The 70,801-nt window shown below is 48.9% G+C and overlaps 2 protein-coding genes across 7 annotated transcripts in view; one reads left to right on the forward strand and one right to left on the reverse strand.

The window, feature by feature from the left end:
- Positions 1–34,533: 34,533 nt before the first annotated feature.
- On the reverse strand, positions 34,534–46,507 carry ZNF444 (zinc finger protein 444). 4 transcript variants are annotated; one of them, XM_053605956.1, is made up of 4 exons: positions 46,374–46,507; positions 41,707–42,034; positions 37,065–37,173; positions 34,534–35,668 (listed from the first exon to the last, which is right to left on the reverse strand). In XM_053605956.1, exons 2-4 carry the CDS (start codon positions 42,010–42,012, stop codon positions 35,085–35,087), a joined length of 999 nt encoding a protein of 332 aa, XP_053461931.1. In that variant the 5' UTR covers positions 42,013–42,034; positions 46,374–46,507; the 3' UTR covers positions 34,534–35,084. The 4 variants fall into 4 exon arrangements, with proteins under 4 accessions (XP_053461931.1, XP_053461928.1, XP_053461929.1 ...); XM_053605953.1 differs by having other exon boundaries at positions 34,534–35,671; XM_053605954.1 differs by lacking the exon at positions 46,374–46,507 and adding an exon at positions 45,952–46,039 and having other exon boundaries at positions 34,534–35,671.
- Positions 46,508–63,820: 17,313 nt separating this feature from the next.
- Positions 63,821–70,801, forward strand: part of ZNF787 (zinc finger protein 787) — a 21,590-nt gene continuing 14,609 nt past the window's right edge. Inside the window, exon 1 of one of the 3 annotated variants that reach the window (XM_053605959.1) lies at positions 63,821–63,909. Coding sequence is in view for 1 of the 3 variants with exons in the window: in XM_053605957.1 (XP_053461932.1) it covers positions 64,416–64,630 (215 nt within the window). In the remaining 2 variants the exon portion in view is untranslated. Of the gene's footprint in view, positions 63,910–64,236; positions 64,631–67,315; positions 67,758–70,801 lie in introns of those variants that run through there. The other 2 variants (XM_053605957.1, XM_053605958.1) reach the window with 2 other exon arrangements.

Genomic DNA, 70,801 nt, shown 5'->3' on the forward strand with positions numbered 1-70,801 from the left:
GGGCGTTGCGGCAAGCGCCTGTAGTCCCAGCTGCTCGGGAGGCTGAGGCAAGAGAATCGCGTAAGCCCAAGAGTTAGAGGTTGCTGTGAGCCGTGTGACACCACGGCACTCTACCCGAGGGCGGTACAGTGAGACTCTGTCTCTACAAAAAAAAAAAAAAAAAAAAAGAATTCCAAAGTCACCTGAACAAAAAGGCATTTGAGTTCTTTTCTATTTTCCTGATAATATACTTGATGTAAGTGCTTACTTTTTCTTTATTTAAGCCAATTAATTAGAGCTCTCTTGTATATTTTGACAGTGAAATATCACAGGCACATGACATATACAGACACATAAAAAGACAGACATACAGACAGAAGCTGAATTTATGTTAGCCAGGTTTGAAACATAAATTTTTACTTAGACTATTAATTTTTTTTTAATAGAGCCTCAAGCTGTCACCCTGGGTAGAGTGCCGAGGCATCACAGCTCACAGAAACCTCCAACTCGTGGGCTCAAACAATTCTCCTGCCTCCACCTCCCAAGTAGCTGGAACTACAGGCACTCAGCACAACACCCAGCTACATTTTTCTTGGTTCAGCCATCATTGTTGTTTGGTGAGCCCTGGCTGGATTCAAACCCACCAGCTCAGGTGTATGTGGCTGGCGCCTTAGCTGCTTGAGCCACAGGCACCTAGCCTAGACTATTAATATTTTAATTACCTAATTTGTTTATTTTTTACATTTTACCTAGGTTTTAGATATGTTTCATTTAACCATTTTATACCCTTTAAATGAGATATATAAATATAATTTTAATTACTGCTTTCAAACTCATAAATCTTACCAACAGAAAGAACAAACATAAGCATTTTAACAAGACTTGTTATTTTAAACAATGTAACATCATTATAATAATTCAAGGTTGTGGGTGGAAACTGATGAGGTGCTAGCTTAAGGGATATCAGTAACGGAAATTGCTTTTTTGAAATGTTAATTAAATCGAAATTTAGGAAGTGATATTTTGATTACAGAGGGTGGATTGTGAGGCAAGAGATAAAAGGGCTAATGGAGAAGGTGAATTTATGGAAAGTATGTATGTAATGAGACCACAATCCGTATCCATATCAGGAACCCCCAAAAGTCTGTTGAAAATGACGGCTAAGGCCTTAAAGATACACACAAGAGATGTCTTACTGAGGCCTGACCTTTTCCCCACAGAGAGCTTGTGCAAAGGTCTCTGAGGGCTAAATGAGCCATTGCAACATCCATTAGCAATACTGTGATCAGCTGGCTCTCAGAAAAGAGGAAAAGCCTCTTGAGGTTAAAAAGTCCCTTTCTCCCCTGTACCCAATATGGGTACAGCATCAGCCTGTTTGCCCCACAGGGACCCACAGACTTCATTGCCTCCTCTGGAAACTGTGTGCATGGTCAAACCCGCCACTGCTTTCACATCCTCCATCAAAGCCGAGTTCCTTGTTCTTTAATCTGCATTCCATTTCTTTAGTTTATAATAGAATAGAATGGCATAATAGAAGATCATAAGAGGTACTTAAAGAGTAACTTAGTTGAAATTGTGACTGCTAGAAGAATGACAACATAGAGTGTAGGTTGTTTGTCTCCCCCATGATTATTCATGTATTAATTTAAATGATAAAGTATACAATAAATACTGAATTAACAGGGCCCTCACCATTCCTTACATTGGTGGCATTGGTCCCCTGGCCCACTCTTTTTAAATCTTATTCTGTCTCTATTGTCTTTATTTCTTTTATTCTTCCATCACCACCAAGCATGAGGGATACCCATGAGTTGTGTGGGGCTTAGTCCCCTTCAGAAGGATCCATTCAAAGGCCACTTTTCTCTAGAGTCAAGATGATAGATACATTGTCCTGGCTATGTTACAGTAAAATCTCATTGCTTCTCAGTTACAGGTAGGTACCATAGTGAAACCAATCAGACAGAATACTCCCCAAAGGGCTGTCACTTGAGATTGAGGTCTGAGCTCCCATAATAGATTTCTCGAGAACGAAACCAAAACCAACAAGAACTAAAGTTCTTAGGGAGCAACAAGAATTAAGCAGGTGAACCTTAGTGATTAACAGTGGCAGGTACATGAGAGAGGAGCCCCAAGACTCTCAAGAGATATCTCCCCGAATGGCTAGGTGCAGTGGCTCATGCCTGTAATCTCACTTTGGAGACTGAGGAGGGTGGTCTGAGCTCATAGGTTTGAAACAAGCTCTGAGCAAGACTAAGGCCCTGTCTCTAAAGAAAAAAAAAAAAAAATAGCTGGGCGTTGTGGTGGATACAAGTAGTCCCAAGTACTTGGGAGGCTAAGACAAGGGAATCGCTTAAGACCAAGAGTTTGAAGTTGCTGTGAGTTATGATGCCACAGCACTCTCCCAAGGGCTACAAAGTGAGACTCTGTCTCAACAAAAAGAAAAGAAAGAAAGACAGAAAGATGGGCGGCGCCTGTAGCTCAAGGAGTAGGGCGCCGGTCCCATATCCCGGACGTGGCAGGTTCAAACCCAGCCCCAGTCAAAAACCACACACACACACACACACAAAAGAAAGACAGAAAGAGAAAAGAAGGAAGGAAGAAAGAAAAGAGAAGAGAAAAAAAAAGAAAAGAGAAGAATTCTGACAGCAGTGCTAGGAGCACTGGAGCACTGCAACCCTAGGCCTGCCTGTGCAGGTGACTGCCAGACTTCCCTGGAAACACTTACATAGCACTTACTGGAGCAGTATAGGGGTTCCTTTGTGGTTGCCAGAAAAGTTGCTGGATGAAGAGGGTGTGGCTGCCTATCACTGTAAGCCAATATGCAGAGATGGGGATAGGTCCACTAAACTTGGTCAGAAGGCTGGGATTCTGAAGAACAGTGAGAGTAGCCTAAGACTGTTCTGTTGTTCCATCTCCAAAATTACAGTTTTATATATAAAAGTGCAAAGCATAGACTATATCAACTTGTATTTCAAATAATAATCAGCATATCTCAGTGACCTATTACAACATTTTAATTTAAATGTTAATCTCCTAAATTAATCTACCTAAACTGTTTAAGACAAGCATCTTTAAAGTGGGAGTTAAATTTATAAAACAGTAAGAATGGGACATAGGGGGTCAAGGTCAGGCAGGACCTCAACTGACCAGACCAGCTGTGTCACGTCTACCCTAACCAGCCTATCTCCATATTATTCTCACTACATGTGCTTTCACACTCACCCACACACCCTTCCACACCCTCTAACAGAGTGAGACAGAGGGGAAGAAAGAATGGACACAATTTCAGATGACAGAGACCCTGCTAATTAGAAGGCATCCTCTTGTCAGCTTTATTGTGAGTCGTACATCAATAAGCACATCCCCTTAATACTTAGCTTAATTTTTAAGTGGGGTACGAACAATGTAATCTGTGAAAAATCTACATGAAACATGGAAATGCCATCAAAAATAAAAAGAGAAAGAAAGAAGAGTGGTGTCCATTGTACTGTGAATGCACAAAATGCCACTGAATTGTACAGATAAAATGTCTAATTTTGTGTTTGGTGAATTTCACCTCAATAAAATATTTAATTGAGGTGCTAGATTTGTTGACCATTTGCAAAATAAGTAATAATAATAATAATAAATTTTTTAGTTCTTACAGGGAGAAATTGGCATGTGAGAGGAAGTAAATAGTCGGAGATAACTGGGAGGTGGCGGGTTCAAACCCAGCCCCAGCCAAAAACCACAAAAAAAAAAAAAGTTAAACACAGGGGTGAGTGGAGCCACCCTCCAAGAGATGGGTACAGGTGGTTTAGGGTGTGTGGAGTGTGAGATGTCATTAGACATCTGAGTGCAGAGATGGAGAAGAAGCCCATCCTCAAAACAGGGATGGTTCCACATTCTTAGAGAAAAATTCAAATGTTCTTTGTTGTTTTATTATTCATTTTTTCAAATTTCTTTAAAATTTTCCTTTTTCTTTGTTGAATAACATTGGGAAAGTTATTATTTATTTTTTAATTGTCAAATAAAAATCATATAGATGTTTGGTGTACAACATCTAGTTATATGCATGTATTGTGGAGTGCTCAATTCAAGCTAATTATCACATGTATCAACTCACATACATTTGTATGTGATCAGGCCAAGTAAAACCTCCTGTCTTAGAAGTTACGCTTACCAGGCTATAGCACAGATTTCTTGGACTCCTTCCTCCTGTTGAACTGACTTCTGTGCAATTCCTCCAATCTCCCATGTCCTCCCAGCCGTGGTCACCTTCTCTATCTCTGTGGGCTAAGCATTTCTGGGTTCTCCACATGAATGAGGTCCATGTGGTGTAAGTCTTTTGTGCTGAATCCTTTGACTTAGCATGACTTCTTCCAGGGTCTTCTCTATTCATGCAAAGAAAGTTGTGTTATTTTCTGTTAGTCTTCCTGTCAGATGATTTTGTACAACTCAGGGCTAAGCAGAAAACATCCTTTTGGGTGGCTGTGCCTTGGGAAAGGTCATCCCTTGGCATTGGCCAGAAAGGAGGCTATGGACTGAACTCAGTCTTCCTGGGTCAGAGATGATCATAGGGAGGTCTCGAGGCCTCAGGCTCCAGGGAAAGAGAGAGATGGTTGCCCTCCAGTTCACTATGAGAGCAAGCCTACAACCTGGAGGCTGGACCCACTGATCATGAATTTGCTCTGTCCCCGGTCAGCTCTGAGCCCTGGGCAGGAAACGAGGCCCCTTTCAGGCTTGCACCTACTGTGGCGGCATTGGGCACTTAGGATGGGGCTGGACATAGTCTCAGTGGAGCTGCTGGTGGTGGTGGTGAGGGTATGGGTGGGGCAGGGATGGTGGTGTGCCGGAGGTTATTGAAGGGTGGGGGCGGGCTTCCTTGGGAGCCTCTGGTGCCTCAACCGATGCTGCAGACTGACCAACACCAGTAACAGAGAAACATTGAAGGAAGGGATGGGCCAAAAAAACCATTTTCTGAAAAGTGTCTGCACCTCCATTCCAGGGCTGCTGCCCAGCAGGGCTAGTTTTGGATCCCTGGAGATCCTTGGCATGGTCTGGGGGGACATTAGCAAGGTGTTTTTCAGAGGGTTGTGGGGTGAGTGGAGGACTTGGCGCCGAAGGGGCTGGCACCTCTTTCCACCGAGGCTCAGGGATGGACCTGCAGCAGGGTCCTCCATTGACCCCATAATCACATTTGCATTTGCCCTCCAGAACAAGCTGACTGAGGAGGAGTGGTGAGCGGCTACTGGTTACTAATGTCTGGCATAGGACAGGGTCTGGAGTAATCCCCAGGGCCTCTGTATAAAGAGTGCCCTGTTGCAAACCCATTCCTGTTTTCCGGTCCATTGTGCCTTCTCTGTTGCTCTCTGCGGCTTTCCACATCTTTTCCGTGGCTGTTCTCCAATTGTACTCGAGGTCTCACTAGTCTCCACTCTTTGCTAACCAAAACAAAAGCTCAAGGGGGCTGGGTGAGCGGCCTTCACCCATTGTCGGTGATTCCATTGCAGCGCAGCATTTTCCAGGGAGGGCGACTAGGTGGGATACACGCTACCGGTGAGGTCAGAATCTCAGAGAACCAACACCGGGGGCACTCGAGGAAGTGGGTGTCAGGAGGGCTGACAGAGTCAGGCAGGACTGAACTCTTCTGAGGCTGGTGGTGACCGTAGGGGCCTTTTCCTGGGACCAACCAACGTGGCCCTCTGCTAGAGTCCTGGGCACATTTGGGGACTCTTGCCAGGGAGGCCAAAGAGTCTTCTCCGAAGGAAAAGCAGCCCCACGTGCAAGCAGGAGGAGGAGAGCTCCCCGAGGCAGGGGCGCGTGGGCTGCCCCTCGTCCTGCGTGAGTCAGGCAGCCCTGGGACTGGGCCTGGGGACCCACGTTCCCTGGTAGGCAGGAGACACGGACATGGTTTGCCCTGGACCTAAATGTCGAGCAGAGCCTTAAGGGGATCCACTCCCTGAGGACCGCTTCCCTGAATAGGCGACGGGAGGGTGGGGGATTCTGCTGACCGGGGACCCTGTCATCTGGGATCGTGTGCCTCTGCTCTCCTTGGCTCCCTCTATGGGGCTGAGTGGGCGGGAGGGTGGCTCCCATAAGCCCGACCCCGGTTTCCGTTGCTCCTGTGGTCCCTGCCACCTTCCAAGAAAGTCTGTCCAGACAGCCTCTTTCACAACACTAGAGCTGAAAACTGTGCAAGAGAGACTTCTTCGGAAACTCTCAATTTGGCAGAACACAGCCTCGGTTCCCAAAGAAAACGGAAGGAAAACCAGCGTTTTCAACTGTTCTATGCAGGGACCAAAGGAGGCTAGTTACAGTCGCAGGTACCTGGAAACGCGAGGCTATTATTGGAGAAGGGTCATTGGTACATGATAACCGCCCAGGGGCACGCAAAATGTCGTTTTTCCCGAAATTCATTTGCGCCTCTGGATGCCAAGTAGTGAAGGATGGTTTTGGTCTTGGTTCTAGTTAGGGATTGTTCACGGCCCTGGAGGAGGCCAGCATGCTAGAGACCCACCTTGTTCTGAGCCCCACCGCCAGGGCTCCGGTCCCGGTGGGAGGCCGCTTGGGGCAGGGCTCCACCCCAGGCCCCCACCCAATGCTCATGAATATTTCATGAGGGGCGGAGTCCTGGGAAGGTATTTCAGCGGAGCCTGGCGCCTGCTGGCTACTTCTGCACAGGTCCCGCTGGCCTGACGGACGTGGAAGGAGCGGGCCACAGCCCTCAGTCTCGGTGTCCTGCAGTGCAGTCTTCCCACCATGGATTCCTCCAGCTCGTTGGGAACGTCTCTCCCAGCTGAACCCCGCAGGAGGAGGGTGGTTTTCACCCCGAGTCAAAAGGACGCTCTGCAAGCATCCTTCGCCACGAATCCCTACCCGGGTATCAGCAACCGAGAGAAGCTGGTGGAGCAAACGGGCCTGGTGGAGCCTCGGATCCAGATTTGGTTCCAAAAACAGAGAAGGCGCCTCCTGAAGGAGAAGCGACTAGAAGATGAGCCTTGGCCCAGGAGGGCCTGCCCAGAGAAGAGCAGAGAAGACGCAAGGCCATCACAGACTGGCAGACCACTGTCCTGGTTGGAGCCTTCCAGAGCAACCGTTTTCCCGGAATCGCCACCAGGGAGGCACTGTCCAGACAGGCCTCCCAGAGCCCAGAATTCACATCTGGTTTCAGAACCGAAGGGCCCGACATCCAGAGCGCCAGCAACCCAGGTCCCTGGCGCTCCAGCCCGCCCAGGCCGGGCACACATCGGACCCCAGCGCTCATCCTTCCCTGGCGCTGGAGAGTCCCATGACAGCGGCGGCAGCGCATGCTCCGGCGGGGGCGCTCTCTCACGCACAGAGCCCTCTGTGGCCTCCATACCAAGGATACCGCCAGGGCCACGCTCGCTTGGCAGGTGCACACTGGCTGTGGCGGCCTGAGCTGCCAGGCCCGGGACCCGCTCAGCAAGTAGCGACCCACACTGGGCAATGGTGGGGCTGGGCCCAGGGGCCCCAGGCCGTTCAGGCCCCGTGTCTGCCTAGAGAAGCTCCGGCAGCCCCTCCGCAGGCTATACCCAGCCAGTCTGAGTATGCAGAGCAGGCTCCAGCCACCGGGGAGCCCGGTCCTGGCCTCGAGGAAACCCCCGAGGAACCCGCGCCAGGCTCCTGCCTGCTAGACGAGCTCCTGTCGGCGCTGGAGTTTCAGGCGGTGCAACGACCCTTTGTGGATCTGGATGCACAGGAGGAGGACCTGCCAGAACCAGAACCACCCCTGGACCAGGAAGAATTTCAGGCTCTGCTGGATGAGCTTCAGAGCTCACCAGGGCCTCAGCTGTAAGAAGAGACAGGCGTCCTAGACCTCGCCCTCAGCCCCTTGGCTGCCACCCCAGGGACCGGTTGTCCATGCCCTGGCGGCCACGGGCTGTGTCAGAGGTATTCCTGTGTCCAGAAAGCCAAGATCACCGCTTGCAGGTTCACCCACTCAGGACACCTTCTTCCTAGGCTCACAAATCACTGTCTTGGCACCAGGGGACACAAGCAGGCCACGACCTGCTCATCTACACTCCCCAACCCCTTCCAACACCTCAGACAGATGCCAGATGGTTCAGTAGACCAGGAAAACTGAGACTCATTCCCACAGCTGGCAGGGTTAAGCAGAAAACGTCCTTTTGGGTGGCTGTGCCTTGGGAAAGGTCATCCCTTGGGATTGGCCAGACGGAGGACATGGACTGAAGCCAGTCTTCCTGGGACGGAGACGACCTCAGGGAGGTCCTGAGGCCTCAGGCTCCAGGGAAAGAGAGATGGTTGCCCTCCAGGTCACTCTGAGTGCAGGCCTACGACCCAGAGGCTGGACCCACTGATCATGAATTTGCTCTGTCCCCGGTCAGCTATGAGCCCTGGGCAGGGAACGAGGCCCCTTCCAGGCTTGCACCTACTGTGGCAGCATTGGGCACTTAGGGTGGGGCTGGACATAGTCTTAGTGGAGCTGCTGGTGGTGGTGGTGAGGGTATGGGTAGGAGCGGGGGTGGTGGTGGTGGTGGTGTGCCCGTGGTTATTGAAGGGTGGGGACAGGATTTCCTGGGAGCCTCTGGTGCCTGAACTGATGCTGCAGACTGACCAACACCAGTAACAGAGAAACATTGAAGGAAGGGATGGACCAAACAACCCATTTTCTGAAAAGTGTCTGCACCTCCATTCCAGGGCTGCTGCCCAGCAGGGCTGGTTTTGGCCCCCAGGAGATCCTTGGCATGGTCTGGGAAGACATTAGCAAGGTGCTTTTCAGTGGGTTGCAGGGTGAGTGGAGGACTTGGCGCCGAAGGGGCTGGCACCTCTTTCCGTCGAGGCTCAAGGGTGGACCTGCGGCATGGTCCTCTGTCTGACCCCATAATCACATCCGCGTTTGCCCTCCAGAACAAGCTGACTGAGGAGGAGTGGTGAGCTGCTACAGGTTACGAATGTCTGGCACAGGACAGGGTCTGGAGTAATCCCCAGGGCCTCTGAATAAAGAGTGTCCTCTTGCAAACTCATTCCTGTTTCCCGGTCCATTGTGCCTATTCTGTTCCTCCCTGCGGCTTTCCACACCTTTTCTGTGGCTGTTCTCCCATTGCACTCGAGGTCTCACTAGTCTTCACTCTTTGCTAACCAAAACAAAAGCCCAAGGCGGCTGGGTGAGCGGCATTCACCCATTCTCCGTGATTGCATTGCAACACAGCATTGTCTAGGGAGGACAACCAGGTGTGATACACACGACCGGTGAGGTCAGTATCGCAGAGAACCAGTGCCTGGGGCACCCGGAGAAGTGGGTCTCAGGAGGGCTGACGAACTCAGGCGGGACTGGACTCTTCTGAGGCCAACGGTGACTGCCGGGGCCTTTTCCTGGGACCAACCACGGTGGCCCTCTGCTGGAGTCTTGGGCACATTGGGGGACGCTTGCCAGGAGGCCAAGGAGTCTTCTCCGAAGGAAAAGCAGCCCCACGTGCAGGCAGGAGGAGGAGAGCTCCCCGAGGCAGGGGCCCGTGGGCTGCCCCTCGTCCTGTGCGAGTCAGGCAGCCCTGGGACTGGGCCTGGGGACCCACGTTCCCTGGTAGTCAGGAGACACGGACATGGTTTGCCCTGGACCTAAATGTCGAGCAGAGCCTTAAGGGGATCCATTCCCTGAGGTCCACTTCCCAGGAAAGCTGACGGGAGGGTGGGGAATTCTGCTGTCCAGGGACTCCGTCATCTGAGATCGTGTGCCTCGGCTCTCAGTGGCTCCTTCTCTGGGGCTGAGTGGGCGGGTGGGTGGCTCCCATCCTCCTCCCATAAGCCTGACCCCGGTTTCTGTTGCTCCTGCCACCTTTCAAGAAAGTCTGTCCAGACAACCTCTTTCATAACACTAGAGCTGAAAACTGTGAGAGAGACTTCTCCGGAAACTCGATTTGGCACAACACAACTTCGGTTCCCATAGAAAACGGAAGGAAAACCAGCGTTTTCAACTGTTCTATGCAGGCGAGACTCCCACTGGCATGTGGGACCAAAGGAGCTAGTTACAGTCACAGGTACCTGGAAACGCGAGTCTATTATTGGGGAAGGGTCACTGGTACATGATAACCGCCCAGGGGCACGCAAGATGTCGTTTGTCCCGAAATTCATTTGCGCCTCTGGAATGCCAAATAGTGAAGAACTGTTGGTCTTGGTTCCAGTTAGGAATTGTTCACCGCCCTGGCGCAGGCCAGGATCCTAGAGACCTCCCTCGTTGTGAGCCTCACCGCCCAGGGGTCCGCTCCTGGTGGGAGGCCGCTTGGGGCAGTGCTCCACCCCAGGCCCCCACCCAATGCTCATGAATATTTCATGAGGGGCGGAGTCCTGGGAAGGTATTTCAGTGGAGCCTGGTGCCCGCTGGCTACTTCTGCACAAGTCCCAACCAATATTTGCACAACCAAAGCAAACAGAGGACCTACACAATGGGAAAGGATATTTACATATTTTGAATCAGACAAAAGCTTGAAGCCTGGGATTTACAGAGAACTCATATTAATCAACACGAAGAAAGCCAACAATGCCTATATCAATGGGCTAAAGCAGGGGTCCTCAAACTTTTAAAACAGGGGGCCATTTCACTATCCCTCAGACCGTTGGAGGGCCGGACTACAGTTTAAAAAAGAAAAAAAAAACTATGAACAAATTCCTATGCACACTGCACATATCTTATTTTGAAGTAAAAAAAAACAAAACGGGAACAAATACAATCACACCACCTCATGTGGCCCGCAGGCCATAGTTTGAGGACCCCTGAAAGTAGTTAGGGGAATTACTATCAAATATATGTAAAAATGCTCATCATCTCTAATTATCAGGGAAAGGCAAATGAAAACCACCCTGAAATGTCTTCTAACCCCAGTGAGAATGGCCCACATCAGAAAGTCCCCATGATTGCATTAATGTACACAGCCATGATTGAATAATGAATAAATTTAAAAAATAAAAAAGAAAGAAAATTTCCAAACTGCAGATGCTGGCAAGGAGAAGTGAACTCTTCTACACTTCTGGTGGGACTCCAAACTAATACAACCTTTTTGGAAGAAAGTATGGAGAACTCTCAAAGAACTCAAACTAGACCTCCTGGTTGGTCCTGGGTATGTATGAAGAAGAAAAAATATCCTTTTACCGTAAGGACACATGTGCTAGACTGTTTATCATAGCTCAGTTTGCAATCACCAAAATGTGAAACAGCCCAAATGCCCACCACCCCAGGAATGGATTAACAAGCTGTGGTATGTGTATATCATGGAATACTATTCACGCATTAAAAAGGATGGAGATTTTACATCTTTTGTATTAAAATGGATAGAAATGGAGCACATTGTCTTAGTAGAGCATCACAAGGATGGAGAAGCAAGAATCCTATGTATTCAATTCTGATATGAGGACAATTAATGACCTAGTACATGATGGGGGGTAAGGGTAGAGGAGAGCAGAGACAGGGAAGGAGTGAGGGGGTAAGGAGGTCTTTGCATGTGACATACTTTTGGGAGTGGGACACAATTATAAGAGGACTTTACTTAACAAATGCAATCAATGAAGCCTGGTTCTTTGTACCCTCATTGAATCCTCAACAATAAAAAATATATAAATAAATAAAAATAAAAATCCTGACACAGAACATGAAAAAAGAATTTAGAAATAATTTTGTATGCAATTAAGTTGGTTATAATAAATAGCATATCTCTATTTAAAACCACAAAGTTGTCTGTTCTCAGTTCATAAGACTTATGTTTGAAGCCTTTTAGATTTTTGTTCTTATATGCATATTTTTATTTATTTATTTATTTATTTTTGGTAGAGACTGAGTCTCACTTTATCGCCCTCAGTAGAGTGCCATGGCATCACACTGCTCACAGCAAACTCCAACTCCTGGGCTTAGGCGATTCTCTTGCCTCCGCCTCCCGAGTAGCTGGGACTACAGGCACCTGCCACAATGCTCAGCTACTTATACACATATTTAAAGTAATGAAAAATACGTCAAAATTCAGAACTCAAAAGTCAACCTACCATTATAGAGTTAATACAAAGTTTGTTAAACTGTTTTTCTATCTTTTTGCCTGCTAAGATCTGTGGTTGCTATGTTACAAGTTGCCTTGAGATAAGGTACCAGCATTCAGCAGAAGACCCAAGGTCAGTTACTCATTTAGAACTTAAAAAAGGGGGGGGGGGCTCTTTACGTTTTGAAACAACAGCCGCTTTCTTTCTTAATTGGTACTGCTCTAACTCTTACGGTAGCTAGGCATATTGTTAACAAATGACTTCTTTTAATTTATATTATATTCCAAAACTTGATTTCTTCCCTCTCATCTGTGTTTGAAGGGCAGTCAAAAAAGAATGTCAGATATTAACCAATTCTAATTTTCAACTACATAACAAATTTTATTTCTTCCCACTTAGAGACTATTCACTTACAGAGGCTGTTCACCACCGGGTATCAACATTTACAACAACCAGACATCCATCTGTATAAAAACGATTATGCTTACAAATGACTACACCCCATTTACTGTGGCCCTGTGGATAAACATCCACTCCTGCCCTGACAGAGAGCTGGTTGCAGAGCCCCCTACCCACAATGCCCCTTTCTTGCGATGAAGCAGTCAGAGCAGTCATACACTTCACTGTAAAGCAGTAGCCCCACCATTGTCCCTCGGTCCCCATGGATGTGAATGAAACAGCAGGTTGATGAAAACACCAGGTGAACTAGGAGACAAAGGTTTGAATGTCTGTTGGCTAAATTCATAGAAGGGAAATTTTTGCAACAAAATTTGGCACCTGGTCAGGTTTTGCAGATATTACTAAATGGTTTTTCTAAATGTTGTACCCATTTCAGCACCACCAGAAGTGTGGGGTATTGGCTCATCCACATCCTTGCAAATCGCGATATTTCTTGTCATTTTCATGTGAGCTATCTGTTCATTGTATGATGTACTTTTTTTGATAATTAAAAATATTGGATAATTTTTACATATTCATTATCCATTGAATAACTTCTTCCTTTATCTTTCAACTGGAACATTTTCCCTTTAAAAAATTCACTTGAATTGTAGGTAAGTATAAGTTCTCTTGATGGATACAAATCTTTTTGTCTCTCCATGTGTGTGTGTCTGTGTGTGTCTGTCATCTGTCTCTGTCTTTGGTTCTCTCTCTGTATATATATGTATGTGTGTCTTTTCATGAAACAATTCTTAATTTTAATATAATTTATTATTTCATCCATATGGTTAATGTGTTGTGTTTTTTTTTTTGTTGTTTTGTTTTTTTGTAGAGACAGAGTCTCACTTTACTGCCCTCAGTAGAGTGCCGTGGCATCACACGGCTCACAGCAACCTCCAGCTCTTGGGCTTATGTGATTCTCTTGCCTCAGCCTCCCAAGCAGCTGGGACTACAGGCGCCCGCCACAACACCCGGCTATTTTTTTTGTTGTTGCAGTTTGGCCGGGGCTGGGTTTGAACCCACCACCCTCGGCATATGGGGCCGGCGCCCTACTCAGTGAGCCACAGGCGCTGCCCAATGTGTTGTGTTTTGAAGGAAACATTTTCTTATTCTTAGTCTACAGAAATATTCTTTTACCCTAAGATGATTATTATGTATCTGAAACACTTAGATCAACAATCCATTCAGAATTGATTTGTTTTATGATGTGAGTGATGACTGATGTTTTTCTTTTTTCCAACATGACCAAGATAAATTTCAGGTTAGAAGGAATGTGTGTGTCTCTTGTGTTTTTCTTCCAATCTCTCACTGACCACTGCTTCCCCAGGTTATCATCACCTCTGTCTTAGAGCTGACGTCCCCATGAAATGTGTGGGTGATTCTTCCGATCTCCATCTGCCCCTGAAAAATTTCAGCAATCACATGAGTACTCACCACCAAAGTTATTCTTGGTGTCAAAACTCTACAATGAGCCTTTCTGATCAGAGAAATGGTTGTTGCTACAGTTTAATGAAAAATGTGCTGCAGGATGGAACAACCTCCAGAGATGTGGCAGTAGGAGTGATGTTCTTGTCATTTTCTACATTCAGACTCCTGGGAAATTCCTCCCTTCTTTCCCATTATCTCTTCCTTTCCCTTGCTGAATGCAGATTGAGACACACAGACTTGACCCTCAACCACCTGACTATAGCCAACTGCTTGGTCCTTCTTTCCAAAGGAGTTCCCCAGACCATAGCAGCAGGTGGGCTGACACACATCTTTAACGGTGTTAAATGTGAACTTTTTTTGTATATTCAGAGAGTGGGAAGGAGAGTGGCCCTTGGCACCACCTGTCTCTTGAGTGTCTTCCAGGCCATCACAATCAGCCCCATGAACTCTAGGTGGAAGAATCTTAAGTTAAAAGCTCCCAGGTAGGGCGGCGCCTGTGGCTCAGTCGGTAAGGCGCCGGCCCCATATACCGAGGGTGGCAGGTTCAAACCCGGCCCCAGCCAAACTGCAACCAAAAAATAGCCGGGCGTTGTGGCGGGCGCCTGTAGTCCCAGCTACTCGGGAGGCTGAGGCAAGAGAATTGCTTAAGCCCAGGAGTTGGAGGTTGCTGTGAGCTGTGTGAGGCCACGGCACTCTACCGAGGGCCATAAAGTGAGACTCTGTCTCTACAAAAAAAAAAAAAAAAAAAAAAGCTCCCAGGTACATTGGCAGCTCTATTTCCCTTTGTTGGACCTTACAGTTGGTGGTGCGTCTTTTTTTCCCTCTATGTGGGTTGTGTGTTTCAGGCAAATGGGTCAGCGAAAACGTCACAAGGAAAAGATACTGGGGCCACTGTTCTCTTGCAGACCATGGGGAGGTCAGTGGGTTCATCTACATGGTAGTGATAGTGTTCCCAGAAGTGTCCTGTTCTGTGCTCATCGTCTGGGTCAGCGGTTCCATGATTCTCACCCCACCCAGGCACAAGCAGTGGGGCCAGAACATCCACAGAACCAAGGTGTACCCCAGAGTCTCACCAAAGTCTAGAGCCACCATGAACATCCTTATCCTGGTGGGCTACTTTGTGTCTTTCTACACCCTCTCCTCTGTCTTTCATGTTTTTATTGCTCTTTTTCATGACCTTAATGGGTGGTTGATGAACATCACTCTCCTAATTTCTCTGTGTTTTCCTACTTTCAGCCCCTTTTGGGTAATAAGCTGTGATTTCTCCAGCATGGTGGTGTGTGTCTGTAGGCTGAGGTGAAGGATTGCTTGAGCCCAGGTGCTTTGTGTCAGCCTGGGCAACATAGCAAGACTCCATCTCCACAAAAAGAAAACAATAAAAATTGAGTCTGCTGTTCAATATTTTTTAACCCATTATTATTTTTAAGTGGGTTGTCTGAATAGGGTAGATAGCTTAAATACATGATGCCTGGTAAAATTTGAATTTCAAATGAACAAAACTTTTTCAATATCATGTTCTAAATTATTCCTTTTTTATCGAGTGGACAGCACAGAGAGTCCCCATACACCCCTGCCCCTCTCGAGCACTGCTAATATCCCTTGAGTGTGGGACATTTGTTTCAATTGCAGAACTAACACTGACACATCATTATCACCCACAGTCCGTGGGTTTACATCAGAGTTTACTGTCGGTGTTGTATATTCTGTGGGTTTTGACAAATGTCCAGTGATATGTATCCATCATTGCAGGATGATATCAAACAGTTCCACTGCCTTTGAAGGGGTTTACAACTGTGCTTTAACCTAAATGTCTACCTTAAAACCAGGAATAGTTCAGCATCAGGGAAGAGCGGGAAGAACAAACTTCCAGGCAGATGGAACAGAGTATGAAAAATGTCTGCAATGGGAAGGTTAGAGGGAGGTTCTGAAACAAAATAACACAAAGGGGAAAAGGTAGGCCTGGGCTAGGGGATTTCAGGCCTGGTAGGCTGCTAAGTGATGCAGGAACTCTCTGATTGCCTCAAGAAGCCTTTGGGAGGGTTTGGGCGGGAGGCTGACATATTTTATTTGCATGAAATTTGTTTGAACTGTCACTGTCTAAGGCATCAAAGCAGGGGTGTCTGGCTTTTAGCAACTAGCAACTAGCAATTGACAAATTGCTTCTAGTTTGGGGGTTTGTGGGACACTTTTGTTAACTGTAGGAGAACAGCTTGAATGTGAGCTGTACCAACTCTTATACCTTGAAAAGGGACCTTGATGAATGTACCATGGTGGGTGGTCTCTGGCTCCACCTGTGCTGTCCAGCAGAGGGCCACAGCCTCAGTGCTCCTTTCAGCATTGGGTGGTGCACTGTAGAGAAGGGAAAGCCCCGTGACTTCCCACACCCCTAGTACTCCAGCATCTGAGAGCTTGATGTTGAAGGAAGGACAGCAAGTGCCCACCCTCTCAGGCTGTCCAAGGGAAGATAGTGGAATGTTAAAGCACACACCTGGGAAGCCCTCCAAGATCAGAATCTGAAAAAAAGGGCCCAATGCCTATCATTGTGAGCTGGCTGGTTTGGGACAAAGCATTTCATCTTGCTGGGATCATTTTCATTTACGGAAGTCCACAAGGAATAAGGACCCCGCTCCCCCAGGAAGCCTATCCCAGAACTGGAGCACTATGATTTAGGCTGTGTGTGGTGGTGGTATACAAGGGCCCTTTGTGCCCAGGGGTGGCCAGCTGTCCTGCTTGCCTGGGACTATGGGGTTTCCTGGGATGAGGGAATCTCTGAGCAGAAACTTGGAATGTTCTGGGCAGATCTGGTTACTGTAGTTGTAATAAAAACAAAATCAAAGCTGGCTTCCATAGCTAAGTAGTTATGGCCCCACACCCCAGCCTGACAAGCAAAAGAAACCCGCAACAACAACAAAAATCAAAATCAAGGTTCTACCAAACTACCATAAAAAGTGTCTTTTGGGCCCAGCAAAGTGGCTCATGCTGGTAATCTCAGCACTCTGGGAGGCTGAGGCAGATGGATTGCTGGAGCTCAGGAGTTAGAGACCCCCTTCTCTACTAAAAATAGAAAACCAGCCAGGCATTGTGGCTGGCACCTGTAGTCCCAACTACTCGGGGGGAAGGGGGGCTGGGAGGGGCTGAGGCAGGAAGATAACTTGAGCCAGTTATTTGAGGTTGCTGTGAGCTATGATGACACAGCACTCCACCCAGGATGACAGAGTGAGACTCTGCCTCAAAATAAATAAATAAACATATATTTTTCTGTGTCCCTGTAGACACATTGAAAGGAGTTACAGGGTGGCACCTGTGACTCAGTGGGTAGGGTGCCAGCCCCATATATGGAGAGTAGTGGGTTCAAACCCAGCCCTGGCCAAACTGCAACAAAAAATAGCTGGGCGTTGTGGTCCCAGCTACTGGGAGGCTGAGGCAAGAGAATAGCCTAAGCCCAGGAGTTGAAGGTTGCTGTGAACTGTGTGACACCACGGCACTCTACTGAGGGCGATAAAGTGAGACTCTGTCTCTACAAAAAAAAAAAAAAGAAGAAGAAGAAGAAAGGAGTTACAGTCATGTACCATGGTGACCCCTAATCACCAGGGCCTTGGGCTGGTACCTGTCCATGGCCTGTTATAATCAGGGCCCCACAGCAGGTGGGAGGTGGTACAAACCCAAAAGATGATAGAAAATCAAAACACAGAATTGAATATATATCTCCAATTCTTCCATTATTCTGTCTCTTTAACTATGCATGCACTCCCCAGCCAAATATGACCTTTCCCAAGCCTCCTTTGTGGCTAAGAGTAGCCAGGTTTAAAGGTGTGTGAGCTAAAATGATGAGCGACCCTTCAAGATATTTCTTTAAAATAATTGGATGTTCCCCTTCCCTCCAGCTTCTTTTTACTTTGGAGGGAGATAAAACACCTCCTTGGACCCAGAGATGAAACTGCATAGCCAGAGAGGACAGAACCATCCTACCAGTCCTGGACAGCCTCTTCTGGACTGTTTTGAGTGGCTGGATAGACATTTCTCTTGTTTACACTGTTATGTTTGGGGCTCTTTGTCGTGTCAGCACAGCCATTGTGGGTGTTCCAGCTAATAAGGTAGAAGCCCTGAACTGCTCTAGGAGATGTTTAACTGCCCTGACACCATCCCTCTGGAGGGCTCAGGTGTAGACGATCTGATCAACTATTCCAGCTGAACTCCAGCTAGAGCTACTAAGACACCAGAAGTGTGAGTGAAGCCACCTTGGAGGTTTCAATTCAATCCACCCACCAGCTGAATACCACCAGTGGTCTCTCTCAAAGCCACATGGAAGAGAAGAACCATGTGACCAAGCTCTGGCCAAATCCCTGACCTACAAAATTAGGACACATTTTAAAACAGTTGTTGTTTTAAGTCACTAAGTTTTGGGTTCATGTGTTATGCACCAATAGATATCTGGAATAGGCATTATTCTTATCAGATAAAGGAAAATCTAAAGAAAAAAGGCATTAAGGAGGATAAAACAAGGCTGTTCCAGGAATTTATGACACATTAAACTTAAATGATATGCTAACAACATAGCTTCCGGTTACGTAAAAATGTCTAAAACTAATGAACAGGGACTAAGTCAGATATCCAGAAATTTCCAAAAATTAGATAATCCAAGTTCTATGACCTCCAATAGGTTGTGTTTTTCCAGTCCCACAACTGACTCTACTGTCCTTGATGTTGCCACTTCCAACAAATTCCCACAGTAATTAAAAATAATACATTGACTATTTGACAAGAAATATTTTATTCTCCCCAACCTGCTCTAGATCTCTGGAGGGAACTCAGGTGGGTTGGAAAGGAAGGGAAGAAGAAGTGAGGTATGTTGAAGCATCTTTTCAAGTCAAGACATCATAGAAGCTCAAACTTAAGAGGGTTATTTGTATTATTCATGTCATAATTGGGATGATTCCAAAAGAATATAATTACTTTAAACATATTACATGAATATTCCCTGATTATTCCAGAATCTTTCAAATGGTCCCTAAATTACTCTTAGGTTCACTAACAACACTATATTCTTATTCTCAGGATAAGTCAATAAGATTTATCCTGAGACTCTCCAGGGATTATTTTTCTTTTTTTAGAACAATTCTTCAAATGCTCAAAAATTTGAGAGATTTGGAGATTTGATTTCAGGATCTTAGTCTCAGGGAGGAGTTTCTAGAAAGAGCCTAAATGGGAACAGGAAGAGCTGCAGACAAATGAGGAGGGACATAGAGACATCTAAGGCTTCAGGACTGATTCCTCCTGGAGAACTTACTCGCCAAGCATGCCCAGACCTGCAGGAAAGAGAGAGGTGGATTTTGAATCGTTCTTCTCACCACCACTGGCAAGGTTCTTGAGGTTGGGGATGAAACTAGAGAGGAAGATGTTTTTAGTTCACCTCAGACTCAGTAGCCTTCCCTTTTCTGTTTCCCTCTTTCCTTTTTGTTCTTCCTTCTCTTTATTTTCATCACCCACATGTTTACCTTTTCCACTCCTGTTTTAAGATGGCACGTGCTGGTGGTGCCAGAGAATTGTCAAGTTTGGGTGAGAATTAGTGAATTTAGGGGGTGCTTCATAACCACATTGTCCAAGACATGCTTTTGAGATGAATCAGTACAGTTGGAATAAAGGCATGGCATTAGTTTCCAAGAATTGGGCTGGGATTAAAGAAGGAGATGGGATCAACATGCACGTCCAACTGCAGGGTGGCAGAGGAAGGTTGGGTTTGAGAACTGGTTGACCTCCTGGGTGGGTAGGGAGGTGGCATGTGAAGGCTGTATTTGGAGAGTTCACTCATCTAACAAATATTTACCAAGCACCTGCTATACATCATCCATTGTGCCAGACAGTGGACGACACAGAAAGGGATCCCACTTGCACGGAGCTTATGTAATAAGTGAACACACACATGGAAGAGAAAGAAGCATGCAAATAACGAATGTTACTATTAAAAAGAAATGGGATGACAAAACAGAGAAAAAGTAGAATTTTTCTAGATGTAACAGTCAGAGAAAGCCTCTAAAGAGGAGGCCGATTACTAAACTGATTTCCAAATGGCAGAAAGAATTCATCCATCCTGAGCTCTGGAGATAGAACATTCTAGACTGAGGTACTAGCTGTGTAGAAACTCTAGGGAGGTGGTGACCAGGGTTCCTAGAAAACCAGGGACCATGGTTGGCAGAGCAGGGCACATGTGGTCATGAGCACAGACATGTACATGGCTTGGAGTAGGACAATGTATGGGGAATGAAGGTCGTGTCTGGCAGGGAGGTCAAATGTGGAACTGGGCCAGGGGGCCGGAGTGAAGGGTGTAAAGTTAGGGCTGTAGTGAAGGCTAATTTGGGGTGCCATGAGTAGAGACCAAGATCAGGGTGTGGGATCACAACTGGAAAAGTGCTGATTGGGGGAAATAAGGACTGTGAAGCAGGGTCTGAAGTTGGGGAGCAGAGCTGACATGAGCATTCAGGGCCAGACAGGGGCCCAGAGTGATAGAGTGGACAGGATGGTTGAGCGGGGGTTCACAGTGAGCAGGTTCTCAGCTGGTCCTACTTTGCCCCTAGTCCTCCCTCAACCCTTGGGCTCTGCCCACCATGTCTTCTCCCCCTTCTATCTGTTTCTCATTCATGTTTCCCCTATCTTTACCTCTGATCTCTGGTTTGGCAAAAGTCTCCACCAGACTTCTCTTGGGGGCCCACTAGGGGCGGAAATAGGGGCGTCCATCTAGGAACAAAAGCTTGATGTGAACAAGAATACTTATGCTTTCATGAGACATTAAGTTCAGTGCTTCATAACACAAACGTGGCTTTGCTTCCCTTATTTCCTTGGAATCTTATATTTAGGATGGTCTTCAAATCTCTCAATGGATTTGGCCTTGCAGGAGACACTTGGCTTTGTCCAGAGCCAATTTTGATGGTCACAGCTAGGGACAGGGGATGTGCCTAATGGGTGGAAGCTAGGGATGCTGCTGAACATTCTACAATGCACAGCAACTGCTCCCACAGCAAAGAATCCCCCAGCCCCAGAGTGATAGTGCCAAGCTTGGGAAACCTCATCATCAGTGCACCAGATCCCCACAGTGGGAGGAGGCCAAAGTCACACTGTGCACACATGAGTGTCAAACACCTCCCCTCATGCCTCTGTGACCCTGTCCGTTGGGATGGAGGATGGAAAGGAGGGGAGAATGTCAAAGAGATTGCTCAGGTGAGAAGATAAGATAACAGGACGAGCCCTGAGCAAAGATGGAGATTTTGTATCTTTTGTTACAGTATGGATAGATTTGGAGAAATTCTCCTAGGTAAAGTACTACAAGAATGGAAAATACAGCATCTCACATACTCAGTACTAAATTGAAACTTGTATATTAACAACAACATGCACACATGGGAGAAAAACGGAATTAAATTGAAGGGGGGGTTGGTAAGTTCCAACCTAATGGGCACAACATGAGGGTACCTTGCACCTCTGCTGGATGAAGATCACAACTACAACATGGACTCTACCTTACAAATGCAAACAATGTAACTGAATCATATGTACCCTCATGTTAATTTGAAATTAAAAAAATAAAAGAGGAGATGGACGAGATGGATGGGGAGCTCGCAAGGAGATGATATCCACAACGACAACCACAACTCGTTCTGTTTCTGCCATGAGCTGCACACTTCTAGAAATGCACATGCCTTTCTCACTAAGTGAATCATGTAGCAGAGTCCTGAGGTGGGTCCACTCATACTCTGTCACCATGGAGGGATTTGGAGCCTGTAGGAAATGCATCACTTCCCAAGATCCCAGAAGCCCACATAGACCTGGTTCTAAAGCTAGCAGTAAGCAGTAGAGTACTGAAAATGGGGGATCTAACTCCCTGTTCACTCACTGAGGACTCTCCACAGGTCTAGGGTCTCCAGAGCTGCTTCCTTCATCCCATCTTGCTTGGTGGCCAGGGCAAGGTGAAGGGCTGGGGAGAACAAAAACCAGGACATCTGTTAGGAGTGACTACAGCACACACCACTCAGAGGTGGACACCTCCATCTGCTCTGCAGGACAGGGTACCTTCTGACCACCCCAAATTACCAGCAAAGAAACTGGGGTTCCGCTAAGTCTAGTCACTCACTCAGAATCACACTGCTGCTAGGTGGCAGCACTGGGAATTAAACCCACTCACATCAGGGTCCTGATCTCCTGCTTGTTCTGCTCGGCCATGCTGCCACTGGAGCCTGGGATTCCGGGACCACTGAATAAAACCCAAGCTGGACCTTGCCTTGAACATCACAGAGGATCTTGGAATGTTGAGGATTTACTAGTCACTAAGCAGCGCACAGCCACATGCACAACTGGCGTTCGAGGAAGACACACTTGGGGCAATGAGGAGGGAGAGACAAGTGGGGGTGAGAACGGAGGAGCAGCACTGCATTACGTGGCACCCACTGTTACGTGGCACCCTTGTGAGCCAGGAGCTGCTCTAATTCAGTGCCAATAACATCCTGAGAACCAGGGCCAACACTATCCCCACTGTCACTGGTGAAGAAACCGAGGCAGAGAGAGACCAAGGTGGCATACCAAGCAGGTAGCAGAGCTGGAATTTGGTCCCAAGTCTTCAGTTTCAGAGTGCACATGCCTTTCACTCTGTTTAGACAGATCTGGAAATTAGTTCTTGGCTCCAGTGAGTACTGGTTGAGCATCCTTGCAAGGTCTCAAACACATAGTCTGCAGGTAGAGGGCAGGCATGGACCAGGGTGCAGAGCAGAGGAAAGGCTCACTCACCAGGACCCAGGAGATAGCCAGCACTATTGAGTGTCCAGCCTCCTTGGCCCTGAATAATGACAGAGAAATCAAGATTTAGGCAGACAATAGGGGCAGCAGGCATCCATCCAACAGGCCAGAATGGCATGGGCCATCGGTTGCCAGGGACTGGAGGAGTGATCATGAGGAATTGTTCTTCTACAGGTCCGGCTTCAGTTGTGCAAGGTGAGTAGGTCCCGAAAATCCACCTGTAATTACCCACATGATAAGGAGCACTTTAAAACATGTTAAGAGAGTAGATCTCGTTCTAAGGATTCTTACAAACACACACAAACACACACACACGCATGCACGGCACACAAGGAAACTTTTGGAGGTGGTGCTTCTGGGTGTGTTTAGTATCTCGGGTGTGGTGATAGCATCAGGGATGTAGGCATCTCTCCAAACTCATCAAGCCATATACATTAAATGTGTGCAGTTCTTTTCTTGTTTTGTATATCCATTATTCCTTAATAAAGCTTTAAAAAAAAGCAATACTATAAATGCCTTGCCTATGTAGTTTGCTAGTTATTGTCATCCATCATGCAGAGCTCTGTTCAAACCCAGCCTACATCACCGGCAAGTCCCTAATTTCCTTTAATAATGACATCAGCTAACATTTATCCTGGCAGCATCTGTTATAAGCAGGACTGACTACAGAATAAAGTGAAAGAATGGGGTCCCTTGCTCAAAAAGTATTCAGAATTTTGAGATGGTGATAGAACAGTAAGCCAAGCTTGGTTCCTAAATGACTGCTATTGGTCTAAGCCCCTGATATATTTATTTAACTAAACCTCCCAACAACCCTAGTAGGTAAGAACGATCATTATCAGGGGTCCTCAAACTGCGGCCCGCGGGCCACATGAGGCGCTGTGACAGTATTTGTTCCCGTTTTGTTTTTTTACTTCAAAATAAGATATGTGCAGTGTGCATAGGAGTTTGTTCATAGTTTTTTTTGTTGTTGTTGTTTGTTTTTTTTTGTAGAGACAGCGTCTCACTTTACCGCCTTCAGTAGAGTGCCATGATGTCATAGGACTCACAGCAACCTCCAGCTCTTGGGCTTCAGCGATTCTCCTGCCTCAGCCTCCGGAGCAGCTGGGACTACAGGTGCCCGTCACGACGCTCAGCTATTTTTTGGTTGCAGTTCAGCCGGGGCTGGGTTTGAACCCGCCACCCTCGGTATATGGGGCCGGTGCCCCACTCACTGAGCCACAGGTGCCACCCCCTTAGTTTTTTTTTTTTTTTTTAACTATAGTCCGACCCTCCAAAGGTCTGAGGGACAATGAACTGGCACCCTGTTTAAAAAGTTTGAGGACCCCTGGGCCCAGTGAATAGAGGCTCACGAAGGTTAGGCAAATCACCTGAATTAACACAGTCAGTGGCTCAGCTGGGGTTCAAACTCAGGCTGATTCCAGATTCTTAACAGCTATGAGCATGGAATATTTAAGCCTCTGTTTTCCACTCTGTAAAATGGGAAGTAGTAAAGTAGAACCAACTGCAAAGGATGCTGGATAGAATTAGTTAACTGGAGTTGAAGTTAACTAATTTTAGTTAACTAAAGTTAGTTTAGTTAAGTTAGTTAGTTAACTTAAGTTAGTTAACTAAAATTAGTTAACTAAGTTTCACTCAAGGCATTAGTGCTGAGGAAGGTCTCCACAATCTTGTCAAAATGCCCCCATACATCCCTACAGGATTACCATTATCCCTTAGCTTATGCAGAGAGGGAGGCTCAAAGAAATGTAAACAGCCTGCTAAGGACCCAGCCAGCATGGAAAAGAGCTGTGGCCCAAATTCAGAGAAGTGAATGCTAAACCTGAGACCTCTATTTTTTTTGAAACAGAGTCTCACCCTGATAGAGGACCATAGCATTATAGCTCACCACAACCTCAAACTCTTATGCTTAAGTGATCCTCCTGCCTCAGCCTTCCCAGTAGCTGGAACTACAGGCACCCTCCACAATAACTGGCTAATTTTTCTATTTTTAGTAGAGACGGGGTCTCACTCTTGCTGGGGCTGGTCTTCAACTCCTGGGCTCAGGTGATCCACCCACCTTGGCCTCCTAGAGTGCTGGAATTACAGGTGTGAGCAACCGTGCCTAGCCTTTCTTAGCATTTTTAAACAGACAAAGAAAAATTGCACATAAAATATGAGCATAATGTACAACATGATCTTTGAAATATGTTCACATTGTGGAATGGCTAAATGAAGCTGATTAACATCTGCATTACCTCACATACTTACCATTCTTTTGTGAGAACACTCTCAAGTACACATACCTTGCAGTTAACTATCATCACTGTGTTGCACTGGATCTCTTGGGCTTATTCTTCCTAAGTAAAAATTTTAATCTTTGCACCAAACTATCTTAATTATTTAATCTTCTTGATTACATAAGGAGAACTGTCTGCTAAAATTCTAGGTGCTTAATCAGTAGTTCTTAAAGTATGGTCCTGGGGCTAGAATCAGTGTCAGTGTCACCTGGGGACTTAAGAGAAATGTCAATTATCTAAAGTATTTAGAGAATGCAGTGAGCTATGATTCTGCCACTGTGCTCCAGCCTGGGTGACAGAGCAAGACCTACCTACCTCATCCTTGGATAACAAGCAGAAAATCTGGATGGGGTGTCAAGAGTGTATTTTCCCTCATAATTTTCATGCTTTTTTTTTTTTTTTAGACAGAGTCTCTGTCTGAGTCATCCAGGCTGGGTGGCTGAAATCATTGCAGTTTTCTGCAACCTCAAACTCCTGGGTTCAAGTGATCCTCCTGCCTCACCCTCTTGAGTATCTGGAACTATAGGCACCCACCACCATGCTGGCTAGTTTTTCTTTTTCTTTTCTTCTTCTTTTTCTTTTTCTTTTTTTTTTTTTCTTTAAGAGACAGGGTCTCACTCTTCCTTAGACTGGTCTCAAGTTCCTGAGCTCAAGGGATCCTCCCACCTTGGCCTCCCAGAGTTCTGGGATTATAAGTGTGGGTCACTGTTCCTGGCCATTGTTAAAAGGTTGGAAAATGTAAGAATGACAAGCAAGTGCCTTTGAAGACACTTTTTGCATCTCTGGGCAATGCCAGTCATTAGGATTAGTAGGCTTGAGAAAGCTGGCCCCTGACCCTGCATTTTTTACCTCTGTTCTATTCATCCTCCAGGGCCAAGATCAGCTCCTGATCAGTCTCATATTTTCAAATGAATTTGTTTCGTGGCTCAAGCCATGACAATACTTAAAACTCTTCCTAGAGGGCAGAGTTTGGAGATGCTATGCTGAGGAATTTAGAAGGTGTTACCTGGTGGGCAGGAGCAGAAGCTGGAGTCTCCACCAAGCTCAGCAAGATGGAGAGGAGGACCAAGTGGATGAAGGGAGCCATCCGAGTGCCGAGGGACAGATGCTCACAGCTGCAGAATGCTGTGAAGAGAGCATGGAGAGTTACTTTCCAAAGGGGAGGCTGTGTACACTTCTGACAGGGACAAAGGGATTTATTTTTTGGCTTTACCAAAGTCAAATTGATAGATAAAAAATTGCATATGTTTAATGTATACATCTTGGCCGGGCGAGGTGGCTCACACCTGTAATCCTTGCACTCTGGGAGGCCAAAGCAGGTGGATTGCCTGAGCTCAGGAGTTCAAGACCAGTCTAAGCAAGAGGGAGACCTGTCTCTAAAAAGTCTGACATTGTGGTGGGCACCTATAGTCCCAACTACTCCAGATGCTGAGGCAGGAGAATCACTTAAGCCTAAGAGCTTGAGGTTGCTATGAGCTGCAATGCCATGGCACTGTACCGAGGCTAACAAAGTGAGACTCTGTCTCAAAAAAAAGTATGCATCTTGATGAATTTGGACATTTACCTATACTCATGATACCATCACCACAATCAAGGCACTAAAACACATCCCTCACCACCTCCAAAACTTGCCAGTGTTCTTTGGCAGTTTCTTTTGGTAAGAAACCCTGCATGTGACATCTATCCTCTCTACTTATTTTATCATTATTATCATTATTTTATAGAGACTGGAGCACAGTGGCAGAATCATAGCTCACTGCAGCCTCCAACTCCTGGCTTCAAGGAAACCTCCCACCTCAGCCTTCTGAGCAGCTGGGACTACAGGCATGTGGCACCACATCTGGTTAATATTTTAATTATTATTTTGCAGATAGGGAGTCTTGTTGGGTTACCTCAGCTGGCCTCAAACTCCTGGCCTCAAGAAATCCTCCCACCTTGGCCTCCTAAAGCACAGGAATTGCATCTTGAGCCATCCCAATCCTTCCCGTTTTTCAATGTGATAGGTATAACACCATCTTGTTAATTGAAGTGTCGAAGATACAACGCAGTGTTTTAAATTTTGAAACACATGCGTTTAGGTAAAACAAGAGAGTTGGTTGAGGGAGAAATGCTGAATTAAGTAACAGGGTATTGGGACCATAAAATATGGCCAAGAAATTAGGAAACAAAATCCCCAAGATACACGAACCACCCAGGCTTGAGAATAGTAGAGGAATTAATCCTCTCCTTGCATCACCTGCTCCAGGCACCAGGTCACCCGTCACACCCTCTTCCCATCCCTCCTATGCTCAGTCCCCAAATCTCTCTGTCTCCTGTCTGCTCCCAGCCTTTCCACTCCTCCAGTGCTCCCAGGTAGCCCTCACCATCCCCCTCTACCTCACCTGGGTGCTGTGGGCAGCTCAGGCAGTTCCATCCAGACGGCCGGCCGAGCTTTTATGTCTCCCGAGGAGAAGAGAGCAGGGGGGTGGGCGGGTGCCGGCGGGTGGAAGAGGGGGCTTAGGAAGCAGCGGGAAGCGCGGAGGAGGCGGACAGTCACCCACTCCAGGGACTTTGAAAAGCTGACAGGTACACAGCTATGATTTAATAAAATAAAATAACAATAATTAAAAAATAAAATTGTCAAAAAACAAAACAAAACAAAAAAAGAAAAGAAAAGGGCGTCTCCACCGCAGGGAGATGCGTCCCCACCTCAGTTTCTCCCGAGAGACCCCGGGGAGTATCTGCCCCGTTCCGGGGGGTGTGCGTGCGTGCGCGTGCGTGTGTGTGCATCTGTACTTTTGCGTGTGTGTGTATGTGTGCACGGGTGTATGCCCGTCAGCGTATCTCTCCCCACACAGAGCCTCCCGGTTTCTCTGCACCCCTACCTGCCCCGCTATAGTCCCCCTGCACCCCACAGCTCCCTGGCTGAGCCCCCTGCGCCCTGTTTGCTTGTGTCCGAGTTGTCGTCTGTTACCCCCCCATATATGGCCAGTGAGGAGATCCACATGTCTTACTTATCCCTCTGTTCCTAGCCCTGAAGTTTCAACCAGGAGTGTCCTCCCCCCCCACCCGCCGTATCTGGGTACATATGGAGACAACTTTGCTTGTAGCGACTGTGGAGTGGGGGCAGCACCTCTGGGTGCGACCAGGGGCGCCGCCTGTGTCCCCCAGGCAGGAGAGGAGGGCAGCCTGCAATTCAGTAAATAGACGCTGGACGAATCTCTCCCTCTCTGCCCCTGATTGTCTGTCTCTCTCCTTCAGCGCCTTGGATGCCTGGTGGCCAGTCCGTGCCCAGCCCAGCTGTCCTTTGCTTCGGAGGGGTGGGGGCGAGTCCCCCAGCTTTCGTGGGGAGAAAATGACAAGGAGGTGCAAATGACTGCTGGGAAGGAAGTGGAGGGGGTGCTCAAGCTGGTGGAGTTTAGCCAGGGAGAGTCGGGGAAGTGACTCTAAGACCTCAGTGTCCAGCTAACCGTTTGTGGAAAATAAGAAGAGTAATCCAAGCTCTCTCTTCTCTCTCGCTATCTCCATCTATCTCTCTATTGCTCTATCTATCCCCCCGCCACACAAGAATGTTAGAAGTGCCGCTGTCTTCATATTTCTGTACCCGAGGGGATGTCAGTCTTGAGCCGGCATCTCTCTCGGGGATTGGCAACCCTTCTTCCTGTGTCTCTGTCTCTGTTTCTCCATCTTTCTCTCTTCCCCCACTTCTGTCTTTCTCTGTGTTTGTCTCTCCCTGTCACCGTCTCACCCCCATCTCTGTGTCTCTCCCTCTCTCTCTCTGCCACTCTTTCTCCCCGTCCCTTTCCCTCCTTCTCTCTCTCTTCCACTTGCCTCGCCCGTCTCTCCCTGTCTCCCGCCACCTCCACTTTTCTCCCTAGACTTGAAAAGGGCATCAGGAACCCTGGCGCTGCTGTGTCGCGCTGTCACCGCGAGGGGGAGCCAGACAGCGGGGATTGCAGCTGCCGCGAGGCCGGCCGCTGTGGCGCTTCTCCTGTCTGGGCAAACCAGACTTTCTTTCCCAGCCCCGTTAACTGAGATATAATCAACGTACAGAGAACTGCAAGCATTTAGTGTGTTCCATTTGATGAATTGGGGCGTGAGCACCCCAACACCATCACACAGCCAACAAAGTTCCCTTGTGCACCTTTGTTTGGTTTTCTTACATTTTCTTTCTAAGAACTCTTAACAGTGTTGTAGACAGCATTTAACTTGAGATCTATCACAGACACACATACCACGCACTTGGAAGTGCAGTCTTGCTAATCCCGGTGCTAGGCCGCACACATTTCTAGAATTTGTTCATCTAGTGCAACCTAGAGTCTTTTAACCACAATGGTGGAAAACCAAGAATCAATACAGAAGTAAAGTCAGAGAATTTACAAATATGTGGAAATATTTTATCATATATATCTAATATTGAAAATAATGATTTCAGAAAGATTCATATGTTGATGAGGTAAAGGGGCAGGAATCTTCAGGCAGGAAGAGACATTTCAAAGGTGATTCTAAGAACATTTCTGTGAGAAGTCAAGGTGAGTCAGAACAGAGTGGAGCCACAGAAGTGATCAAAATGTGAGAGCCCTATGTGAAAACGTCACTGATGACCATCCTTCTTCCCCACAAGTGATCAAGTGAATGATGCGAGGCTGACTCAACAGGAGTTTGTCCAAGGACAGCAGCAATAATGGGGGTGGATGGGTGAAATGAGCAACAGTCTTAGCCTTCAAAAGGCAGCAGAGATCAACTGTGAAAAATACAACAGAGGGCAGGAAGGCAGAGAATAGTGTACACTAAAGACAGTTATGTGCGGTGACAAGGTCCTTCATTGCAAAGGGATATGTTGTATCTTTCCAGCTTTTGTTTTCCCTGTAAGTGTACAGATAATATTAGCTGACCTGGAAAGAAGGTAGAACATTGACCAGAATGGGAAATGAGAGCATTTCTCTGCTGGCTTTGCCTGGAATATTCTCCCCTAGCATTACATGGATGACTCCTTATCTTCTGCTTGGCGCTTTTGGAATGTCCATTATTTTATTCATTTATTTACTTATCGTCTTTTAAACTTTTTTTAAATTACAAATACAAATTCAATATATTTACGGTGTTCAGTGTGATGTTTTGATCCATATACAGTGTGTGAAATGATGGAATCAGGCTGATTAACATACCAGCCCCTCACACCTCTGTGGGGCAGGGAAGGGTGGAGCAAGGGTGGGGGGGATTTGTTAAGGACACAAATTACAGCTGGGAGAACACCCTCCAGGGTTCCAGAGCACAGTAGAATGATTGCAGTTAACAGTAATGTATTACATAGTTTCTAACAGCTGGAGGGAGGATGTCCAATGTCCCTGACACAAAGAATTGGTCATTTGAGATGATGGATATGCTAATTATCCCCGACCCTGTCACTGTACAGAATAGATATTGAAACATCCCCATGTACACTATGAATATGTGCAATTATTTCATGGATTTAGAAAATAAGAAATAAAATAACAGACGGAAAACAATTTATTAATACAAACTGAATATGTTTATGGCGTACATCTACACCAGGGAATGACTAAATCAGGCTAATTAACATAACCAGCACCTCACATACATTTGTGTGTGTGCTGAAAGCATTTAAAAATTTCCTCTCTTGGCAATTTTCATTACATTATTATTAGCTGTAGCCAAGAATGTCTTCCTTCTGTCTGCCTGTGACCTTATAGCCCTGAACCACTGCTCACCCCCCACCTACCCTCAGCTCCTAGAAATCACCAAGTTTTAAAAACTACAAATGCTCAGGCATGGTACATCATTGTATCCCCTCCTTTCCATCTGCTAGTGAAATTGATCGCATAATACTAGAAGCCTGTTCATCCATTTTTATTTTTTGATTCACTGTCTTCTATCAGTTACACAGATACTCTGACCCACCCCCTCATCGTGGTCATTGGGCAGGCAGCATCACGGACACCTCAGTGCTGCCACCGCCTGGTGCCGCTGCCACACCACTACCCTGCAGGTCCCCCTGAGATGCTGGAGTCAGTTTCTAGGGTGGTGTCTTCTTCCATCCTCCCAGGTGCAGAGATGAGCCCTTACAGAGCTTCGTGCTCTCTTACCCAAAGGTCACCAATAAAATCAACATACAGAGGGGGGAAACTGTAGCTAAAGGAACTTTTACTTAAAAAATATTCATTACAACATTTTATGAAGAGGTAGCCAATGCAGAGAATATTTTAAAAATATTTTATAAAATTTTCTTGTAATGAATATTTTGTAAATATTCTTACTTTATGAGAAAGGAGCCAGGTCTGTACCCGGCCAGGCCTGGGTCTGAATCACAATTCTCCCCTTTAACAGAGGGTGTTGGGGTGGTGGTGGCACGTCCACTTGGAGTTTCCATTTCTGGAGATTGTAGAGACTCAGTAGAAGTGAGGTGACCGGGTCAGTGTCTGGTGGTCCCCAGGCCCCAACCCAGTCTAAGACCCAGTGACTCTGACATGGATGACACCATGGCTAGTCTCCCTGCTTCCACATCTGACCATTTATCACCCATCATGCCAACTGTTGTCCACCACATGTAGAACAGAATTTGAGCTATGGTACAAGGCCTCGTGTTGCCTGAATCCTGCCGAGATCTCCCACAGTTCCTGCGACATCTGTCTGGGTCTCTTCTGTGGTCCTGGAACATGCCGAGCACATTCCTGCCCCAGGTCACCCCATGATGGGTCCCTCTCACATAGTGTCAGCTCCCAAGGCAGGCTCTTCCTGCCCTGAGCCATCAATTCCTATCGTATCATCACTCCCCAGAGTCACCAACCAGGTCACAGAGGGCACCTGGCATTTCCTAGGCATTTGAGATATATTTTTGGAATAAGCAGACAATGTATGAATAAGAGAATTGCACCATCTTACAACAGTTATGTGTTTCTCACCCATCAGACTCTAACCTTAGTGAGAGTTCAGGATCTTGTCCCCTGTTACCACCTAAGGGCTGGCATACAACTGGTGTTCCATCAGTATTTTTTTTATAATGAATGAGGAATAAATTTTCTGAGCAGAGATGTTCCCTGATCTTGAGATGTCCTAATGCTCTGCTTCCCCTTTCTTCTTGGCCCCCATCCTGTCAGCCCCCAACTCCTGCACCCTGGATAAGCCTCCCATTCCATGTCAATATGAGGCTTGTCCCATTAGCCCCTCCTCTTCCTGTCCCTGGTATGGTTCGGCATTCACCTTCCACATGGCAGGGCCACAATTTTTTGTCCTCATCGTTTTTGCTGCTGATCCCACACCAAGGAAGGCCTTTGCTACTCCCACCTATGAACACTGTTGGTGAAGCTCTGTGAAGCTAGTGTATGATGCCCCATGATCATATCAATGTACACAGCTATGATTTAATAAAAAAAAAAAAAGAAAGAAACTTAACAGGAAGATACAAGGGCTTGGATTCTCTCCAATGGCTGCAGTACGAGGAAAGAGAGGAGAGAACAAAATTTCCTATTGGGAATAGAGAAATTTCCCTTATCATAATACTGTAGTAGCAAAAACCATCCTTGTCTAAAGCAGGATCTGCAAATTTAGATCTCTACAGGGGACCAGGACAAGAGAAATAGCAGAGCAGTAGATTTGGTGGCTCATGTCTATATCCCAGATATGGGAAACAGAGCAAGATGCTGTCTCTTTAACATGTATACAGCAGTACAATATCACCCCAAAGAATCTGGAAATCATATGTTCCATCTATAAAGGGGCATCCTCTCCTCCACTCAAACCATTTCCACATGATAATGAAGATACAGAATTTCTAGATCGTCTCAAAATTCCAAGTGTTATGTGAATTATTATTTTTTCAAAGATGGAGTCTTGCTCTGTTGCCCAGCATGGAGTGCAATGGCATCATCACAGCTCACTGCAGCTGCCAACTCTTGGGCTCAAGGGATCCTCCTGCCTCAGCCTCCTGAGAACTGAGACTATAGGCACCTGCCACGATGCCTGGCTAATCAAAAAAACAAAATTAGAGATGGGGTCTTTCCATGTTGTCCAGACTCCTGGCCTCAAGCAATCCTCCTGCCTCAGCCTCTCAAGTCCTTAGGATTACAGGTGTGAGCTACATGCCCATTCTGATTTCTAAATGCATCAGTTGGATTTATATTTTTTAAAACACTGTACAGATCCAGACAGGCAGGATAAACAAATCATGTCTGCAAGACAGATCTTGCCTAGGGTCCACTCCTGGTCTACAGGATTCCATGCCTAGCTTTGCTGGGTCATACTGGGTCAATTGCTGAACTACTGCAGGCCTCAAATTCCTTGTGTGTAAATTGGTTGACTATTAGCTGCTTCCTAGAGAGGTTGTCAGATACTGATCAGAGGCCTCCTGGACGCTGGATCCAGCAGACTAGCCAGGGTTCAAAGTCCGCTGAAGCCCTGGGCAACTATGGGAACTTGTAAAGCTGCCTTAGTTCCTGTGCCATCTGCTCAGCTGAGAAGGTGGAACAGTGATGCTGCCGCATGACACCATGCAAGTCCCTGTCTTCAGACCCAGCCTGGCCCGGGATCCTCACTTCCTACATTCCTCCCAGTCCCCTCTTGAGAACCTCCAAGCTCCTTTTCTCTGCCACAGTGAGCCCAGTGACACAACCTCTCAGTGTGCACAAAAAATGCTGCAGAAAGGACCCTCTCTGAGCCAGTGATTTACTCAAAACCTGATGTCTCAGAAATAGGCCTTTTAGGAAGGTACGTCATTTGCCAGCCTGAGGAGACCACCAATGCCTTGTTGAGAGGGCCTACAACAGTCACCTGCCCTCCCTAACACTGCCCCAGTCTACCAGAGTGGAGCCAGGCTCCAGTTTTAAGTGCAGGACAGTCCCCAGCTGTTCTCCCAGTCTCCCTTGCAGCTAGGGCTTGGCTGTAACCAGATTTTGCCAGTCAGACATATCAGTGCTGGACTTCTGGCCAAAAGCCAAGGTTGCAAAGCACACAGCAGTGATGGGGGTAGGGGGGGCGGGTGCAGTCACAGCCCCTGCAGGGCTTAGGCACTGGAAGCTCAGGGGCCAAGGGCAAAGTGAAGCTCAACCCAGGACGGGTCACATGCCAGTGGAGCAGTCAGACTCAGAGCTCTCCTCTTCCTCTTTCCAAAGCCGCTGCCCTCTGTACACCCAGCAGGAACTAGAGCCTTCCTCCCTGGAGAGAAGGAACCAGGGTCTGGACCCAGGACTCTTGTGTTGAGCCAAGCACAAGGGACCAATGGCTCCCTAAAAAGACAGGGCAGGCTGAAGCCTCCACCCAATAGTGAGTCACACCCAACTGGACACCAGAGGACTCCCCTCTTGGCAAAACAGGCCACCTGAGAGACCCGCTGACAGATATTTGGGGTCCCTCACTGAAAGATGGGGAAACATGCTCACAGAAGGTATGAAATGCCTACAGTCACATAGACTGGAGACTGAAGGGCTTAGACATGACCCCACATTCACGTGGTACTTGGCCAGGCCTCCTTCATGAGTCCTACCTCCAGGGGACACGGACGGGGGCACTCCACACACACACACAACCCAAGCCTTCCTAAGTGGCTTCCCAGAGCCATCCTTACATCTGGAGGATTTGAGAGGGGGACAAGAAAGGGGGCCCCAAATGTACAGCCCTAGAGGGGTCATTGACAAGCCTCAGACTCTGGGTCTATACACTGGGTCAGTGACTTTATTACTCTGGATGCTGGTGAATTGTCCCCAGTGAGCTTCCCAAGAGCACGTACCTCTGTCTCAGAGAGGACAGGGAAGCTGAGAGCCCACAGCCAGACCTGGGTCCAGTGTCAGAACCTTGCCCCAGGGGATGATTCCCAGGGACCAGACCCCTTTCCTATCATCCTTGTTTCATCAAGGGGCCAGCACTGCCCTTGCCAATCTCCTCATGTCTGGGGCCCAGGGCCTCATTGCTGCTCTCCAGGGAGAGGGAACCAAGGAGAGAAGGAGATTGGGTGAGGACAGAGGAAGGAAGGGAGGGATAGAGAGAGGAGGGAAGAGAATAGGATAGTTTAGCCAAGGCACCCTCCATAGGGCACAGAGAAAAGAAACCAGGAAGGGAGAACAGGGAGGCCGCGACGGGAGAGGAGCAGGATGGGAGCCAGCACTGCAAAGCTCAGATAAGGGGGAAAGGGGTGGGAGTCAAGCAGTAAGGGGGGAAGACGCTGAGGGAAGGGTGGACCTGGTGTGGCTACAGCAAGGGCCAGGACTACCCCAAAGGCCAAGGTGGGAAGGGGCCCCCACCCTCGGGGCCTGGCGCCACTGCCCCCTGCGTGCTGGCTGCAGCCCGGCCGTGGATACGCTGGTGGCGCAGCACGTGCTCGCGGCGCCCAAAACCCTTGCCACACTCCCAGCAGGCAAAGGGCCGTGCACCCGAGTGTGTCTTGCGGTGGCGCACAAGATGCTCGCGCCAGTAGAAGGTCTTGCCGCACTCGCAGCACGCATGGGGCTTCTCACGCGCCGGCAGCGGGCGCAGGGCCGGCCCAGAGCCGCCAGGGTGCGTGCCCCGGTGGCGCCGCAGGTGCTCCTTGCGCCGGAAGGTCTTGCCGCACTCGGGGCAGGCATGCGGCTTCTCACCAGAATGGCTCTGCCGGTGGCGCAGCAAGTGGGCTGGCTTCAGGGATGTCTTCCCACACTCCGGGCAAGAGGTCGTGCTGGGGGCTGCCAGGAAGCTGGGCAGGCCAGGAGCCAGCGGGGGCAGCGGGGGACTGCCAGGCTCCTGCTTATAGGGGCGCGTGGCCTGGGAGTCCCCAGTCGCCGATGCTGGCACCTCAGCCCCGGGGGCAGTGTTTCCTGCTGGATAAAGGCACAGAGTCAGGGAGGGTCAGGTCTGGGCAAGGGAGGGGCAGGTGAGGGATAGGGGGCGGTGAGGTGGGAAGAGGGGCTGGGTCCTCTGTACTTAGCACTGTGCCTGGTATAGTCAATGCCCAATAAATACCAGATGGATGATGGACTGAGGGATGGACGATGGGATATCAGTGATGAATGATAAATGGACTGATGGATGCATGGATTCTGGCTGGATGGTAGATGGATGGATAATAATGGATGATGGATGAATGGAGGATGTGAATAATGGATTGATGGATGGACAATTAATTCTGGATGGGTGGATAGATAGATGGGTAGGTGGGTGAACTGGTAAGAGGGGACATGGGTGAAGGGGTGAAGACAGGTGGTATATGGATAACTAGCTGGTGAAAGGGAAGATGGCTGGATGGATGGGCAGGTCAGCACTGGAGGGACAGATAGGTGGGTGGATGACTTATGAGGCAGGAGAGGTGGGTAGGTGGGCAGGGTATCTAAGGAGTAAAGTTGGAGGTGGGTAGTGAAGATGGGTAAGCTAGGTGGAAAATATGTCTCTTCTGACTCTCACTCTGCTCTATAAAATTCTAGGGAGGTAAGTCACCTTTGTTTGCATCTGTCCCTATGTCCTGAGCTCACTCGGTGCCTCCCCCAGAAAGACTATAACTGGGCCCCCAGCATTGAGCTCCAGAAGAGGCCTGTCTGCTCTGGAGGACACATTTTGTTTTCTGCCTCCCACTGCCTGTTTTACCTCCTTTGAAGAAGTACCTCATGGTACTCCCCTCTCCCCTACTGAGTGTGTTGGGATGGAACCAGCTCCCAGTGTGGGTCTGGACGCCACTGTGGCCATTGGCACAGAGCACAGCATCCCTAGCCACACCAACTGAGCCACGAGGAGCAAGTGACTTCCCTGCAGCCTGTGAGAGAAATTCTGGAGCTTTCCTGTGAAAGCAGGAGGCTGGCCCTGCCTGAGTATTTGGGTGAAAAGGCCCAGACCACCTGGGTCAAAACTTGGCCTTGTCAGTACCTGGCAAGTCTTTTCATCTCTGTACCAGGGTTTCAGGATGTTATAATAATGCCATGTCTCTCTGTGGGTGGCTGGGGGATTTCAATGTGCTGGCAGCCACTGACTCAAAGCCACAGCCAGTGCTCAACACGGGGCTCTCATGACCCTCAACTGACCTGCCCTCCTAACTCTGACCCCACTTGCCATGAGCTCCTCCAAGGACAATGGATGTCTCTGTCAGCACTAGCTCTGATCCCAGGGTTGTTCACTGAACAAGAGAATGACAGCAGGTCTTCAGTCCCTGACTTAGATGAGAGACAAAGGGCACTTGGTGCTGGAGACAGTAAGAAGAATATGGGGCAAGGGGCAGCTGCTCACCAAGGGGAATCATCTCACTCTCTTCCTTTCCAACGCTGACCCCAGAGCCTTCTGCCATATCCCGAGGTGGCCTCATTGCTGAAGACTGATCTGGGGAAGTCGCTGGTCCCTGAAATGAATGATGCCACATTTGAAATTGAGAAACCTGATGCTGACCTGTATTTCCCTCCCTCTCTCTTCCTGCCACCTTCAAGCACTCACTGAATCCTGTCATTTGCCCTGGAGGAAACCAGCTGTGGTGCTGGAGGGCGCTCATGACCACCTATGCAGAGACCCACAGACAAGGAGCTGCAGCCTCCTGCCCACTGGGCCAGGGACCATCTGAGAAGCAGCCACCCTTCCGATGATAATGCCTGGCCAACACTGTAACTGTCACCTTGCCAGAGACTGAGCCAGGCCCACCTGCCTGAGATACTCCCAAACTCCTGACCCAGAAACTTCTGGGATGATAGATATCTATTGTTTTAAGTCACTAAACTTGGAATGGTTTGTCCTAAACTGATAACTAATACACCTGCTTTCCATCTTCCTTTACCTTCTTCCCACCCTTTGGATAAAATGCAGACTCCCTAACAAAGTACAGACTGTGTGAACTATTTTCAACTCTGATACAAAGTAAATTAAGTTTAGAAACAGAACCTTTCCCAGCTCAGACAGCAGCTGCTGAGCAGGTTGGCACCAGCCAAGAAGGCAAAGAGAAAGTTTCAGATGGACTCTGCTCTTGGGTTCTTTACACTGTTGGCAGCGCTCCTCAAGCCCCTGCCTCCAAAAAAAGATCAGAATTCTGCTGGTGCCAACAAATGAGTTGACCCGTGAGTTATACAAATCAAACCACTGTTCCCACATTTTACTTGTTTCAAGTCCTTTTGGAGTATCACCTGCACCATAATCTGAGAAATCATTGGTATGAAACTGACAATGCCTAAAATCCCATTAGCTGGTGAAAGGATTCCACAGCAAGCTTCCTTAAGGCCACAATGTGTGTGAATTCATAGGGCAGGATGAATAATTTACATGGTCGTTTCTCCACTTTGGTGGAATGTAAACTGATTCCTGCCCCTTAAGGCGCTCCTTCACTTGTATCTGCAGTGGCCATGAGGCCGGCCCTTGCCAAGCCCTCTGGCTCCAGCTATAGTCACTGGGGTCATGTCCCGAGCATGCCCAGCTCTCAGACTTCTCCTCTTTTGCACATGCTGATCCGCTGCCTGGAACACGCTCTCCCATCTCCTGCACAAACTTCCGGGTCTGTGTGATTTAGTACATCCCCATCTGGGTACCTACCTACTACATCTTGTTTGACTTTTTTTATTGAGGTATAATTCACACACACACACAATGCACCCATATAAAATGTATAATTCTATAGCATTTAGTATACCAGGTCTGGCAATTAAGTCCATGAACTCATCCTAGAAACAGTGCTACATACCTCACGGCTGAGTATCACTACGGTCACCTTTGAGGTACTCCCCTTGGGAATCTATGCACTGATGCCAGTGCCCAGTCCACCCTTCAAAGCACTTTGGAACACTTTTTCTGGAATGGCCATCAGAGCTGTGGTTGTGAGAACATCTTTCTTACAATTAAGTTTGCAAACTCACGACCATATACTTACATTAGCAGTACTGTACCAACAACTCCATGAGGGTTCACAACCTTGGTATACCAGTGTCTCACAGGTGCATCCATGTCAGTGTATGGTGCTGTCTTGCTGAGTGGCGTTCATTATTGTTGTTGTGTGCTTTTGTGTGCCATATGGCAACAGCTCAACTCAGGGGACACTAGTACCCAGGACTGACCCCTGAGGACTTTGTGAGCCTAAGTGAGAGGATGCTGCTATGTGGCAGGACTAGGCCTTTGCCTGTAGCTCCTGGGAAATCACCTCCAAACTCCTGGAATTCACTGCCTGCTGGGACAGTGTTTGCTCTGCTGAGGCCTGGACCACCTGTGCAGGCTATACCAACCCACCATGACTCATGGTGGAGGCTCCAGGCCGTGTTCTGGAAACAAAAGTGCAGCCATGTGTATATGTCCAACCTCAACAAAATCCTGGGACACGGAGGCTCAGGGGAGCTTTCCTGGCAAGCAACACTGTGTGTTGTCACATGCTGTTGCCAGGAGGTAAATTGTTGCTGGGAGGAGTTTGTCCTTCCCATAAGACCACAGGGTGAGGACAGCAACAAGCCCTGTTAGTGGAATCCTCCTAGACCTTGTCCCATGATGTGTCTGGCTAGTTTTAATCTATGTCCTTTCTATGTAATAAACTGTTTAAGTGTGAGTATAACTGTCAAATTTACATAGCTGAGCCAATTTTGCAAAACCAGGAACACATTCCATGAATACACACACCCAACCCTGGAGAGTGCAGGAGTAGCTATTCCAGGATTGCAGCTGAGGAAGTCAAGGCTCAGAGTCCCGGGTATTTGTCCAAGGTTACCCAGTTTGGAAGTGATGGAGGCCAAACTCACATCCAGGTCTGGCTAGCTCCGAAGTCTGAGACATTCCTAATCATGAAATATCTGTACATATCAGGGCTAAACTGGTCATAATGCATCAGCCAATCGATTTATTGCTGGATCAAGGAGTTACTATCTATTCAGGATTCCTGTGTCTGTTTCCCACATGAGTCTGGCCTACAACTTTCTCTTCTGGTGCTGCCCTTGTCTGGTTAGGCCTGTTGGTGTGGGGGGACGGGGTGGGGGGGGGGTGTTGGCAGAATTGCCAAATAAACTAGGCAGCTTCCTGCCTTCTCTCTGCTCTAGAACAGTGTGTAAGGGATGACAAAGATCAGTTCCTTGGGGGTCTGCAGAACTTATACATAAAACCACTGGGACCTGGTACCTTTTGCAGGGGAGGTCTTTTATTACTATTTTATTCCCTCTCTGGCTTCTAGACTCTTCGGATCTGCTGCTACCTCGTGAGCATATTTTGGTGACTTAGGTTTTTCTAGGAAGCTGTCCATTTCATCTCAGTCTTCAAAGGTATTGTGTAAGCTGTAATGGTGCTCCCACTAGCTCTCAAATCCATCACATCTACTCTGTTCCACAGATGGGCTTATTCCCACCACTGAAGTTTATTTGTGTTGTCTCTTCTTTTGTTCCGAACCTATGTGCTGAAGTTTGCACTATCCTATTACTCTTTTAAAAGAATGAGTTTAGGCTTTACTGACCTATGTGCCTTCTGCTTTTTTTTATTTCTGCTTTTACACTGAACAGCCAACTTGTGCTATTTTCAGGCTAGAATTTTCTTTAGGTTTTCCAGGCTGACAGATGCCCTGTCTCATCTCTGCCCCAATACAGCTCAAATTATCCCCTCTTCTATTGTATGCCCCAGGAGGGATGCTGATTGACATTAGAGAAGGCATCTGATCCTCCTAGGAGATCAGACTCCCTCCATGGAAGTGAGGAAGCAGTTGTGCCCTGGCCCTCCTATGTCAGGCCTTGCATTTCAAGGCAGGATAAGAGAAGGCCCAGGGAAATCACTTATCCCTTCATCCCTTCTGTAACAAGCACCTACTACATACAGACACTTGTCTAAGCACCAGAGAAACATCAGTAATGACCCCAAGGCTCCTACCCATGTGAGTCCACATTCCAGTTAGGGCTAAACATGCCGTAAAAAAAGTTACAAATAAATACACCAAGGCTGCCTTTGCCAGCAGGTTTCTGCAACCCCCACCCCCAGACTCTGAAGAACTGAGAAGAGTCCTTAGAGCCATGTGGCCTGTGACTCCCAAACTTCCAGATCTCTGAACCAACAGGACCCCTACTCTTCCCCAAATGGGAGATATTTTTAAAATTTTGCTAAAAGGAATAATGGCTACTATCCACATTTGCCATCTATTTATAAAAGGACATTAAAATGCCAAAGAAACAGATGGCTGAGCTCAGAGTAATCAATGTGGCTGAAACCCACTTACATGGTGACTGGTGCGCTGAGTCTCATCCTAAGGATTAATGCAAACTAAAGAGAATAACTTCAAGGCCACCCCATTCCACGCTAGTTCTATTACCCCCTCAATTCGCCCTGTGCTCACCTCACCTCTAATAGCCTTAAAGATGTCCATGCCCCAATCCTAGAATCTTGTTACCATGCAGCCTTTCAGGGCAAAAAGGACTTTGGAGATGTGACTGAATTAAGGATCTTGATGAGGGGATATGTTTCTGGATTATCTTGATCCTGACAGAAGCATCTGTCTGCCAAGAGCCCTAGAGATCAGACAGCAACAATGGACTTGGGGTGGGGTCCAGGCCATGCTGAACGTGGACCTCCCAGGGACTGGAGAGTGAGGCTGGCTGCAAAGGGCAGCTACACTATGTGCTAGAGCCCCCAGTAAGAACTCTGAACACCAACCTGAGGAGCTCCCTGGCTGGCACAGAAGAGTCAGCACCTGTGCCAAACTCCACAGGGAAAGATTCCTGCAGGAACCTCCATGGTTCTTGCCCTTCCCTGCAGGAACCTCCATGCACCCCCTGCCCTTCACCTTCTCCCTGGTTGGTTTCAGTCTGTGTTCTTCCTCTGCATAAGGCGCGACTGTAGAGAGGGCACCACACCTCCAAGTCCTCATCTTTGCTCAGGAGAGGTGTGCCTCTCGTCACTCCCCTGCCCCCAGCCCGTTGTTCCCATCCCTCCAACTCCTCACCCAGAGCTCCTCCAACAAGGCCACTGCCTCTTCTCCGCTCTGCGGCTGCCGGCTGCACACCCACGCCTGCGTGTCTGCAGGTAGTGCACTCAGGAACTGCTCCAGCACCAGCAGCTCCAGCATCTGCTCCTTAGTGTGCACCTCAGGCCGCAGCCAGTCCCGGCATAGGGCACGCAGCAGCCCCAGTGCCTCACGGGGCCCAGGTGCATCGCCCAGGTGGAAGTGGCGGAAGCGGTGCCACGGCGAGTCCAGCATCAAGCCCTCGGCCAGGGCCTCCTGCTTCACAGGCAGTGCAGCAACCTCCATGGGGCCTTTGAGCAGACAGCACCTGTGGAGGGAGTTGGCCGGTGAGGCCCTCTGTCCCTTGAGCCTTGGTGTCCTCCCGTATGGGACCACATGGTTTGGGACTCAGGGGTGGAGCTGTCCAAGCAGCTTCCCAAGATGGGGATGGGAAAAGGGTGACTGTAACCCCCTCCCGGGCCCTCTGCACCATGGGAGGACTTGACTAGAAAACCCAGGAAGGGCTTACAACAGGCCTGGAGAGGAAGGCTCTTATGGGCACTGCTCCTATTGTTCTGCACAGATCATACTCTGACCCTCTGACCCTGAGGCAAGCACCTTAGGATGCCTACCCCAAAGCCACCACAACCTCTGCCTCATTAACTGCAAGGACTGAACTGTCCCCCCATTCATATACTGCAGCTATCTCAAGGTGACTGTGGGAGAGGGATAAGGAGGTAGGTTAAGCTAAGCAAGGCCATGAGAGTGGGGCCCTCATTGAACAGGACTTTGACCTTACAAGAGGAAGAGACAGCAGAGATCTCTCTACAACACAAGGACACTGCCGGGTGGAGGATCTGCAGTCTAGAGGGTGGTCCTCGCCAAGAGCCACCCACACTGGCACCCTGAGCTCAGACTTCCAGTCCCAAGAAAGAAATTCAGTCCATGTGGGCTGCTGTGATAAAGTGCCACACAAGGGGAGGTTTATAAACCACAGACATCAACTTGTCACAGTACTGGTGGCTGCAAGGCCAAGATCAAGGTGCTGGCACCACTGGGCTGCAGGTGGCTACCTTCTGTGTCCTCTCGTGGCAGAAAGAGTGGAGAGGAAGAGAGCTGCCTGTGACTTATTGTAAGGGTACTAATCCTATGCATCAGGGCTCCACCTTCACAACCTTGTCACCCTGGAGGTCAGAGTTCCAGCATATGGGGGGACATACCACTATACCAATGGATCCCCTCTGAATGCTGAGAGCCCCTACACCCACCCTGCCCCTTTCCCCTTTCTGTAACACCTCCATCCCCAAGGAAGCCATCTGCTCTGTCTTCTTCCTTCCCTCTCCCTGAAGGTGACAATGCAGACTGGCTACAGCTTTGACCAGAAAGATAATGGCCACAGCCAAGAGTGGCCATTCTCAATCTCCCCAGTGGATATATGTGGAGAAGTTTGGAGATGTTTTTGACTGTGGTGATAGAGGATAAGGGGAATGATGCTGTTGGCATCTGGTAGGTGGCCAAAGATGCTGCTCAATACCCTGCAGGGTACAGGAAGGCCCCAGCAGGGAATGACCAGCCCCCAATGTTAACAGTGCCAAGGTCCAGAAACCCTGGCCTGGAACACTGGACCTGGGTTAGCCTAGGGACCTGTGGGGTTACTGTGACATCAACCTGTTTTAGTGATAACTCTTAGACATTATTTGCCTCTTCCATTCCCATTCTCTTGTGAGCATATGGTGGGGTTTTTTGGAGACCATGTGGCCATAGGCTAAGTGCAGAGGCAGACATGAGAACCCATGTCTCTTCAAAGCCGACACTGAAGAGATATGTGAAAAAATAATGCCACAAAATATAAAAAAGAAATAAAGAAAAAAGAAAAAAATTAATAAGAAAAAAGCAAAAAGAAAAAATAATGCCACATTTCCAACTTTCTTGATTTAAAAAGCACGGTTATTTTTCATTAAAAAATATTGCTATTTTAAAATCCATTAATAAGTACTTTAAAATTTTCTCAGTATTAGTTTCTAATATGGTACATTTCAATAGATAAATAAAAACACTTCAGGGTCTTCAATAACTTTCAAAGGTATAAATGGGTTCAGACTTCTAAACATTTGAGAACCACCAGTTTTTAAAATAAAATGTCATTTTGGAGCTATCACAGCAGAGCTGCAAGAGCCAGTCACCTGCAAGGCTGCCCACAAGGCCAAACGTATTACTACCTGGCTCTTCACAGAGAAGGACCCCTGACCAGTCTTTGTATAGCTAGCTCTTTCTCATTATCATCATCAAGGCTGTGATGCAGCTAATCCCCCTCAGGTAGCCTCCCCAGACCACCCGTTCTAAGGCCATACCCCTGTGCCCTTCACCCCAGTTGCTCCCTACCACAGCACCCTTATTTTCTTTTACATTTAATGAGATCTGGAGTTACCTAATTGGTGTGTCTTCTTCCCTCACTAAAGCTTCATGTGGGCAAGAGACCAGGCATTATTCCCAGCCCCAAGACCTGGCTGGGAATCAAAGAGAATTTATGGGATGACCAATGCCCTGAGGTTTGTATTATCACCCCATGCAGCAGACAGGAAAGTGAAGGCATCCTGCCCAAAGTCACTGAGCTACAAGTGGCAAAGCCTGAACTCACACACACACACCCCTATCCGGCTCTAGGAATGGCCACAGCATTACTTCCCACCCACCCCACCTTAGGGCAGGCAGGCAAGGGCCAGAACTGAGCCTCAAAAGCTGCACAGAAGCCTGCTCTGCTGTGAGAAAGATCTTGCTGGGGCTAGGGAGGAAGGCGAACCAGAAAGCAGACCATGGGCTTCAGTCAACCTGGCTGCAATCTCAGCAGGAACCACAGATCATCTTGCCCAGGCTGTCCAGAAAGTGCTCTTCAGGGAAAGGACCAGGTGGGATGATACTCTGGGTCCCTGGCATCACCCAGCACAGGGCCTGTCCCCAAGACAGCACCCTGAATGATGAATAAGGCCATTCCCTGTGTCAATCAGCCCCACGGTCCAATGGGTACCTGGGCACTGGAGCAGCTGCAACCCCGTTGTCCATGACCCAGATCAGAATCAGGTGCCCTGGTCACCTTAGGAGACAGCCACTGAGTGGCATATGTCTTACACTGCCCCACCCTACGTTTCCAACAGCCCTGTGAGTTGAGGAGGTGGGGTCCACTTTACAGAAGGAGAAATTAACGCTCAGAGAGGGAGGCAGCCAGGAATCAAACTCAGACCCAACTCCAGCGCTGCTGGCAGCCGCGTGTGCCAGGCTAACCTCGCAGCTGAGTTAGGCTCTGGAGCCCAGCTGCCTTCCTTCTACTTTCAGCTCTGCCATTCATCAGCTGTGTGTCATGAACATGTGACTTGCCCTCTCTGGGTTGAATCTCTCCCCCTGTAAACCTGCAATATAGGAGTACTAACAGCTCTGTCCCCCTCAAGAGGGCGCTGGGAACATGAGTTACACTTAGAAGTTGTACAGCAAAGAGAAAGTGCTGGATGAAGACCTGTTCATACACTCCAGAGTTGGCCGACCTCTGTACTAACCATGTTTGCCGTCTGTGACAATTCCTGTGTCACAGGAATCGGGCATCCTCTGCAACGTGAAATACTCTGCCTCTTTCCACTAGATGCCAGAAGCACTTCCCCAGTTGTGACAACCAAAAATGTCTCCAGACATTGCCACATGTTCCCTCCCCCCCAGGGGACACAACCAGCCCTGGATGAGAGCCACTAGCCCACTGGACAAATATTTACAAACGGCACAAGAGCCCTGGAGCAAATTCCAGCTCTACCTCCTGCCAGCTATGTGTCCTTGGACAAGGTTCAACATCACCTTTTCATACTCTAGATCTCCATTTCCTTGGCTGTAAAATGATATAAAGAAAACAAAAACGCCAAGAACAGCTACTGGCTAGTTAAGTAAGCGCCCAGAGTTAGTGTTTTGTCCCAGGTCCCCGTTGAGGTGTTAAGGGATGCTTAAAAATAAGATATTTAAAAGGTGAGTCCCCCTTGGCTGGGGTAGAGGAGGTGGGGTTGGGCAACTTCATATGGCAACAGCACACACAACAAGCTAATAAGGTAGGTGCTCCAGATCGAGAAAGGAATGAACAAAACAGGGCAATAAATCTTAACCTCAGGAATCTCACAAGTCTATAAAAGTGCAACCGTGCACAGAATGACCCACCTGCACGGCTCTCATATCACACAACATCCACCTGCCCCTGGAGTCCCTCCCGCAAACCTTTCCACGAGGGTCCAGTCCCGGTGCCCCCAGACTCTGAAGGGTTCAGCTCCCCACCAGCTTTCAGCACGCGCCCACCCTCTGCTGGGATCCCTCCCCCGCACCTCCCTCTCCCCCTGTCCGCTGTCCCCTCCCCCTCTCCGCGCTCCCCCCTCCGGCGTCCCCTCCCCCTTCCGTCGATGCCTTCCCCCACCCCTCCCTAGGTTTCTGTCTTCCGCGTTCACCACGTCGGGGATCCACGGCCCCCTCCCACTTCCCGGCCCTCCCCCCAGGCCCCCTCCCCTTTCACTCAGCCCCCTCCTCATCCCCTCCCCCAACTCTCCCATCCCTCCCTGCTTCGGCCTCGACACCCCTTTCCCTACAGCTGAACCCTCCCTTGTCCCACCACCCCCAATCCCTCCCTCCTTTCTCCCCTCGCTCACCTCTCTCTCCCAGGCGAGGCCCCCCAAGCCCACCTTGCCGCACATGCGCACAAAGCTCACTGGGACTCCATGCCCCGGCAGGCTTTGCGCCAAACGCACCCGTGCCCCCTCCCCCACGCCCTGCCCTGGGAGTCGCGCTTTTCGCCCGACAACTCCCCTCCCAGCCCCCGGCTTTGCCCAGAACTACACTTCCCAGAAAGCACCGCAGCAGAGGGGGCTTCCCATTGGCCATCACTGGGCGACCCGCACAAGGCCTGTAGAGCCACACGGCGTCTCCACCAGCACCAAAACTACATTTCCCGCGATGCACCGAAGAGGAGTCAGCGCCCACTTGGCCCTCGCCGGTGCAGGAGGCGCGGCCTGGTAGAGCGCTGCCCGCTTCAGACTACATTTCCCAGAATGCATGCGGGCTTCCCAGGTGCCCGCGGGAGGGCCTCGGGTATGCGTACAGTGCGGTGAGGCGAGTTGCGGAGGAGAAGAGGCGCCGTGCGGCGAGGTCGTAGGGCTGGAGCAGCTGGGCATTGCCCAGCATGGGAAGGCTGGGCCTCCGGGGCTGGAAAAGCTGGCAGGCGAGGAAGAGGAGAGTGGCCTGGTCCCTCCACCACTTAGAAGTGTGGGATGCGTCTCCTTGACAACGGGTCGTGGTTTCTGTCCGCCCTGCGTACTGAGGCAGAACCAGACGTGGACCGAGAGTGGCGCGGTGACCTGGACGCGAACAGGCGGCCGTGCTGTCAGGGGCGAGCAGCGGTTCAGGAGGCGCGGCCTCGGTGAACACGGATCGCACACCGCCTGTCTCTGGCCTCGATTTCCTGTCCTGTGAGTTTGCGAGGACAGCACCTTTTAAGCGCCCCGGTCGACCGGGCCACTGTCCCATCCCGGGCCTCAATTTCTCCATCTTGGAAATAGGAGGCAATCCCGACCTGATTGTGGCTCCTACAAACCAAGTGTATCCCGGCTACTCCCCTACCCACCTCTGGCTGCGAGCTTCCTCCTCCTGCCAGACTGGTCTGCAGACCAGTGGTCGGCACGTAACAAGCGCTCATTAAACGCTAGTTCTTACCAAATTCATGGATAGACAGTAACTTTCCCCCAGGTTTCACAGGCGATCAGTGGCAGATTCTGAACTGCCTAACCAATCTCCCCGCGGCGGCCTCGCCTGCTCTGGCCCACCTGTCTGCCTCCTCCCTCCTGCTTGCTTACAGTCTTCCAGTAACGCTGACCTCTCCTGCTGCTAGAACGTGCTGACCTTATTCTCACTCATGTCCGACGCCTGACATGGGCGAGAGCTTATCTTCAGAATAGGCATCCTCAGCCTAAGGTGCGCAGCAGAGAATTTTCACCCCTCTCCCACCCACCCCGCAAGGAAACTTGGTTCTTCCCACTGCTCTGGCGTCCTAGAGAACCCACCATTCACCCCAATGTTCAGGCCCCCAGTGGAAAAGTGCCCCTTGATTCTCGGTTTTCATCACTCCCTGCATGCAGACTATCAGCAGATCCTGTTGGCTTCGCCTTTAAAACGAGTCCGAATTTGTCCCCTGTTGCTGCTGCCTGGTCTAAGTCATGTCCATGACCTCTCTGGACATTGTCCTGTTTCCACTGTGGCCTCCTTCCCCTGCCCCTTAGCCAGGAGGATCTTATTTTCCTTTTCTGGACATATAATACATACAAATACACATAATATGGAATTTACTATTTTAACTGTTTTTAAGATTTTAAAGTGTACAGTTCCATAGCGTTAAGTACATGCACTGTATTGTGTAACCATCACCACCATCTCCAGAACTCTTCGTCTTCCCAAACAGAAATTTTGTACCCATTAAACAGAAACTCCCCATTCCTCCTCCAGAGTCCCTGGCAACCACCATTCTATTTTCTGTTTCCACGATTTCTGACCAAATACCTCAAACGAGTGGAGTCATACAGTATTTATCCTTCTGGGACTGGCTTATTTCACTTGACATAATGTTCTTAAGTTTTGTCCATGTAGTAGTGTGTGTCAGAATTTCCTTTCTTTCCAAGACTGGATAGTGTTCCAGGTGTATGTATAGACAACATTTTGTCTATACATGTGCTCTGCCTTCACACCCAGAGTCCCCTCTACTGTATTCAGTCCTTTGTGTATATTAGGAAAGGGCACTGCTGAGAAGCCCTGTAGACCTGTGCCAGGGTATGGAGCTTGGCCAGCTGAAGGGGAGGTATAGTTCAGCCCCCATTTCCTGTTTGACCAGGTGCCCCAGGGTTCATGTAATGCACAGGGCTCACACTGGCCTTCCCCTGGCACCACTTTCCCTCCTGGTCACTGTGCTGCAATGCCTTGGGTTAGCCACCTCCAGGTTCTTCTCACACAGTGGTTCTCATGGTCCTTGAGGTCCAGCACCAGCTGGAAGCTTGTGAGAAACGCAAATTCTCAGCCCCATTGAGTCTAAAACCCTGGCGTTGGGCCCAGCCATTTTTTCTTTTTCTTTTTTTTTTCTTTTTTTTTTTTTTTTGAGGCAGAGTCTCACTTTGTCACCCTGGGTAGAAGGCTGTGTTGTTATAGCTCACAGCAACCTTGAATTCTTGGGCTTAAGTGATTGTCTTGCCTCAACCCCCCAAGTAGCTGGGACTATAGGTTCCTACCACAGCACCCAGCTATTTTTAGAAGTGAGGTCTGGTTCTGGCTCAGGCTGATCTGAATCTGTATGCTCAGGCAATCCATCTGCCTCAGCCTCCCAAGTTTGGGGACTACAAGTGTGAGCCACTTCACCCGGCTGCAATTTTTTTTTTTAAATGAGCCCTCCAAGGGATACTGATATGCACGAGTGTGCTTCCGTGCATCTTGCTTGTACACAAGGATCAGATCATCACAGGGTTTTTCTGAGGATTCTTGAGTTAATATGTCCAGAGCACTCAGAACACTGCCTGGCTGAGAGTTAGGGCTCAATAAACATTACTATTTTTACTTAACCTTCAGTTGAATAACTAATAAAGACAAGTCCAATCCAGATTTGAAATTAAATATTCCCTTTTCCCCCCAACATACATGTAACAAAAACAGCGTATTTCACTCATCTTTTGTTCATCAACAGCTTATTTTATTCATCATTTGTTCTTTTTGTGTGTGTCGGGCACTGAGACAGATACTATGTGGGCACAAAGGATGCAGGGTAGACAGGACAAACTGAATGTGAACAGACTAACTCCATACATGTCATCCTGCTTATGTGTGCAGTGTCAGCACACCACCACTCAGGACAGGGCCAGATGTACCTACCATAAAAGTGCACCATGAATACAGGAGGAATGGAATGAAGGAACTTCCTGGAACCTCCTCTCTGCTGCTTTACCTGATAACATTGTATAACACCCCTCCCCCCCAAGCCACCCCGCCTATGAGTTCAGATGTTACTTCCCCAGGAAGCTTTCCTAGGCCACCTTCACTCCAAGCACCGCTTCAGAACTTCCACAGAGCCCTCTCTTTTCCCATCTCCTGCTCTATTCTTTTGTAAGTGCTCCATCCACTACCTAATGAGCAACTCCGTGATATAAAAACCAACTCTGACAGTCCTCCACTGTCCTGATTGGCCATATCCCAGCTCTCAGCTCCCAGCTCCCACCTCCCAGCTGCCTGTGAATGAGTAAAGAAGAGTTGAAAGAAAGAGGTTCTTACCCCACTTCCCAGGCCTGAGGGTGAGAATTCCTTTGGCAGCAAAGTCAGCTCGTACCCTCCTAAAGCTTCCTGGCTCCTTTGTAACACTGTTGTAATTATAACCCCAAATAATAATTAACGTTTTGTCTTGTATGGTGCTTTGAAGCATTGGGATCACCCAGGGCAGGTATGTGTTTGGTTCATCTCCAGGTCTCCAGCCCCTGGTGCCCTAGAGGCTCAGCTTCAGTTTATTGGATAAACAGCAAAGTGGAGGATGGCTGAGCAGAAGGAGCAGTGGTATATCAGTGTGCAGGTTCCTGGGGAAGGTGGATTTGAACATGAGTCATTTAGGTCCCTAGGCCCCATGAATGTTTGGAAACAGATGATCAAACTAATGAATGAATTGCTTAATGATGGGATCACACTGCCTGTTACCTTCCCCCTCCCACCCACCCCCCACATTCCCTCTTGAGAGGCAGCAGAGCAGATCAAAGCATCATCCCATTTTACAGATGGGATAAGTGAGGCTTATCAAGGTGAGTGTACTTTCCCCAAGTGACACAGCCAGGTTATGGCCAGCAGCAGATGTGAGCCTTGTCTCACAGATAGGGTAACTGAGGTTCAGGGAGGGCACCCAAGGCCCTAGTCCTGCCACCCCAACAGGTTTTCCCCTGGCCTGGATATCCTCCTCCTCAGACACACAGGGAGGGAGCATGGCCTACGACTTTCAGAGTTCCTTAGAAAGTTCATCCTGGACTGTACTTTTTAATGTCTGACCAACATGAGCTCTATTCCTAGGGTGAGGTCTGGGACTCCCACCCCTTTCCTACCCCTCTCTCTTTTCTCTGAGGAGAGGCTGGAATCGAAACTACATTTCACAGACCTCCTGGCAGAGTTGTGCTTCTGTAGTGAGAAACGCAAAGCTGACCAAGACCACAAAAACTACCTGGTGCAGTGAGGAAGGCTGTATCCCCAGAGAGCTTGGTGTGGGGAGCCTGTAGAGGCCTTTTAAGAGCATTTGGGCTTGAGGAGAGGATTCTACAGAGGATGAGGAGAGCAGACAGCCAGTTCTATGAATGCAAAAAGCAGAGATTAGATTTCTCCCTAATTTCCTTTTTTTTTTTGAGGCAGAGTCTCACTATGTCATCCTGGGTAGAGTGCTGTGGTGTCACAGCTCATAGCAACCTCAAATTCCTGAGCTTAAGGGATTCTCTTGCCTCAGAAAGAGAGCTGGGACTCTCTTGCTGGGACTACAGGCGCCTGCCACAATGCCCAAGTATTTTTTTTTTTTTTATGTTGCAGTTGTCGTTGTTTAGCTGGCCTGGGCCAGGTTCGAACCCGCCACCCTCGGTGTATGTGGCTGGTGCCCTACCCACTGACCTATGGGCACCACCCACTCCTTAATTTCTGTTCTACGGGCAGGAAAATTAGGCTAATTTTCTTGGGCTGCCGGGGGTCAGCAGCAATAAAGAAAGGGGATGCTGGTCAGGAGAAGGGTGCTAGTGATTTTTGCTGCCGTGTCATGGCTCCATGTCTTGTACAGAGCCTCATTCCTGCTTCCCTAGAATGTTGTGACCTCAGTTTTCTTGCCCATGCCAGGCTGTGTCTCCTGGCAAGGAAAACTGTAGAATATGGAGTTTCACCACAGCAGCATGCCAGAACCCATTCTCTAGCTTCCCAGGGGGTAAGAGGCAGCTTTAGGTCCCTGGATCACAGCTTTGCCAGGATGTTCTGGAACTCAGAGCTCCACTTGGCCCTAAAAGGCAGCAGCTCCTTGGTTGGGACAGTACTGCAGGGTTCTGAGTCATCTCAGGAGGCTCAGCCCTTTGAGCAATGTTTTGAGCACTTGACTCCCTAAATTAAATCCCTCAGGGAGGAAACACCTGGGGTGGTGTCTGTGTGCCTGTTTCCTCCACTGAACCCAGACTGGACATGTGCTTATTCTCCTTTAGACAGCCATGGTAAGAGCAGCAATTACTCACATCTACTGAGTGGTCTCTGTGTGCTGCAGGTGGGTTCAGTGAGTGTCTCCATGCTTGTCATTTAATACTGGCTACAACCCTGTGAGGCTGTTACTCTAAACGGGAGAGACAGCAAGGGGCCACATTACCCAAAGAGTTGTCATCTAGCTCACTGCCAGAGACAAAGTTATCCTGCCAGAGAGAACCACAGAGGGCAAATGCCCTTCTTTATGGCTGTGCCGTGGCCGCCAAATATGGGAAGTCCTACCAATTGACTCTTGATTCATGTTTTTTTCCCCCCTAAGAATTAGGGCATATGCTCCTAATTGCAATTAATGCCTACATTTTGTTAAATATAGAAGAAAATGAACATAGAGTTGACTCTTACTAGTCACAGTAGTTATGTTCCATAAATTCACTGCTCCCAGGGGACATACAGTATTCCTGTGAGTCTCCAATCACATTTCATCAAGCCATCAATATATAGCCTTGTTTTGTGTGTGTTTTTGTCTAAGGACATGTTATTTAATATATATTTTTGAGTCAATAACATTGGACCCACAGCCAATGGCACTAACTGAATCCCGAATGAAGCTCATCTAAAACCCTCTTTTTCTCCTGAAGGCACATCATGGCCTTCTGCATTAGAAACAGTAGCCAGCACTTCAACATTACACATGAGGGCCATTTTAAACAGTGAAATAAGCAACATAAAGCATAAAAATGTGAACAACATGGCACTACATAGACCATGAAAAGGACAATTGTTTGTGTGCTGAGAGCTGAAAAAGAAGGTAGGGGTTATGGCCATGGTGGGGGATACTCAATTTTTTTTTCTTTTGCTGATCTCTCTGCACATGTCTGTGAATGACCAGGAAGATAATAAAAGCTCTGTGAGTACTGATTTGGGTTTACAAATAAACTTGCATACAAATATGGAATCCAAGCCAGACATGGAGGCTCATGCCTGTAAACGTAGCACTCTGGGAGGCTGAGGTGGGCGGATCACTTGAGCTCAGGTGTGTGGAACCAACCTGAGCAAGAGTGAGAGCCCATCTCTACTAAAAATAGAAAACCTAGCCAGGTGTTATGGTGCACACCTGCAGTCCCAGCTACTCAGGAAGCTGAGGCAAGAGGATCACTTGAATCCAGGAGTTTGAGTTTACTGTGAGTTATGATGCCATAGCACTCTACCCAGGGTGACAGAGTGACATTCTGTCTCAAAAAAAAAAGAACATTGAATTCAGAAATAATGAGGATCCTGCAGCATATTTTCTTAAAATGATTTTTTTAGTTTCATCCCAAACAAATGAACTAAAATAAAATTTTATGGCTTTCCTACCCCCCAGTGGCTGACTCACTGGACCCCCTCTTGTCCAAGGGGCTCCCTGAAACTGAGTTGCCAGCCATGAAAAAGGAGAGCAGACATGCCTCATCATATCCACCTTCCTCCTTAGAGATGTCCTCTGTGACTCATTAACAGACCTAAGGCTCTCTAAGACACACCCTGCAGGTCCTCAATACACAAAACAAACCACTCAGGTATGGGCTTATGTCCTGTCCAGTTTGTCTCTGATTAACAGACCCTTATCTCAACTCAGCATTCCTTTCCTCTGACTCTTGGTTTATTAGACAGAATCTAACTCTTTCAGTCAATTGTCAAATGAAGAATCTTTAAAAGTATAAGCCCCCCACTTTGAGATGTCCCACCTTTTGGAGCCAAATCAATGTATGCCTTCCATGTATTGATTTATGACTTTACCTGTAATTCCTGTCTCCCTGAAATGTATAAATCTGAACTGTCACTCAACCACAGCAAATCCACTTGCTCGGGGTTTCTTGGTGTGGCTTCAGGTCATGATCCTCAAACTTGGCTCAGAATAAACCTCTTTAAATTGTTTTACAGAGACTAGCTTCTTTGCCATTAACACAAACCTTAAAATAATTGCCTTGCATAAACATCAGATATGAGTCAGTGTGTAAATGGGCCTTTTCCCAGTACCAGTTACTCTGGGATTTTGAAGACCTTCCATGGAGTCTCTAGTCATTCTGCAGGAGCTCAGAGGGGCTCATAGCCTCAGTCTCCCAGACACACTGCCCAGTGCTCAGGAGAGGGAGCTGAGAATCTGGGCCCAGGTCACTGACCTTCATGAAGACTGGTGCCAGCTCCCTTTGGTGAGGTGGGGATGTGAGATCAAATGCGGAATAAGCACAGTTCACCAGTCTTACATTGTGTGATAATGCCAGGGAATACCACACCAGATAAGCAAACTCCAGCAGCCACAAGAAAAGAAAGGATGGAAATGTTCCTCAGAACCACTTGGCATTTTTTATAGCCCTGAGAACAATCTGCCACCTAAAGGGAAAAGTTTAACAGGTTTTATGATTTGTTTATTTACATCAACCGGTAACAATTGTGACCTCATTAATTTTGTCAGGACATTTTGTTATTGCCACAGTTTCGCTAGGAATTAGTTGAAGCCTAAACGGTCATACTATATTTTTCTGATGAAACAGCTTTGCGATTAAGGCTGTCTTTGGAGGATTGGTTTGGTTTGGGCAATCTTTTTCTCCTCAGTGTTGAGAATTTTAGGGATGGGAAGCGACAGGGATAGTCAATTCAGTCTCTTTTGGGGATTTTTATTCTGTAATGTGATTAGAAAAGCATTTTAATGAGACAAGCTTTTGAAACACATAACAAGATGCTCCCCAAAGTCTACCCATTTTAAGAAAGGAAAAAACTGCATTAAAATTGTAATGCTCAATACATATGGATAACAAAAGATGACTATGAGTCATGTTGAGCACCTCTTGTAATTGCAGAAGTCAAATGTGACGTGAGCATTGCAAATTTAATACAGTTTTTTCCTTTCTTAAAATGTGTATACTTGTTTTGGCACCCCCTGTATTTAGGCTTTCATATATCCTTTGGAAAGAGTGGACATATACACGCACTTATGTGTGTCCACCTACTCTTTCAATTCTAGCAAATACTACATGAGATTGAGGACAAGTAAATGAGACTATGTAACGAGAGCTCCATGTGGCTAATTTTAGTTATATCGTTATTGTTAACTATTTGGAGGGTGGTGAAAATGACATGGGGCAATGCCTATGGAGCTCCACGCACTCTCAGCACCTGTAGTCACCTGACCTTCTCCTCAGCTCTCTCAGACCCAGCTCCCTGTTCCCCCGACCCAAGACATCCCTCTCTTCAGTCCATCCACTTGGCTCAAAGGGGCGGGTTCCTCCTCAGTCCCGGGAACTGGCAAGTGACTCCAGACTGGCCAATCTGACCATCTGCCCTGCTTTAGCCAGTGTGATTGGCTCAAGTCACCCAATCAGATTTAGTGAAATTGAATGACATTTCTTGGGGCCAGCGAAAAGGCAGTCTGCACCTGCCTTGGCACATGACCTCTCTACCTTACGAGTATGTAGGTCTCCTCGGCTTGGATGCCTGGCGAGAAAACTGAAGGAGGCAAGCAGAGCCCAATGGAGGCGAGAGGCTGAGGCCTGGTAACACTATTTGAGCTCATGGCTAAACCTACCACACGTGAATGTGTCCAGGGTTAGTTTGGGGTGTGTTTTGTTTGTTTTCGGTTATCCACACCAACAAAAGTCTTCTCTCTTCTCTCCTCTCCCCTCCTCCACACTCCCCTCCTCCACACTCCCCTCCTCTCCTCTCTATCACCTGAAGCCTGTTTGTACTGCATTTCTCTCACAGGCCACCTGAGCCCTAACTGTTACAGTCTTCTTAGTCTGTGATTGAATCCTTGGAGCCTGGAATCCTCCAGACTTGTGAAGATTGCATGAGGTGGCCGAACACCTGGATCACCGAATCTAAAATGCTGTGACCATAAGCGGCCTAAAGGAAGTCTTGAGCAATTACGGGAGTTTCAGAGGTGGATGGCCCTGGCTTGGAGTCTCAGCTCAGTTCTGCACGAGTGGAGTCTTTCTTTTTTTTTTTTTTTTTTTTTGTGGTTTTTGGCCGGGGCTGGGTTTGAACCCGCCACCTCTGGCATATGGGACCAGCGCCCTATTCCTTGAGCCACAGGCGCCGCCCTGGAGTCTTTCTTGTAATGCAGGTGGCACTGGCAGGTGGTGGGGGTGAGCACGTGGTCCCCTCTGCTGGCTGAGTCGGAGAGAAGGAGGGGGACAAGCAAGGTAAATGGAAGAGAGGACAGGGACAGCTGGAGCAGACACCCTGGGTGGAGAGATGACAACACACCTAGGGAACTTTCCAGTAGTTTTTGATGGCTGTGTTGCCAGACCAATGAGTCCATCCACGTGTTACTCAAGCCAATGACTGGAGAAGCAGATGAGAAATCAATAATTTCACTTCATTATACAAAACAGCCAGGAATTTCAGAGAGCAGCAGGGATATCTACTCAAAGAACTGCTCTGTCTTCCTGTTTCCCTTTGTTACTTTTATACTCCCACAGTAAGTGCAGTATCAGCAATGTTATTAATCATTATACTTTATGTTAAACAGATCTCCCTTCATAGGTCACAGGTTACACAATATCACCCTATCTTGATGTGCTTAGCTCTTCAAAGCATTTCTACTCTAGACTAAATTTGTAGTTAGTCCATAGTTTACTAAATGTGTTACTAAGTGTACTTTGTGTACTGAGTCTTTGGAGCATCCATTGGACATGAATAAACAGCTCCAGATGGCAGCACATAGGCTCATCAGGCTCTGCCAGAGCCTGTCCAGCAGCACCCTGTATGTAGTGGTTATTTAGAATAACAGTGGCCACCATCAACTACAGTCTCTTATTGTTTTGGAGGGGTGTGGGGGAAAGGGAAGGTTCTGAGATTTGAGTCTGGAGAAGTGTGTAGGAGCCACAGGATAAACCGTCTCAGAGGCTGACATCATACTGAGGGTGATGGGGAGCCAGGGAAGGATTTTGAGCTAGAAAGAGTATTAGAAAACTTCTGTACTGTGGAGAGACAAGTGGGCAGGACAGTGCCTGGTGCAGTGGTCTGGGAGTAGGGAGCGGTTCAGTCAGCTGTACTCACATCCCAGCTCCACTGCTTACTGGGTGTTCTTAAGCATATTACTCAACTGCTTTGAGTCTCAGTTTCTGTGTCTGACACTCAGACAAGAGGCTCCCCATCCCCTGCCCTGCCTTCTTTAAGCAATGGCTCTGTCATTGAGAAATGTCATCAAGGGCCTGATGTCTTTCCTGTTTTTCTTTCTGCTACCTGTGTTGTGGGTTTGGTCCTCAGGATGTTACCCATTGCCGTGCCAGAATGAGTGCTGCTGTTCCATGCATCACATTCCATATCCCACTGTCCAGAACAAGAGACAGGGTGAGCATAGTTTACAGGAGCCCACTCAAAACACTTCTCTGTCACATAGGCATGAATTGGATCACCTGCTCCTGAGAGATGGGATTCGTGGGATGGGATTTCAGTCATTCCCAAGGCAGAGATGGAATTGCCCCCCTCCCTCTCACATCTGCAAACCTCAGCACTCAGCATTCACAGAAGAGGTGCAGAAATCTGGGGAAACAGGTGAAAAAAAGTGAATGTTATAAGGAGACATCCACAGGGTCTTCCACATAGGGCTGAAAGATTCAGCAAATATTGTAAGATGTTCAGTGATAGGGGCGGCGCCTATGGCTCAGTGAGTAGGGCGCCGGCCCCATATGCCGAGGGTGGTGGGTTGGGACCCAGCCCCGGCCAAACTGCAACAGAAAAATAGCCGGGCGTTGTGGCGCATGCCTGTAGTCCCAGCTGCTTGGGAGGCTGAGGCAAGAGAATCGCGTAAGCCCGAGAGTTAGAGGTTGCTGTGAGCCGTGTGACGCCACGGCACTCTACCCAAGGGCGGTACAGTGAGACTCTGTCTCTACAAAAAAAAAAAAAAAAAAAAGATGTTCAGTGATAGTGTATTTCTTTCTTTTTTTTTTTTATTTAGAAGAAAATTTGCTCAATTTATTGTAGTAGAACCGACCTTTGTAGCACAATCAAAACCAAGAAAAACCCATAGTGATAGTGTATTTCAAGTAAGATAATAGTTAATTCCTTTTTAAAATAAGTATTGGGATATTTCCACACTAAAAAAGTACTTATCATTAGTTTGGAGTTCAAATTTAACTAGGCATGCTGCAGTCTATTTGGCACCAAGATTCCTCAAACACTCACATGGGTAAGAACTCCCTTTGAAGCTTGGCTTGTAATGCAGATTCTGACTCAGAAGGTCTGCAGTGAGGCCTGGGATTTTACATTTTGCATGGGCTCCGAGGTGAGATGCCAATGCTGTGACTTGGGGCCCATGCTCCCTGCTGGGAATGGAGATGAAGATTAAGCACATTCATCAAAGCAAAGCACTCAGTGTCATGTCCTGCACTTGATGAAAACTCAAGAAATGGTGGCTAAGGGTCATGTTAATGACAGTAACTTGAAAAGTGTGATTGTGTGCCGCACCCTCGGCACCAAGCCGCAGCGAGGTGGCGCTGTCCGCGTTGTAAGACGACGGAAAGGAGGTTTGTGCTCCCCGGAGCTGAGCCCCCAGCACCCCCAGTGTGCGCAGCAACAGAGATGTTGCCCAGCATGCTGTTTTCTATCGCATTAACCTAAGGGTATGGCTTTCTGTTACAGTGTACGTGTATGTTAAGCTGAATGTCTGTTTGTCCTGATAAGTAAGCAATAAGTCTTGTCAGAATGAACACAATGATAGTTGATCCAGAAACAGCACAAGAAGTATGACTGTGCCAGACTCAGTGGCTCCAAGTAAGCCTGCACAACAGCACGTCCCCACCATAAATGTCAGTGGGCTAAGACAATGCGGGCACAACAAACAAGATGTTTAAACAAGATGTTCCAGCACGACATGCACCATCACCACCCACAGTAAAACTTTCCTTAAAAAACATCGTACTTCACTTACTTTTTAGTCAATCAACTCACAATGGAATAATTACATATGATTAATAATAAACACAAAATAAAAACATATATATAATCAACATGAAATTAACATTTATATACCATAGAAGAACTTTTAAACAAGTTATATCTTTACTATTACTTAAGTTTAAATATAAGAAGTTGCAGTATGTTAACATTCCTCAGATAAGAGGAAGCAAGCAGGTTTCACTGATAACCACTAACCTTTGTTCCCCTTAAGGACAGAACATTGAGAAGTAGTAATGGATGACTACCCACGTCTGCAAACTTAAAATATAACTTGTAAAGGTCAGCAAGTTGTAAAAATACTTTGTGTAACCTGTAATGCTTTGTGTAAACTGTGTAAAAACCGTACTTAAAACTCAGTAAAGCGCAGCTGCATACTTCACCAAGTGCTGTGTGTCAGACTGTCATTCCTGCGTCGACCTTTCAACCAACCTGACTCCGTTTCCCTGCTTTCCCTCGGACTGAAGCCCACCGACAGGGTGGTCCGCGGCAATTGTGTATGTTTTTTTCTGTGGACTGGGGACTTCTAAGCATTTGCAGGTCAACAGCTGCAAACTTGCCATGTTCTATCTGCCAAAGTGCAGCTGTTCCTGTCTCTCTTGTAAGATGATATCCTCAGAAGGAAATGTATTACAAAGGGCCCTGTCCTCCGGAGGGGGGATCTCTGAGCATGTCTGTGCTGAAGGTGCCTAGATCAGCGCACAGGTATCTGCTCACAGCTCTTGCCCACTGCTCACTCAGCACTGGACCAGGCTGGCCATGCACAGCTTGTTGCGAGAGACTCAGGGCTCTTTTGGTTACAAGTGACAGAAACCCAAGTGGAATTTGCTGAGGGCTTGGAAGGAGTCTGGAGACATTCACTCAGGGGAAGGGAGAGCAAACAATCAACCCTCAGGAAGGTTGCGGGCCACTGGGGGCACCTGAACTCAGCAGGATGTTTTTTCTCTCTCTCTCTATCTCTCATGTCTCTCTGTACAGCTTCATTTTCTCCTCATGCAGGCTGGCTTCCTCCACTTGTTGGAAAACAAAGCAAATCAACTTCAGCAAGGGAGCCTCTCACATCCCATCATCTGTGCTAGACAGAGGTGGACACTCTGTCCTTAATTCCAAAGAGAAGAGTCCCAGGAAAGGCCACTGATTGGCCAGCTTGGGTTGTGTGATTGCTGCTGCAGCTGTCTGCTCTTCTCTCCATACTCAACTCCTTTCCTCCTTCCTTCCCATATTCTCTCTCCTTTTTTCTCTCTTTCCCTTTCAGTCTCATGGCCTTAAATTCCATCTCAATGTTGATGAGTCCCTGAGAGGGATCTTCCTGATTGTTTTTATTGCCCAGCACCTGAAAACCCTGCACTAGTTAGGGCAGGGAGAAGCTGCCCTAGGAAAGTAACCTGTGTGTTATAATGGCATGTGACATTAGAAGTTTCTTTTATCAATATTTCTTTCTTTCTTTTGCGTTTTTTGGCAAGGGCTGGGTTTGAACCCACCACCTTCAGCATATGGGGTTGGCGCCCTACTCCTTTGAGCCACAGGTGCCACCCCCTTTTATCAATATTTCATTTTTTCTTTACTTTTTAAAATTTAAATTAATATGAGGGTACAGATGATTAGATTATATTTTTTGCATTTGTTAGGTGATACTTTATTAAAAAACATTTTTAATTGTGGTAATATAAACATAACAACTGTGTTCAGTGACATGAGCCTGTAGTCCCATCTACTTGGGAGGCGGAAGCAGGAAGTTGACTTGAGCCTAGGAGTTCTGGGCTACAGTGTGCTATGCTGATCGGGTGTCCACACTAAGTTTGGTATTGATATGGTGACTTTCCTGGAGCAGGAGACCTCTAGGTTGCCTAAGGAGGGAAGAACCGGCCCAGGTCAAAAATGGAGTAGGTTTTCAGTGTTGATCAGTAGTAGGATCTTATCACCTGTGAATAGCCACTGCATTCCAGCCAAGGTGACACAGGGGGCTCAGTCTCTAAAAATAAATAAATAAATAAATAAAATAAACATGTTGACTTTTTTTTTTTTTTTTAGACAGGGTCTCACTCGGTTACCTGGACTGGAGTGTAGTGCTGTCCATCATAGTGTCATACCTCACTGCAGCCTCCAACTCCTGTGCTAAGTTGATCCTCTTGCCTCAGCCTCTTGAGAGGCTGGCACTACAGGAGTCTACTGCCATGCTTGGCTAATTTCTTTTCTTCTTCTTTCTTCTTTCTTCTTTCTTCCTTCTTCCTTCTTCCTTCTTCTTCTTCTTCTTCTTCCTCTTCCTCCTCCTCTTCCTCCTCCTCCTCCTTCTCCTCATTCTCCTCTTCCTCCTCCTCCTTCTTCTTCTTTCTTCCTGTGTTGCTCAGGCTGTCTTAAACTCCTGGCCTCTTCTTGGCCCTCCAAAGTGCTAGAATTACAGACATAAGCCACTATGCCTGTCTTTACCACTTTAAGTGTGTGGTTCAGTAGTGTTAATCACATTTCATTTTGTTGTGCATCCATCACCCCTGTGCATTTCTGGAACTATTTTCTTCTTGCAAAATTGAAGCTTTGTATCCATTATGTGTAGAACACATCTTGTCTATCCACTAATATGGGTTGCTTCTTGTATTGACTATTGTGAACAATGCTGCTATGAGCATTGAGTGTATAAATTGGGTGTTTGTTTCTTGATTGTGTAATAATCTTGGATGGGTGTTAGGTGATAAAATGTGTTTCCACAATGTGGTCATCCAGGAACCAGGCTTCTCTGGGCTCCCCCTTTTCTTAGAATGTTGTTATTGGTATATCCAGCTAGCAAGAGGGGAGGCAGGGTGGAACAGGCATATTTATCTTTGCCCTGGGAGGGGCCTGAGTAACTTCTACTCTCATCCCATTGGTGAGAATCACAAGGCCACACTTAGGTGCCAAGAAGAGTGGAGACTGTAATCCCTGGACGGGAAGCAGCATCCCAGGGATGGTACTGTGGAAGGCAAGAATAGGTATTAGTGGGGAATTAGCCAGCTTTGCTGCTATACCATGCCGTGTTTGAAAGCTACTCCAGTATTTGTTTTACTGTTTTGAGAGAGATTCAGAATCACCAATTGTGTAAATGAGATAAAAAGTTATTTATTTTATATAAAATCTCTGCTGGCACAGAGCCTCTTTCACAAAGCCATCAAGTAAGTGTCTGTCTGGCTTTTTCTATCTTGTTACTCCTCCATCCTCAATGTGTGGCTTCCATCTGCTAAGCCAAGCTAGCTCTTGCTGTGAGATTGTCAATTTGGCCAGCAGGGAGGGAGAATGGGATGGAGGGGTGAAAGGAAGCTGTCACCCCACCACCCAGGCCATTGCAGGACACCTCCTGATAGATCTGATTCAGAGAAGCACAAACATATGACCTTTCTTATACACAGCTTCCCTGCATAGATCTCGTACCCATAATCATAATTTTTATTGCTATTGTTACAGCACATTTCCTCTGTTCTAAGATATATTTAAAAATTTATCTTTGTGTATTTCTGAAGGTGGGACACAGACATATCTAATATCATGTACATTTAAAACAATCCTGTTTCTTCCCCTTTCCCCCAGAAAGATGTTATGAAATTAGCAATCCACATCTTATGATGGATGCTGTCTTAGACTTGAGTGTATACAATAGCTAGAGTACTGCAAATAGATAACAAAAACTGCTGCCGTTTTTACTTGGAGTTTACTGTGAGCTAGGTATTATCAGCTTTCACACGCATTACCTCATCCATTATTTTACTTTTTCCCATTTCACAGATGAGAAATTGAGGTTGAGAAAGGTGTCACTGCGCAAGTGAGTGGTTCCTTCCCATCTTTCTCACTCCCAATACGATAATGAAGCAATTATAAATAATAATGATAAATCATCTTCCACTTAGATGAGATTAGGTGGGAGCAAGAGCAGGACAGGAGAGGGCCTCAGGTATCAGTCTGCCAGGACATTATGGTGTGAACAATCATTTTAAAACATTTTTTTTTTGGAGGGGGCAGAAATACTAATAACAGCTAACATCCAGCGAGTGTTGCTAAGTGCCTGCCTAGCACGGGATGGCGCGAATGTCCAGCCGCTGTGACAGACACGTTGTTCAAGGAGACGGTATGTTCAGTCCCAATTAGATGCACGAATTTAGAGCCAGACTCTACTGGTTTGAGCCCAGGCTCTGCCATTCCCGGAGAGCGACTTTCGGTAAATGACTCGCCTCCTCTGCATCTGCAAAATGGGAGCAGGAACCCTCGAGACGCACCAGTTACTTCTGGTACTCAATGGATGAAAAGCACTTGCAGGCACACGTCGTGTTCTTATTACTTTGTAAAGGAGGGAAACGGGGCATTGAGAGGGGCGGGGGGCGCAGACTTTGACCCCAGGCGACGCCTGGAGCGCGGCACTCTTTGCATAGCGACTGAGGGACCGGGGTTGCAGGGAACCGAGCCTCTGGGAGCCCGGACGCCGGCCACCCGGAGAAGCCGCGGCAGGGAAGGGGTTACGATGATAGAGACGTCAGGAGGACCCCGAGTGGCAGGAGCGGCCCTTACTGCCACTTTGCCCCTCTCCGAGGCGGGCGTGAGAAGTCGACCGCGCAGGCGCAGGAGCCCGGCCTTGGGGGCGCCGCCCTCTGCACCCGGAAGTCTACGCCTAACGGGCCGAACCCGCGCCGCCAGCCTGGGGAGGGGGAGGGGGCGGGGCCGGAGCCCCTCCGCAAGAGGCGCCATAGAGAATGGACGGAGGACCTGTGTCCTAGATGCGTCCGGAAGTGTGTCCCATAGGCGCCCGCTCGGCACCATAGAGCGGGGGCCGGTGGCTATAGGGGTCGCCGGGCTTGTCTTCCTAGAGCGGCGAGGACAGGGAGGAGACCCACGGGGAGGGAGAGTGGGGGGGGAGCGGCGCGGGCGGAAGCGGCCGGGAAGGTCACTTCCGGCCTGGGCGTCCGTCCCCTGACCCCAGGGTCTGAGTCGCCGCTGCCGCCGCCGCCACCATCCGCGAAGCAGGAGAGAGGAGGAGGAGTGTGGCGCGGCGGCCCCGGGACCGAGGAGGTGAGGGGTAGGGCCGGGGGAGGGGGGCCTGCGCCCGGGGCCAAGGTGGGCGCGCGGTTCGGGGAGCAGGCTTTGGACTGGGGGTGGACGGGCGAACGCGCCTGGGCGGCCGAGCGCGCGTGCGCGCTGTTGGGGGGGCGTGAGTGGGCGCGCGGCCGGGCTGACGCGGGCCGAGTGAGTGCGCGTGCGCGCGCGCTTCTGGGCGCGGGGCGGGCCGCGACTGGGAGCGCGCGGGGCGGGGGGCGCGGGACAGGCGTGTTCCCGGGAGGGGGGTGCGGTGCGGGTGCGCGGCACCGGAGCAGGGGCGCGCTGAGGGCGGCCTGTGCGTGCTGCGGGGGTGGGGGCCCGGAACTTCGACTGGGGTTGCCTTTGCAGGGTGGACCGGCTCTGTCCATTCCCGACTCCCCAACTCCACCGCCTGTCGTGGCCGGAAGTGGTGGCAATTCTTGGGGGAAGTTGAGACCCGCGTGGGGGAAGGGGCCGCGCGGACCGGCCGATCTGGCCCGATGCGTCGGCCCCCGACCCCAGGCCTCCCTACTCTAATCCTTTCCTTCCCCTTAGCGAGTCTGCCGGGTCCGGTTTCTGCCCCGGGCGGGCCGCGCGTGGCCTTTGATCGGGCGGTAATTACACGGGTTCCGGCCGGCGGGAGGCCCATTCATTCGTCGCCGCGCGGGCGGGCGGCAGGAAGCGCGTCCCCAGGAAGGGAAGTGACTGGGCCAAGGTCAGCCACCGCGTGTGTAACCATCCAGAGGCCTCCCTCCCTGGCGCTAGGTGTCTTGCTGGAGCGGGCGGGTCAGATCCCGAACCCCGCCCCTCTCACACCCCACCTATGGCCCAGCCTGAGACCTCTCCACCCCCGCGTGCCTCAGGACCTTCGAAATCGGGCAGATAAACGACCCCCAGTCACACGAAGCAAGAGCGAATGTAGACAGGCTTCTTCAGTGGCAAGAACCTGAGGTCCGGGTGGAAGGCAGAGGCTGACACTCCAAACTGTCTCCTTCAGTGTCCTAAGACCAGGCAGGTCCAGGTCCCCTTTCCCATGCTGAGTTCCCTTTTTAGTGACCAAAGGCCAGAGAGGTCCAGGGAGCTGTGGCAACCCAGGGAAGTACCTTCACGCAGCACAGAGTTGTGTGGGGGGATGGTCAAGGCTTTAGGGAGGGAACAGTTGGATTCGTTTTTCTGTGCAATTTCCTGGTGTCAGACCCTGTGTTTGGCAATGCTGACAATCCACTTGGGAATCAGATCTGGCCCCACACTGGGGAAGAAGCACAGTTGTAGTTGATCCTGGCTTAGCCCCTCTGTGAGGCTGTAAGCCTCTTTAGCCAAATGCAGCTGACCTTCACCTTCCTGCCCCAATGCAGTCCTTTTGGTCCTCCTGCCTCAGCCCCAGAAAGCATTCCGATCAGATTCCTGCTGTGGTTATCTCCTGCCTTAGTGGTTTCTGCTGCTTTGGCTGAAGGGTTTGTCACAGGCCTGGCCTCTGGTGAAGCGCCAGCCTGTGTGCAGACTCAGCTGGCACTGAGTTGCAGTCCCCAGGGGCTTTTCCCCCTCATTACCCTCACGGCCTTAGCTGTAATTTCAGCCTCTGTTTTTGTCCGGACTGGTGGGGGTGGTATAGTGTTGACCTCAGACCCTTAACCTTTACTCCAGAGCTGGAGCAAGCCTACTTGGTGGGCATCAAAAGTGTGGAAAGGGCTCTAGAGCCAGGCTCCTCTGGGTGCAGCCTTCCTGATGTTTTCTCCAGTTCTGTGACCTTGGACATGTTGTTTCCCCTTTCCCAGGCTCAGTTTCCTCTTCAGTGTCCAAAAGCGAGCACAACCAGACTCACTGAATAAGCTTGTCCATTTAGGCTACCATGCCTCCAGGCCCTGTGCCAGGCACACTGACACAGATGGCTTGAGCACAGTACTGTGCCTGAGGGCCCAGAGAGGTGTCTGGCCCAGCCTGGGTGTAGGAGGAGGGTCCTAAGGCTTCACAGTGCTGGGGTGATGCCAGGAGCACAGCAGGAGTCCCATAGTCCCCTCCAGAGCATCTCAGAACTGTGGTAGAAACACATTCACCTGTAAGCAGCAGGCAGAGGGGTGGGCAGATTTGTCAGGGCGGCCCCTTATGGTCAGGGGATGTGCAAGGGAAAGGAGGGGGTGGCTAAGAAGATTGTGGGACTTCAGGGAAGATGACAGGTCTAGGTGGGGAAGGGCAGGAGCACAGAGCAAGGACTCTAGCAACTGCCTGGCTGACCCAGGGGGCTTTCTTTGTTAGTCATTATTAGGCACTCACAGCTCTCAGGGCAGCTGTGCTCAAATGTGTCTCTCAGGCCTCTCCAAACGGCATTGCCTCACCCACTAATGTTTCCTGAGGCCTCCAGCCTGTGTGGCTGGTGTAGGGTCTCCAGGGTGGGGAAAGATTTACCGTATTCCCTTGCAGAGCTGTCATAGGCCCCTGGCCTTGTGCCAGTACTCGCTATTCTTGAGGCCCTGGGATGGGAACAGTCACCCCCATTTTAGGGGAATGAGACAGATGTGGTTACCCCCATTTTATGGGATGAAGTGGCTCCAGCCAGCACCTGCAAGCCCCAGGCCCCATGACAGCCTCAGAGCGAGTTGTATGGGATTCCAGATTAGTGATGTCTTGACCATAAGGCCACCTCTCTGACGACTGCTTTTGGCATAGGTCTGGCCCTGGGAGACAAAGGTTGTCCTGAAGTCCTCTCAAGTGCCAGTTGCTGGGCTTAGGGTGGGGCTCCCTGTGTGGCAGGGCACACTATCACACATGGGTCCACTGGTGGGTTCAGGGGACTCTGGCCCTCATGCTAGGGAACCTCCAGCAGAGGGGGAGAAACAGAGTAGTGGGGGTGCTGGGTGCTGCAATGGTGTAAGCTACCCAGGGGGCCTTGCTGACCCAGCATTGGGGAGAGCAAGGCAGGTGGGAGAGTCTGGGTGGACACAGAGCCAGTGCCAGTGATCCCATCCTGGGAGCACAGAGCTGGTGCCTTGTAGCCATAGGGAAATTGCTGAGCCCTGAACTTGAGAGAGTGGTCTGCGCCCTTATGGTGGCTCCCAGTTCTTCCCTGCCTAGCCCTCCTGGCCACTCCCTTTGGGTCACAGACTTCTTCCGTCCTTTGCCAGTGGTGTGTGGGTGGTGATGTTAGGGACCCAGAAGTGCATCAGAGATCATCTTGGCCTCAAAGCCAGGGCCTGTGGGTGAGAGCCACTGATTCCTGAGGCTGCCACTTGCAGGGCTGTGCCTCCCTCCTTGAGCCCACAGTCTGCTGGATGCTCTGTGGCCCAGAGGACCTGCAGCAGATGCTGAAGAGCTAAGATAGGCCTCACCCCGACCCCCAGGGACACAGGAGCAAATACCAGTGTGTAAGAGTTAGAGGGGAACAAAGCTGCTTTGGTGCTCAGGAGGCTGGGGTTTGGCTCTTGGCCTTGCGTGCTGTGGCCGCTCCATGCTGCACCTTAGCCTCCGTGTCTGTAGGGCAGCGCCAGTCTGTGTTGGTAGGCAGCACTAGCTCTTGACATCTCACGGAATTTGGACTCTAAGCCTGCAAGAATGAGGCTAGGCAGCAGGTGGAGTGCCTTGTTCGTGCCACATGGCTGGTTCCTGGTGGTACTGTTCTGATCCTGGCTGGCCCCAGAGCCTGTTCTAGTGCTGCTGTGTCGCTCCTTCCTCTTCTCACTGGGTGGCAGTGGGGACAAGGATGGGTCCTCCCGTGATCCCAGTTCCCTGCACCTGGGTCTGGTGTCATCTGTGCCTGACAAATGTGACCTGGGTGAGAGAGAACCTCAGAGCTAAGGGACGGAGTGATCCAGGAGGGCTTACCAGGGTGGTGCTTCTGCTGGGCCTGGGTAAGTTTGTGCACTGTACTCTGCGGACCCAGAGAGGCCAAAGGGGCCACGTGGCGAGGGCCCATGGCGGGGTGTTTTGTATGAGTTTTATTTTTTATTTATTTTTGAGTCAGTGTCTCACTCTGTCATCCAGGGTACTGTGCTATGCGTGGCATTAGCTCAGCTCACAGTAGCCCCAAACTCTTGGGCTCAAGCCATCTTCACCCCTCAGCCTCTCAAGTAGCTGGGACTATAGGGGTGAGACACAACCAAGATTTTATATTTTTAGAGCAGTTTTGTTAGGTTCACAGCAGAGTCAAGTGGAAGGTACAGGGAGTTCCCGTTCCCGTACACTGTCCTCCACATCAGCTTCCTCCTCCGAGTGGCACCTTTGTTACAGTCAGTGAATCTACATGGACACATTATTACCCAAGGTCCATAGTGTAGTTTTTTTTGGGTGGCCTGAAGACTGTTCTGTTTGTTTTTTAAACAATTTTCAGTTATACTACCTTTTAAGAATTGAGAGCCTTCACCTAAATAAGGTCTTTAGGTGCTGATGGCAGTTCTGGCCCAGCTGCCCTGAGTGGGCTGCATGTGACAGTGTATGAAGGTTCTGGAAGCTCCCCTTCCCCTCCCCAAACCCCTTCCTAGTGGAGAAGGTGGGGCCTAGGAGCCTGTGCCTTGTCTGCCTGGCTGCACTCTGTCCCCCTGCCCTCCTGCTGCCTTGAGCTGCACCGATTGTGTTCCCAGGAAGGTGGCTCTGACAAGAGTGTGGGGCAATTGCTGCTGTGCTGGTCCAGCTACCAGATGTTTGGGAAAAGTAAAGCCACGAAATAGATGAACTTAGATGCCCCACTAATTAACCCCCACCCCGACCCCAGAGAGGAAGAGACTGAAAGAGTTGGGGGCAAAAGAGAAACGTGCCCTGAAACTGCTCGGCTTCAGCCCTGAGTCTGAATAACCCTCAGCCTGAAGGGAGACAGGCCACCTTCTAGAACATCATCTGCCAGGCCTGAGTCCAGCAAAATGAAAGGCTCTCCACAAGTCTGCCACCCACTGTAGGGTAAACAGGAATCTTGAGAAAGGCAGGCACGATATTCCAGTGGTGTCACAGAGGTGTCCCCCAACAGCAAAGCCTCGCCCCTGGGCTGAGGGCTGGATGAGAGATGCCATGTAGATGTAGACTCCTGGCAGGAGGGGCAGGAGTGTGTGTGTGGGGGTCCCAGGCTTGGAGGGAGGCACCCACAGGAAAAGGAAGTGGGGAAGGAGCTGGCAGGAGAGCAGAGGGTCTGCTTCTGGGCAGTGCTGAAGAAAGGAGCAGAGGGGTTGGCCCCCGCAGCACCAATGGGCCCTACTGGTCAATAGGTTCTAAGCGCCAACCATGGGTACTGGGGTGGCAGGTGCCTGGCACACCTGGCTTGCCCCTGGGGAGCAGAGTGCCCAGGAGCAGATGCAGACTCCAGGGCAGGAACTCTGATGACCCTGGCCAGGAGCAGATCCTGCCATGTGGTGTAAGGTGTGCCTGGGAGGAAGTGACATTTGATCAGACCCTTGAAACGTGAGAAGGAACAGACTGGTGGGGGCCCCAGGAGCCCTGGAGGGAGCAGGGAGTTGGGGCCGGGGAAGCAGGTTTGCAGGGTGCCTGGACAGAGTGGAGGCAGGAATTTGAATTTTGGACTCAGAGCCTTTGGGCTGGGCTGTTTGTTGTCAATAGCAGCTGTATTGAGTTACAATTCCACAGGGCAGTCCACAGGGCATAGTTCGTCCAAGTCAGTGTGTTTTAGCTTTGCTGAGTTGTGTGTCGGTTGATTATAGAACATTTTTGTCAATCCCAAAAAGAAATTCTGTACCCATTGAGCACACATACCTCCCAATCCCCTGCTGCAGGACAGAAGCCCTAAGCTACTTCTCTGTGGGTTTGCCTTTTCTGGACTTTAAACAGCCATGGGCTCTCTGGTTTTATGTGACTGCTGATTTATAAAGGTTTACGTTTCTAAGGGTCATCTGTGTGGTAGCAGGGGTCAGTGCTGCCTTGCCTGCTGTGGCTAAGCCAAATCCCCTTGAAAGGCCATGCCACATGCATTGGTCCCTTTCTTGGTGGGCATTTGAGGCATCCCCCTGTCAGGATTGATGGATGCTGTCCTAAGCATTTGTGTGCAGAGTGTCCCTGGGTGGGTGTCTCACCTGGGTGTGGAGTTGTGGTGGTTCTGGGCCTAACCTCTCCGGTTGCGGCAGTGCTGGGGCTCCTGTTTCTCCTCCTCCTCATCTGCACTCGGGTTCTCTTTTATTACACCAGTGGGCATGCAGTGCTTTTTGCTCATGGCCACCAAGATGGAGTCTGTTCTGTTCTGTCCCTGGGGAGTACCTGTCCACAGCCTTTGCCCAGGGTTTCATTGGGGAGCTTGAACCTAATGGCCTTTTACAGACGTGAGTGAGTTGGTCTCTGTTGCCGGGGAGTCACTTCAGAGGGACAGGGAAGGCTTGTTGTGGGAGGAAGTGACGGCCTAGGAGAGTAAGGGTGGGGTGGGGTCTGAGTGCTGACATATGAAGGTGGGCACTTGCTCAGGATCCCAAAGGCTGGAGGGGTGTCCAGCTGGTCATGGGGAAGAGTCTGGGCAGAGGTCAGGGAGAAGGGTCTGGGGAGAACCTGAGTGGCGCCCAGGAGTAGACACTTCCTTCCTGAGGGGCAGGGGAGCTGCTGCAGGAGGTGAGATTGGCAGCAGAAGAAAGGGGCTAATTGGCAAGCAGGCCTCCCAGGGGTGGGCGTGCCTAATAACAACAATAATAACAATAATTTGTCTCCTGCTTAATAGCCCTACCTGAGCCCTGCTAATTGGATCGCTCAAGGGCCTGGAAGACACTCCTGCCCTTCCTGTCTCTGGAGCAGGTGGGGAGGAGGCTTTGGGTTGGGGGGAGGGGTAGGGAGTTGCAGGCACCTGCTGCTTTCAGAAGTTGTTAAACCCCAGGCAGGTGTGTTCTTGAATCGCCCAGGGGGGTTGTTAAGAACAAATTGGGAGCCTCTCTTCCTGGTAGTGGCTTGAAGGTCCCCCAGCATCTGGGGCCAG

This window comes from Nycticebus coucang, chromosome 10, assembly GCF_027406575.1.
Source record: "Nycticebus coucang isolate mNycCou1 chromosome 10, mNycCou1.pri, whole genome shotgun sequence".
In the NCBI taxonomy this organism is placed as follows: Eukaryota; Metazoa; Chordata; class Mammalia; order Primates; family Lorisidae; genus Nycticebus; species Nycticebus coucang.

Excerpts from the sequence above, each read along its gene's own strand:
- ZNF444 (XM_053605953.1), bottom strand. The coding sequence starts at position 42,012 with ATGGAGGTTGCTGCACTGCCTGTGAAGCAGGAGGCCCTGGCCGAGGGC. Across the intron at positions 37,174-41,706 it reads CCTTGTTGGAGGAGCTCTGG|GGACCAGCGACTTCCCCAGA; the intron begins GTGAGGAGTTGG and ends CATTCATTTCAG. Across the intron at positions 35,672-37,064 it reads GAGTGAGATGATTCCCCTTG|CAGGAAACACTGCCCCCGGG; the intron begins GTGAGCAGCTGC and ends GCCTTTATCCAG.